At 46.7% G+C, this 72,089-nt stretch overlaps 2 protein-coding genes and 1 long non-coding RNA gene across 3 annotated transcripts in view; 2 read left to right on the forward strand and 1 right to left on the reverse strand.

Moving 5' to 3' along the window:
• LOC144118904 (uncharacterized) overlaps positions 1-3,556 on the forward strand; it is a 4,064-nt gene extending 508 nt beyond the window's left edge. Inside the window, exon 2 of the mRNA XM_077651685.1 lies at positions 3,429-3,556. Within this exon, the coding sequence (XP_077507811.1) occupies positions 3,429-3,556 (128 nt within the window). The remainder of the gene's footprint in view (positions 1-3,428) is intronic.
• Positions 3,557-22,678: 19,122 nt separating this feature from the next.
• On the forward strand, positions 22,679-50,816 carry LOC144118914 (uncharacterized). Its single transcript, XR_013312186.1, has 4 exons — positions 22,679-22,733; positions 22,796-22,949; positions 49,260-49,367; positions 50,724-50,816. It is a non-coding gene; the product is annotated as an uncharacterized LOC144118914 (long non-coding RNA).
• A 19,321-nt stretch (positions 50,817-70,137) lies between these two features.
• Positions 70,138-71,716, reverse strand: LOC144098097 (protein argonaute-2-like). The gene is made up of 2 exons (XM_077630649.1): positions 71,535-71,716; positions 70,138-70,454 (listed from the first exon to the last, which is right to left on the reverse strand). The coding sequence occupies exons 1-2, from the start codon at positions 71,703-71,705 to the stop codon at positions 70,197-70,199; spliced, it is 429 nt and encodes a 142-aa protein (XP_077486775.1). The 5' UTR covers positions 71,706-71,716; the 3' UTR covers positions 70,138-70,196.
• Between the last annotated feature and the right edge of the window lie 373 nt (positions 71,717-72,089).

Here is a 72,089-nt window from a genome sequence, read left to right on the forward strand (position 1 = left end):
ATCCGTCAAGTTTTCGTAGTTGATTGCACTGTGCCCCTCCCATTATGAGAAAGCATGGCTAGAGATAACGCAGGCGCCTTGTTATTGCTTCAGCTTTGGCCTAACCCGCCCGCCTTACACCTTAAGCTCACAGGAAATATATTGTGACCACACAGATACATAGAGACGAAAAAAAATGTTCCTGGGAAGTTCTAGTGCTGGTGCGCGACAGGTCTTTCTTGAAAACTTGGCTGCAATCCATGATTTATACTGAATGGTAGGTTAAAATTTCAGCCAAATGTAAGTTCGCGAAGCCGAATGCCTTGGGACGTTTGAGCTCCCCTGATGTTTCAAACGTCTGCCAGCTAGCTGCGCGGTGACTGTGCTGTAGCAACACCTTCGATCCAAAATAGGTTTCATGCGTTTCGTTGTTGGAAACGTACCATAATCTCCCCCCTCCCCTTTTCTTCTGGCTCCGCTACGTCCTAATGGGTGCGGAACGCGAGTGAAAGTTTACACAGAGCACACAGGCAGAAGACTACTTACTGCATTTTTACGCAATAGCGTGAAGGCCCCTGTTATGTACAAAATCCGGCGGCGTCGTCGTTGTGAGCGACAAATTGACCCGGGTAATGTGGTCCACGTGGTCGCCACCCTAGGCAACCAGCGAGGCCACCCTATCACCAGTCAGGGCCGTAAGATTCTGCTCGGAAGGCACCATAGTCGAAAAATGACTGGTCACTTGGCTTTGTGACGTCACCCGCCACAACCTGTCCACCGGATTGTGAGCTGACTGTCCACCGTGGCAGCTGGCAGTTATAAATTGATCAGTGGTCGAGAGAGGTTGCCCGAGAAGAGAAACCTGAGTCGCACAAACCTCACCGTTGGCAGTAATGCCATCGCAGGGCAGTGCTGCATCATTTAACCCTTGCACCATTGGATCAGCATTGGTATGAGGGCTCCCAGCGATCTATGAATGTAAATTAGAGAACGGCCAATTCCACATATGCGGGCATTAACCAGTTAACGCTATCGCGTCATACTGTTACGGCGGCGGTTAAGTGTCTCCTCCAATTTTTCTTCGTGGCCCGTTCTAGCACTTTAACCACCCGTCTACGCGCACCCAGCTATCCTTCTAGAAAACTGTAGCACGTGCTATTTAAAAACAGGAGAGCAACGCACGGACGTTTTTCTCTGTTGGCCCTTAAGGGGTGGCTGAGGCAGTGATGTCTTCCCCATGAAGCAACCAGTTAGCTGGCGCCGCGGCCGCAGCCATGGCGCGGATTGCACGCAGATAGTGTTGCATTCTGCAGCCTATTACAGGAAACCAAAGCTTACCAACTCGTAGCCTCAAAGAACCGGTGGTCTGCAGTGCGATACATCTATTTTCCGTGCTATCTTATTCTATATTAGCGATGTTAGTCAGAGGCGGATTGGTATTAATATTCTGTGTGGTTAGTCTTACTATGCACGTGCTACTAAGTTAGCGTCTGGCGTTATTCTTATCTCACGCCAAGGCTGCTACTCCGCGGCGAAGTGTTCGCGCAGGCTGCCACAGCAGTCGTCCGTATCGATGCCGACTGAGCTGACCTTACGCTGAGCTTCACTCGGGGAACAGTTCGCCTGGTCGCTTGTGTGTGCGGAGGATGTCAACTTCGTTAAAGCTCGAAGAAGGGACCTTGCATCCGGAGTGTATTTTGGACTCTATAAACGACCCACTATTTTTTTATTGGTTTCTGCGGCACTGGATTGCTCAAAATGTAAACTCGCTGCTGCTCTTTTTTTTCGCGACATAGTGTATTCACTTGCCGCATATATAAATACTGATAACTCGAAGCACCTCACCCAGAGGTGCGTTGGCTGTAAAAACGTCTACATCTATTTGGACATGGTCACTTCTGCATACGCGGAGTGGAAGAAGCAGGTAATGAAGGGACCTTTTTAGGAAGGTGAAGAGAGGTGCGGGACATGAACGTGACGCCAGGAATGGAGACGAAGCCACACGCGCACTTGCCTCGAGTCCTTCTTTCCTTCCCCGAGTGTGGCGTTGACGTCATGTCACTTGCTCTTGCTTTCTGAATATTGATTCCTCCCATTTCGGGTAGCCCAGCCTGACTAGTTATAATGTTTTCGGAGATCCACGAGCAGTGCAGCCACGCATTAAGTTTTATTACGATCTCACGGTTCGAAACTTACACTCCTGTTGATTGTTACAAATGACTGCGGCGAAATGTCACAACAAAATAAGCAGAGCTAGTAAGATCTACAAGTTCGTTCTGAAACGTTGATCGCGATACCTACGCGAATGAGGAGAGATAACGCATTGCTTCTTAACGTAGCGACATTTATCATGGCTTCGGCAAGGGTGAATTCCATGTTTTCGCTTGCCACCGCAGGTTGAGTGTGGCTGCTACTCTTTCTTGCTAATTGGACAGACTTGAGCCCGTGGAGTCAGCTCTGTTCGTTTGGTACAAGCTGTCGTATAATTAAGGAGAAATTTACTGAATTGCCCAGGACCTTATGCATGTTCTGTCCGCAGAGGAGACAACTTTCACCTGAGGCGATGTTGCTGTTTTTAACTTTTCGTTCTTTCACGTATAAATATCTGAGTATGTAACCTTGTGAAGAAGGAAACGTTGGTGCACGACTCTGCCTGCAGTCATTGTGCAGAAGCTTTTCCTCTACTTTCGCTCCGTGGGTGTGAGCCTTAAAGAAACATCGGGAACAACTTCAAGTTGGCCCGTATCCATATGTTGTGGTATATTCCACCGACAAAGATACCATTCTCACTTAAAGCCGAGCTTTTTTAAGCTACAAAAGGTCAAAGAAATGAAACACAGGGGTCGCCTTCATCTGCCCATTACGCAACGTGAACTGCGTGCGTCGACGTCGAATTTTTCGCGTGGATCCCATAGCCTATGCTACAGCGCCGTTCACTTCAAAACGGAGGCAACCAGTCATTTTCAGAGTAGACGTCACTGGTTTGTATTGAGGGGCGGGAAAATGTGTCACACATAAATGCGCCTCTTGCTGCCGGAAGAACGCGAGCATAACCAGCAAGAGTGAGAGAATCTTTTACCGAGAACAATAACTCGGTGAAGTTGTCCTTAGTGTGCGCCTAAGTCGCTCGCGGTTGCCTGCCGATGCAGCCTCTTAAACTCTCGTCTGCATTTTGCGCAGGTATTTCGCCGTTTCAGGGCCTCTCATTATACTCCTTTTGGCGCGTGCACCTTTCCCGTAATGTCATTGTTCCGCATCTATGCACCTCTTACATTTCTTTGAAACATACCTTTCATGCACTGTAGCTAAAACTTTCTTGTTGCTATCATGCTCCTGATCTCGTACACTTATTCCTCCTATCTCTAGAACTACATGGTTAAAACACAGCAAGGTGTTTAGTGTGCGTGTGTGGTTATCTGATCCCCATGCGTTTCGCTGCTCCTTCGCAGTGGAACTGACGTCAGCTCGGACAACGCTTGCCCTGAGCGTGGTCTTCGTGATCTACATGCTCAGCGGGTGGTGGATGGTGTTCGCCCTCAAGCAGGCCAAGGATAACGTGAGTGTCGTTCACCCATGACTCAAGTTGATCATACGAGGCCGCAGTGCTGGCGCTATAGACACAGCCCAAGCAAGAAAACAGGCTGGGCTTGGTTCCCTCACAGAAGACAGCTCGGCTAACTGAAGTGGCAGACACGATAGGATCGGTGTATACCTGCCGATGGGGACTGTCTTGAATGCGATATGAAACATTACGCAGAACCTGACGTTTTATAGAGATGGCAGCAGCAGTCCTGGGAACTTGAGATACATCACCTAATGGCAGTACTTTGTTTATCAATGTTGACACGTGGAGCTAAGGATTCCGAGAGAGATAGAGGATTAAAGGAGGACAAGGAAAGGCATAGGGTTGATCAAAATAGGTTCGAGTAAGATGACTTGGTCAGTAGCCAGGGGGTAAACAAGAACAAAAGGAGCAACGATAAGGGAACAGAGAGCAATAACATTGCAATAATATCAAAACTTATCCGACAATACGGCTGGCCACTCACTATAAGCGGGGAATATTCTTGAAGCCTTCAGCGCTGGCGATGTTTGCAGCCATCTTTCAATGATTTGCGAGGATTCCTCAAGGCATCAAAAGTGTCTGAAACAAGATGAAAATGCGCATTAAAAGCTCCTGAAATGAATCTGCAAACAGGCATGTGGAACACCCAAAATATGTTTTCTTTTCTTAACATTATTTTTGCTGCACTCGGAGTGCACGTGAGTTGAAAACAATTTTATTAAATGAAAATATCCAGAGGAAATTGAGAACAAAAAGAATCACCGAATCGCTGTAAGAACTTTATGACAGCCGCATAAATATAGGACCCGGAGCCACCACTTCAGATAAATGATTGCATAGTATACGGTTCGAGGTGGCATGCGAGACGTCAAGTGCACATGCATAATCGCTGAGTGAACGTGTGCTCGTAACGTTACGGGCATTTTCTGGAACCGGCCTAAAGGCCTGAGTGTGCTCCAAAGAAGTGTATTGCATATAATTGTTACCTAGCCCGTCGTTACACTGAAAACTGTAGTGTTGCCGTTCTGGGCACGCGGGCACTCATGAAGCCCCTCCAGCGCGCAATCGCGAGAGCCACCATTGCGTCAGATGTGGAATCATTGCGTTGCATATTTCGGAAAGAGTTGGGAGGTATGGAACATCTGGGCCAATGATTTAGCCTGTTTGAAGTAACTACTCCGACCAAGAGCGTAGAAACCGATTGTCTGTAAAAAAAATCAAAATAAGCAGCTATTTTTATTTGATACGCCTTTTTTAAATACATTTCCCCGGATGGCTACGTGCGGCTGCCCACCGCAGAGGCGTAGTGCTTGGTTAGAGGAATAAAATTTCGACTGTGCTGGTCGTGTTCCTATGGAGATTAACAGCAAAAAATTACAGACGTCACTAAAGACTTCTTATGTACTTGTCAAGGCGAAAGCTTTGATCTATTTTTAATCCACCCAAAATACACTCTAATTCCCTACAATGCACACTAATCCAACTTAATCCAGCACAAAGAACCCTTAATCCACCATAATCACACCTTAATCTATCGCAATCCACCGTGATTCGGCGTAATCCACTCTTAATTCACAGCAATTCCGACAATCTACCCAAAATACACTATCCACCGTAAATCCGCTTTATACGACCTATTGTAATAAATGAGTAATTACTCATTGGCGTCCACCCAAGTGCTCACCTCACATACAGTTACAAAGGTGTACCGAAGTTTTTCCTGCGGTTACTTGATTCAATGTAATCCACTCTTAGTCTAACATAATCCTTCTTAATAAACTCTTAATCCCACCAGAATCCACTCGTAGTCTACCCCACCCACTGCAATCCGACTTAAACCATCCTATTATGGCCCAATAATATAATCCACTTTTAATCCACCAGAAACCACCGTAATCTAAATTATTTCACCGTACTGAAACTTAACCCGTTGTATTCCACTGCTACCACCGTGGCCCAACATATTCCACCATGGTAACACTTAAATTGATGTAATCTACTTTGAATCCACCACAATACATCCTAACCCAACTTAATCCAACGTCACCAACTCTTAATCCACCGCAGTCTATCACGATCCATTGTAATACAACTGAATTATAAGTAATCCACTGGGACCGCCCAGCGCAGATAACACTCTCTATTTTTGTACCACTAAGCACAAATAGAGACGGCGCCGGCTTTTCTCGTAATGGGACTAGTCATGCTTTCGCCTTAAAAGCCGCCTGAACTCTGTGCGACAGTGGTGCACGTCGGCGCGGCGCGCGTCTAAGGCACTTTCAAGCATTCTGTTTGCTGTAGCAGTTTTGGAAGCCTGCTGATTCCATCGCCGAAGAAGCAACGTACGATTGCCACCTCCCGTGCCTGTCTCGTCATCCTGCAGTGCATGCTCAACGTGGGATGGAATTGACCCACAAGGGGGCGTCGTCGAAGAGTGGAATCCGCCTTATAAAGAACGCCGCTGCAAACCCAGGCTTTAGTTCGGGCGCGGAGCGCGTCTAAGGCACTTTAAAGCATTCTGTTTGCTGTTGCAGGTGAGACTTGTTTGCTTGTTCTGCGATCCAAAAACTGCCTATACGCTGCTGCCAAACACAACGCTGAGTGTTGAACTGCTTGATCTGCTTTGTATTTGTAGCCGCCGCGGTGGCTGAGTGGTTACGGCGCTCGGCTGCCGGCCCGAAAGACGCGGGTTCGATCCCGGCCGCGGCGGTCGAATTTCGATGGAGGCGAAATTCTAGAGGCCCGTGTACTGTGCGATGTCAGTGCACGTTAGAGAACCCCAGGTGGTCGAAATTTCCGGAGCCCTTCACTACGGCGTCTCTCATAGCCTGAGTCGCTTTGGGACGTTAAACCCTCATAAACCTCAAACCGCTTTGTATTTGTATTGATAAGTGTTGTGAACTTAGCGTTAAGCTGTGTTTAGGACTGCTGTGTTAATCATGAGCAAAGATATTAAAGAAATCAGCAAGGCGCTTGAAGATCTGAAACGCGAACTGAGAGCTGACCTTAGAACGCTAAAAGATAGCGTAAAAAACTGCAATGACACCTGTGATGGCGTAAATGAAATCAAGAATGATATAAGAGAGCTGAGAAAGGAAGTTAAGATGTCTAAAAAAAACGACGAGTACACGGCAGAAAACCGCCGGTTAAGCGAGAGGATAGAACTGGAGCAATACAAGAGCGCTAATAACCTTGAAATAAAAGGTGTTCTCGATGCAGGCGACCCATGCGACGCTGTGAAAAGAATTGGAGCTTTTTTAGATGAACCGATAACTGACTCGTACATTGAAGTATGTCAGCTCGTCTCGACATTCAACAAAGGAGAAAAAAACATTTTTTCGTTTTGTGCATCGCACTAAACGGGACAGTGTTCTGCAGAAATTCAGGAAGAAGCGGCTGACCACTAAGGACATTGCCTTCGGCGGGGAAAGCAACCCTGTGTTCATTAATGAGCATTTCACGGGGTCAAACGAAAAGCTCCTGGGCGCTGCGGCTGCCCGAAAGAAAGCAATGTGATGGAAGTTCGTTTGGACCTCCCACGGAAAAATCTATGCATGCAGGGACGATACTGCAGATGTTATCAGAATAGCCAATGTGTGTGATGTGGAAAAAATAGCCAGATAATAGACACTAGCAGGAATGTTTCTAACGCTCATTGAACCCTTGCAATCGACATAGCTGGATGTTGCTATAATGACCATGCAACTTTGAATAAAACATATAAGTGCAGTGTACGACAGCTTACAACTATGCATTTAAAGATGCGCGGCATAAAAAACAAGGTCGATGATCTAGTAATATTCATTCAGTCCCTGACTTTTAAATTTAAAGCCCTAGTTCTAACAGAAACCTGGTTAACAAAGGACGACATACCACCTTACCTGCCAGGTTATAGGTGTGAAAGCATATGCAGGGAAGCAAAAAAAGAGGCAGAATTGCAGTATATCTTGAGCAAAATATGTATTACGGAGTTATAAATAATTTGACAAGGATTGATCAAAACGCAGAAAGTTTGCTTATCAAATTATCTGGTACTGTGATTGGTGCAATACACAGGCCGCCATCTGGCTGTGTATCTGAATTTGGCAACTTCTTTGAATATGCACTGAGTTTTCTAGGATCCGTTACAAAATCGTTTCTAATTCTTAGAGATGTCAAGATTGATACAATATCGGATAGCTCGAATGCAAATGAATTTCGTGACCTTATTTATCTCTGTGCTTGTACGAACGTTGTGACAGTTCCAACAAGGGTGACCGCTGATACCGCAACGTGTTTTGACATCTGCGTTGCAAATATGAATTGTGACGATATCGCCGCTGGTGTTATAACATGTGATCTCAGTGATCACCTTCCCGTGTTCTGTATGGGTTCCCCTGTTCCCATCAGACACAGATATAATAGGAAAAGACCTGGCATCGTAAAATAAACGATGAAACTCTGAAGCTTTTTTGTATCCTAAAAGAGAACGAAAGCTGGGATGACGTTTACATGGAACAGAATGCTACAACCGCGTATAGAATATTTCGGAAAAGACTTCTGTGATGCTATGATGCAGCTTTTCCTTTGTGTGAGCATAAAATAAAGAAAAAAGGTGTGCGTAAACCTTGGATGACCGTGGAGTTATTCAAGCGCATAAAATAAAAAAAATAAGAAGTTTCATGCTTTTCTTAAATCTCGCGATCTGCATCTATTTGCCGAGTTTAAAACCTTCAGGAACAAATTGAACTCAGACCTCAAGAAAGCGAAAATTGAGTATTTTCAGGCTGACATTCTTCGGGTTCGTAATGACAATAAAAGGCTCTGGGAGATGGTTAATAATTTAATGAACAGAAAACGACCGAATCCCTGCGTATCAGCTATTACAGTGAATGGGGATCGTCTCCCTGATGCGCAGCTTGCAGAATAAATGAATCTTAGTTTCGCTAGCTTTGGAAAGTATACTGGTCCACTTGCTACTACATACGAGACGACACATACCAATGATCCAATGAGCTCCATCGCGCTTTCTCCTAGCAGTCCATCAGAAATTTACAGAATAATCAAGAGTTTGAAAAACGATGTAGCATCTGGAGATGGCGGGATAAAAGCTTTGCCAATTAAACATATCGCAAGCCACATAAGTCACGTGTTGTCATATATGATTAATCTGATGCTTCTTACTCGAGATTTTCCTGCAGATCTTCAGATTGCAAAAGTAGTTCCCGTGTATAAAGGCGGTAGTGCAGCAAATATTAATAATTATAGGCCTATTTCCGTCTTGACTATTTTCTCTAAAATATTTGAGCGCGTTGTCAATGAGAGACTCAGTTTTTTTCTAACATGGAATAATAGCTGACGCCCAGTATAGCTTTCAAGCAAAAAGATCTACAGAACAGGCTCTTCTGCGTATAAAAGATAAAATTATTGAAAACATAGAAAAAAAGCTCCTAACACTGGGCCTATTTATAGATCTTAGGAAAGCGTTTGTTACTCCACAACACGATACTGTCACAGTGTTGGTCACAAGACAGGGACCCGGCAAGAGAGGGCTCGGCAGAACGTCGTTCGGTGGGAGAAACGGCAAACTTCCACTTCCTTCAATCCACGCGCCAGCAGCGCCAACGTCTTTTTTGCTTCAGCGCCACCTGGCATTCCTCCCCTCTTAAAAAACGCGCACAGATGAGCGCGCGAACACAAGCACACACAAGCACACTGTACCGCACAAAAAAAGGCTCGAAGTATCTGGGGGGTCACCGTGCAAAATACGGCTTCATGCGTAGAACATGAGCGATCTCTGGACGGGGAATTCGACGGCTTCTCTGCTAGGAAAGTGCCGCGTTCGGTTGTACTTAGTAATTAACGTCGCTGACGCGCCGCAACACTTTATAAGGACCGAAATAACGGCAAAGTAGTTTTTCGGACAAGCCTCGCCGTCGAACAGGTATCCATACCCAAACCTGGTCGCCGGGATTGTAGAAGACTTGTCTGTGCCTGAGGTTGTAGCGGTGTGAGTCTTTATCTTGTTGCTGTGTGATGTGAACACGTGCTAGCTGACGAGCCTGCTCGGCTTCGTGGGCAAACTCCTCAGCGTCAGCAGAAAGCTGGTCATCCGTCGGGCAAGGGAGCATTGCATCGAGCATCGTCTGAACCTCTCTGCCGTAGAGGAGGCGGAACGGTGTGAAACGGGTCGTCTCTTGAACTGCTGTGTTATAGGCGAATGTCACGTACGGTATGATCATGTCCCAAGTCCTGTGTTGCACATCGACGTACATCGCCAGCATGTTCGCCATGGTCTTATTAAGCCGCTTGGTCAGCCCATTTGCATGCGGGTGGTAAGCAGTATTTTACGGTGGGTCGTACTGCTTAGCTGAAAAATTTCGGCCATCAGCTGGAAATTTAAGGAGGTCCCTCGGTCGGTAATGACGTAGGTCGGGGCGCCGTGTTGAAGGACGATCTGATTCATGAAGAAATCCGCAACCTCGGACGCTGTGCCACGAGGTAAGGCTCCGGCCTTGGCGTATCGAGTGAGGTAGTCTGTGGCAATGATGTACCGGTTGCCACCCGAGGACAAAGGGAAAGGGCCCAGAAGGTCCATGCCGACCTGATCGAAATGGGAACGTGGTGGTGCAATAGGTTGGAGGAACCCCGGAGGTTTGGCGGCCGGGGCCTTACGGCGCTGACATTGCCGAGAACTCTGCACATAGCGTTTAACGACATAGAAAAGGAACCAGCGAAAATAGACTCAAGACAAGAACAAAGGAGGCACACACCACAACGCTGGACTTACAACTGATTTATTGCGATGAAGAATCGCTCATTTTAAAGGAATTTCCTGCCTGCGCACCCACCCTACAGACAATACACTTCGCGCACCACATGATGACATGCCTACTATAACGATAAAAACTTGTACTCCTTTTCAGTGATAATCACAGACGGCTCGCTGACGCATTTCTGCTTATTCTTTCTTTTATATTTTTATTATTTCTTACTTTCTAAAGTTCAAAGGTTGATGCAAACTGTCACGTGGGGTGACGGCGCTCCATCAGTCAGGAAGACAACGAAACCTTTAGCATGCGAACCTGTAGCATGTATGCCATATTGACCTTGCGAACCTGTAGCATGTATGCCATATTGACGCTCATGTAAGTGTTTCCCCCCCCCCCCAACCATTTTACCAGAGGAGGCAGCGCCCCCCGTCTCGGATTGCTGACACTTAATTGGATCAGATTGCTGACAATTGAAACATTTCAGTTCTACGACTCTTTTAATGCAAACCACAGTGGGGCTGCGCTACTTGGCTTCGTAGCCAGTTGTAAAGCATTTCATATGAGCAACCTAAACCAGTCATGTCCCAACAGAAGTCGACTGTCTGACCCATGTACATGATCATAATTAGCAGAATTTACACAAACTGTGCACAAACTTTTTTATTGCAATTGATCACTCCTCATGCGTGAAGCTTAGGTTCCCATTTCAATTCGTTTTATATTGCCGTGAACCTTTGCACCGTTTGTTCGTTCGAACTCAATATCGCTGGCACGCGGTTTTATTATTTGGTTTTGTAATGCGAGATGCGACCAGAATTATTTCCATTGATCGTGGCCACGTGCAAATGCTTCCACATTTTTCCAGATTGTTGTTGCTTGTGGTTCCTTATCTCGAACGTTCCTTGTCAGCATAAAATTGAGCGCGGCCAAGTACTGCAAGCATTCAGTCGGATGACCACCGAGCACGCTTGTGGCTATCGCCACCGCCGAGTCATTCAGTTCTTTGTTGTCGCGAGTCAGCCCCTTAAACAGTTTCTTTTGAAGTTTTTTCGTTGTCTTCCTTACTGATGGAGCGCCGTCACCCCACGTGACAGTTTGCATCAACCTTTGAACTTTAGAAAGTAAGAAATAATAAAAATATAAAATTCATTGTGCAAATAAGAGCATTAAATAAATAACAAAATAAGCTCGAAGTCTTTCACCCTAGAAAAAAGTTCCGGGTCCCGTGCATGTATAAGCAATCTCCGACGATTACAGACAGTGAAGCAACTTATATATCTGGCCATAAAATCATTTATTTACAAGTTAGAGGGAAAACTTTTGCAGAATTCGATCTACAACAAAAAAGGTTGTTTCTTTTCTTTTCTTCTTATGCACTATATCCTCCTGATTTATACCCTTAAGCAAAAAGGGAATCTTTGTGAGGCAATAAAAACGTAAAACTGATGCTGTCAGCGCTACAGAATGTTCAGAACAACCAATTTTTGGCACATCACCAATGGACTGTAGAATCTCTGCTGCAGCTTCGGCATGCAAGAGCGTTCGGCTGAACGCATGTGTAAGTTTGTTTTCAAGGACGTTGGCAAGATTGTAAAATGATACTGACGGATATAAAAGGCCCCCAAGGTCTCTCTCATTAGTTGCCTCAGCTGGAAATTCTTTGGGAATGTTGCCTTTATCACAGAGACATGCTCGTCTGCAAGCTTCACAATGAGTTGTCAAAACACGCTTCCTAGCCACATAGCCTGCAATGTAATGTAATATATCAGCTGCGCATCACAGTGTCGCACAGCATAGCTATGATGGTCTACAGCCACTTCAACGCTTTCCACAGCCACTTTTCTGTTGAAGGCATCTCGCCCTCGCATGAGAAAACGCTGCTACAGACACTGCAATACAGGCGACGAAACGAACTGAACTGCTACGGCATGTGCAAGGCCGACGCGGCTGGCGAGCTCACCACGCCGCTAGTAGCAGCGCCACATTCCCCCTAGCGGCATCGGTGCGCTGAGGGGTCACGCGCGGCCGAGAGAAAGCGGCGCAGTCTCCACACCTTCTCATTCTAGCAACTCTACTATCGGTCTTGACTGGTCTTGACTTTTGAAGTCTTGATTGTCTTGACTTTCACCCTCCGGATACGACCGCGAAATGCGCTGTGCAAAACACTGAAGCAAATCAATGTCCATTGGGTACCTGCAGCCGGCTTTGTAACACAAAAAAAACTGTCAATTTTATGCTTATTCATTAAAATATGCTCCGCGTGCGCGCTAAAAAAAATTGCCTATTCAAAGCATGGCTTTAAGAAGCCAAAAGCATCCAAAGCTTCTAGCCATCGTAGTTAGCCTGTTAGTTGCAACTATTTTTACCTCCTAGCTACTCTGAAAATATTTTGTTATTATGGAGCCGTTGCTCGCCTATGTGTCATATAAAGACGGCGCAAAGGCCCTCGTGCCAGTCAGCCTCATCAAAGTTTATTGTCCCAAATCCACAAAAGACTTGGCCAAAAACAAGTTAGTATACTGGCGAAACAAAAGCTCCGGATGGCGGAGAAGAAAATTTTTATCCTGGCGACATAGAAGAACTGGCTGGTAAGCGACAATATTTATGTCCACGCTAAGAAATCAGGGAAGCAGTCGGGTTGCTGCGCTTGTAGGAGGTGTGCGAATTTTTAAACTATCGCAGCGCGCATGACGCTCGTGCATGCGGTACAGCTGCCTTTGTGAGTTCCTCTCGCGAGTGCAGGCGTGACAAGTGGAGAGACCAGGAAACGCTAGGCTGTTTGCCCTCGCAATTTCGTCGAGCAGGGCTTTTTCAGGAGAAAACCCGCACGAGACTTCCGTTAGCATCCATGATGACAGCGGTTTTGTCACTTCATCACAAGTCGCTATCGCGGCACAGCTTTACTTGCAGGTCTTGCGCGGCTTCAACTTTCCGGTAGTCATTCCCACCCGACCGCGCACGTTGCTGAGTCAGCCTATTGTACTCGTCTACCCTAGAGACAAAAAGAAACACGTGATCAAGAAATGTGCAATGTTGAGCCATGATGACGACTTGCGATATGCATAGATGTAACATGCGTGAGTGGACAGGCAATATCAGGGAGGGCGCGCTGCACGTATTGTGACAACAGGCGCGTGCTGTCAGATACCACTAACAAACAAATATTCTATGTTCCTGTCCTCCCTTCACTTATAGCAGGGGTCTCAAACCCATTGCTATGCAGGCCGCATTGGGGAAATTTCGTCTCCCGCGGGCCAGGAGAAAAGGATCAACGTCATTGTCGCATCATGCCCCTGGCTTCCTGCTTACTTAATTTCAGCTTTGGCTGAGTGTAACTCTCATTCAACAGCCAGCTATCTGTGCCTTGCATGCCAAGAATACTGACGTTTTTCAATTGAAACCGGGTTTCGAAAGCTGAAATCGGCATACTGAAATGTCGAACCCCTACTTGTAAGTGACGTGCTACAAGTAGCCTAACTGTTTGCAAAGAGAATGGCTTCGGTTCCTGGAGATTATGCAGTGAATGTCGAACCCCTACTTGTAAGTGACGTGCTACAAGTAGCCTAACTGTTTGCAAAGAGAATGGCTTCGGTTGCTGGAGATTATGCAGTGACTCTGTCGAAATATGATGGGAAGCGTAATGAGGAGAAAACAGAAACAGACCCTTTCGCACTGCGGGCAAGCAACTGCATCCAGGACATTGGCTTGTGGCCATGCGTGGATGCTTCGGGCATCCACTAATTCTTGATGTTAAGGAAAAGCTTCATTACTCATAAGCAACTGAAGTCGTGGAAGGCGCTGAGGCCTACAACTTGTAATGAGCGATTGGGTGCACGAGCCGTCAGTGAAGGAAGCGTCGACTGACACCATAGTCATGGTAACAAAGGTGACGCGACTTTTCCACCTTAACATGTGCTGATAGTGCATTTTATTCACAGGTAGACTGTGTGTAAAGACAGAACCAGGCTTTGCTAACTGCGTGGGTGGTGGCCAAGAGCAAAGGCAACGCAATCGCTGCACACTGCACCTGCATGGCAGGGAATGGCAAAGCCTGTTCCCATGTTGCTGCCATCCTTTTCTTCATTGAGTATGGCGTGCATCGAATATGACTTCCACTTTTCATACGTGGGCCGGAAGCCAGGTGCTCGTGCTGCCAGTGCAAGAACACTCTAGATGCGCACACATGCCATGCTCAATGAAGATAAAAATGGCAGCAACATGATAAGAGGCTTCGCCATTCCCATCTATGCAGGTGCAAAGTGCAGCAATTCGTCGCCTTTGCTCTTGGCCACCACCCACACAGTTAGCACAGCCTGGTTCTGGCTTTGCACACATGTTATGGTACAAAATAAGCCGCCTAACCTTTGTTATCACGACTACGGGGTTAGCCGACACTTCCTTCACTAACAGCTCGCGCACTCAGTCGCTCATTACAAGTTGTAGGCCTTAGCACCTTACACAACTTCAGTTGCTTATTAGTAATGAAGCTTTTTCCTAACATGAAGAACTATTGGATGTCTGAAGCATACATGCATGGCACAAGCTATGTCATGGACGCAGACGCTTGCCTGCAGTGTGAAAAGGTCCATCCCAACCGTTTTTGTTTTCTCTTCGTAACGTCGTCTTATCGCGTTCAGATAGTGTCACTGTGTAATATGTAGAAACTGAAGCCATTCTCTTTGCTGACAGTTAGGCTACTTTTAGTACATCCCTTACAAGCAGTTATCACGCTCATGCTTGCTTCAGCACAGCATGTTGCTGTAGCGGCTGCTGCGAGTGTAGTGGACATCGGCTAATGAATACAAGATGGCTGCTCACCACATAGACTCACGCTGCCGTCTTTCGTGCATACTCCTTATAGGAGGTATTCACTGAAGCAGTGCTACCAGGCGGTCCAGCGTCGCTGCGGCTAGCGTGCATTGTTTGGGGCCGTTTTGCGCTGGTTCTCACAGTGTCAAGTACGCCGCGAGGCACCTCTTAGTGATCCGTAACATTTTGCACGTTTTGAAATGCATCAGCGTCCACTTTCTATGTGTAATCCTCTATGTGCATGAACTTTGCAGCAGAATTCTTGGTTGCTGTGGTATAGCTGCACTCCCTCCCAGTCTTGAAAAACACTGTTGCGCAGCAGCAGATGAAAACACAAAGAACAGAGACAAACACCACGGGCGCTATTTCATCTTCTGCTGCGCTAGTGTTTTTCAAGACTGTGAACCAACAAGCCCACCAAGCCACACTACTGCCTTTCAGTGTTGCTTTTAGGCAGCCGCCCTAGCTTGTGCTGCAACTAGACAACCAAATTAGCTAGCTGCATTACACGTAAGAATGAACACATCTTGAAGCTTTTTTGTATCGGGTGGCACTGTCTGCTACTCACATGGGACACGTCATCGATAAGGAGCGCATGATTACAAGCTCCAGTTACAAAACTTAGCAGCACAGAAAATCATATTTCCAACAGCTGTAGTCTAAAATCCGTTGAAGCTTAACATATGCTGTTCCAGCAGAAATTGACAGCGTAATACCTGCCTTATTTACGTGACAGAACAGTGAAGCAAAAACTGTAATGTGCTCACAGCATGAACAGCAGACCTAGCGAGAATATTTTGCAGTTTTTAGTTTTGATTGTAGCAACATAAAACTGCTTCAAATGCACTTGGCCTGGAATCTAGGTTCACAGCAATGCCATGTGTAGCGATTCCGCTAGCTTGAGCATTAGCATGTTACTTTCAGTTGATACAGATGACAAGCTAACTACTAGCTAGCTAAGCCGACACGTTGCAAATTACTTACCCTCCAAAAAGTGGCACTCCAGTCCTCCGCACTCTCACGCATGTCTCCTTTTGTCAAATATTTGCATGGTTTCAGAAATTTGTACAGTTTAATTTTTTGACTTGTCGAAAACTCAAGCCATACACAAGACAAGCCTCGACATTAGTGAATTCAACTTGCAGCAGCAGTCCTGCACGTCGCATGCCACACCTGCACCTCCTCGGTCGTAGAAGTTTGTTTTCACCAAGTGAAACCTTTTTAGGGTGTCCGCTATTTTCTGTTTCATGCTGTTCACGGTTCAGTCTTCATGAGCTTTCGCTTCCCTTTTCCTTTTTCTCTTTCTCTCTTTTTCTTTTACTGGCTGATTTGTAGGTTATCTTTGTCGATTTTTTTGCATTCTTTGAAGATTTGCGCATGCATGTTGCTGCTTGTTGATGGGACGTTTTTTCGGTGTTCATGTTCATTCAGTTTTAAATGTAGCACCCTTCCTATCCTCTCCTTTCTTTGTCCTGAAAAAATGCTGCTTTTTTCATTGAGCACCACTGTGTACCCACTGTGGCAAACGTGTTTCCACGTCAGACAGAAATTGTCTACTATGAGACGTGAGAGACATTTAAATCGCAAGGAGTTCAATGCTGCGGCTGGGTGCAATGGCGGTGAACTTGACTGTGAACATGGTGAATGCTGTGCCAGATGCTAGCACCCCTTGTGGATGACGTCACGTGAATGCCTCCTATATGCCTGTGCCTGCAGAAGGTTTAAGAGTACCATGATCAGGCTTCGTATCTCATCAGTCTATGCATGCAGTCAGGAACATAAGGTTGTTATCTGAGATCAGCACAACTTCCAGAAGCATGAAAACTGTCTGTTGTGCAATCTTATTGTGACCTGTATGCAGAATGCACTACATTATTAATAATCACAACTTTGTCATGTTAATTACCACTTCAAGCATGTACAATACCCAGAGTTGGACAGCTCTTAATGGGCACAAATTATTTCTTCAAGGTAGAGATTAACCTGGCATCACTCATGCATAGAATGGCATGCTGCTCCACCATGTATTACATGAATCCACGGCTGGGAATATTATTTGTAATTGTTGTGATAATTGTACACTGCTTTGTCCATATGTTGTATTGTTTCATGAGTATTATGTTTAATTGAGATGTCTATAATGCAGCAACGGCAAAAGAGCTGGCGAAAAAGCTGAACAAGCAGAGAATCAGGTGGCCCAAACATATTTTTGAAGATCAAGCTACTCATGAAACTGCTCAGGAAGGTGCTCAGGTATCCGTCTCTCAATTTGCAATACTATGGTGGCCAAGTTATTGGAGCATCTGCCTCACATGCGGGAAGTGTGGCATTCGATTCTTAATGACGCCGAGTACCCGCCATTGATACAGTGGGTAAAAGCGTTCCTCTGGCCGGGGGCTTCCCGCTTTGAGTAAACACCCCACTTTCATTAAACGAAACAACTTTGTAGCATGGCACTATTTGGCCAAAGCTGACCTTGCATCAGGAAAAGTGTCATGAGCAGCAGCTCTTTCCTCTGTTCTTTGCTTTTAGAATGTTTTGTAGTGCATTTTATGTATTTGCTTGCATATTTTAGCTGTGTGCTTCATGGTGGATTGAAAGACTGAGGTACAAGCGAGCCGGGAGATTCACATAGGAAAGGAAGCAGTCTGTATGTGATCAGTGTTCGTAATTTATTCTAATGGGCTCCAGTCAAACCCCGATGGGGGCTTATCAGGCCTTCCTGACAATAGTGCCCTTTGTAGCCTAAGAATAAATCGGGCACCAGCCTGGCCCACGGACTAATGCTAGCTTTGGCAGTTTTATGATTCCTTGACCATTAAAGACCTTGTATGTGCCAGTGATCTGTGAGTTCAACTCTTGCTGCAGATTACATTTGGAAGTCCTGCAAAGATTTGAGAATTCAGGGAAAATAATAGTGTTACTCAGTGTGCACAAGCTGTCTGTAAGGGACACTGAATGGGAATACTAAGTTAAGCTAGACTGGTTAGTTAGTGTATCGGGAACATTACCAAAGTTTGTTCTGCGCGCAAGTCTGCTGTGTTGCCAAGAAAACCACAAATAAAATATTCCTGCATTCAAATAGTCTGCGAAATGACATAACGGATGTCAATACTATGCCCTGAAATGGGAATTCAGCATTATGGTGTTTGGCTAGTCGGAGGCGCCACTTCAGATGGCCAGAAACACGGCCAAATGCAATGTTGTGGAGGTTCAAAAAACTAAGCTGGTTAACGATTCTGAGGCATTGGAGAGCTAGTAATCCAGTGACGGCAGTGAGGAAAGAAAACCCCCCATTGACTCAGCTCTGCCATAAGCTCTGCCAGCTATGTATGGCTGGAACATAGAGCGCATGATTACAAATGACTCTTGCGGCTACCAGCTGGCTCTTGCCTACCTGCCAGCACTATCCCGGCATTTCATATGGCCTTTTGCAGATGAGACTGTGGCATTTCAGCTTTGCCAAAACACGCTGACCTTTCTCTGAATGCCCAGTTCAGGTATTTAACTACAAATGAGGCAATGAGTACAGCATCCTTTTTCTTTTCATTTAATGTTACCTCTCCACATTTCATGGGAGTGAGCATAATGATTTGACCAAGCATGTTCAGGAAACTGCCTAATTGAAGTACTCGAGGGACTCTGGCGCTGGTTCATCACAGACTCGCGAGTTTGGTTGTTTATGCATACGTACCACTTTTTCAATGGTGAATATTTTATCCTTCATAGCATGCCCGTACAGTCGAAAATGATACAGTTTATAATTTCAGCATGCCACAAGCGCGCGGAAAGAAGCCAGTTGAAAGGCTTAACCGAGAACTGAACCGCTTGACTCACTGCCGAGGAAAGGAAACAGCGTAAATCTGTTGCAAGGATACCATTCTAAACATGCTCGTAGAATGGCTGCACGCAGGGTGGATGCACAGAATGCAAGGCGAAAGTCTCTGTACTGACATTCGTGTCCCATCTTTCTGTCCATCATATGGTTTGTGCTGTTTTTATTATGTAATTCACATTCTTAACTGCTCTTGCCACACTGCTTTCTTCATATTTCAATGGGGGATGTACACTGATGGCAAAATAGTCTTAAGGCCGTGTGTCAAACCCCTAAGCCAATTGCTGCCGGAGAAGTGGACACGCCCCGAGCTCCAGTTTCTGGAATCTGCATGGGGTGTCACCACGGGTACTTCACTTGGAGGCAATTTTCTGACTTACTAAAGCCTTGCTGTCGTCATCCTGAGATGTTAATCTATCAGTCTACTGCAACTTAGTGTTCCCGTTTGGTTTCCCTTTAACAATGACATTAAAAGGCAGTTATGGGTTTAAATATAGTGGCATCACCTGTTGATTTGCTTTGTAATAGTAAAATCATCCGCAAATAAAAATTCTTCACTGGTTGATAATGAGTTTTCGGCGTTAAAATGTTATGATATGTTTAGTTGAGACGCAACCATGTGGAGTCAAAATGGTTGCAGTATGCACAACTTTTTTTCACCTCATTCGCATAAATGCCTTGCGTAGGATGATGCACAGAGTTGGTTGCGCAACACTTCTTTTTTTGTAGTCAGAGTATTGCAGACTACTTGCAAGTTGGTTATGCTGTTTGGAAAACACCTTTAGTGGGCCCATGGCATGTGTGTTAAAAGCAAGGAATAGCACCATAATTATGGTCATTCTTGCATTTTATCTGATTCTTAGAAGTTAGTTTTTTATGGGGCTGGAAATTTGCCCATGAATGTGCTATAGAATGATAGTAATAAGATATATATGTTCCTTTTCATTTCAGCAGGTTACGAGCCAGAAAGAAAAAAAGGCTCAAAAAAAGAAAGCTTACTACAAAAAGTGCACTTTGCAGCTGAAGAGAGCTGCTCTTCAGATGAAGAGCTCATTGAGAAGGGGCACTGGATGCCAAACAAAAAGAAATAGAAAAACTGCAATGTGAAATCAGGTCCCTACGAAAAAAGCTGGCAGAGGAACGGAAGCGAAACCATGACCTTCAAGAAGTGGTTGTGACAGGAATTGGTGAGGCACATAACTGTTTGAATCCCAAGAACAAAATTGGTGCATGAGGGATGCAGTGCCAACAGTGTTTGCTGGTGTTTCTTTGTCAGCGTGGCTGCTGTTTTTTAGTTCCACGTTTATAGCAACTATTCTTAGCAAGCATGCAGGGGCCTGTTAGAGAACATTAGGCAGGGGCAATGCAGGCTTTGACTAAGATGCCCTTTCATAAATGAGGTGCAGAGGTGAGCCTTGTGAAATTTAGTTGTTTGCCTCAGGGTCTTGATAATATTTTCATTGCTTACTTTCTGGTGGGTAAAATTCAGAATGCTGTGGTGTATTTGCTGGTGAGAAGTTTCGTTTTATCTTTTTGAGTAGTATATGAGTACAGGTGTAGTGGAATGAATGGTAGTGTGTAGTGCATAAAGAATGAGTGGCGGCTTTCAGCCAGTAATGAAGCTATCAAGGTAACATGACACATCTATTTTTGGCTCATTTCCAAACGGGCATCATGTTTGGTGCCTGCATTGTCTTTGCCTGAGGTCTGATTCGTTGCATTGCTTGACGATCACCGTTTTTAAGACTGCTTGTTGTTGAATTCGAGCTTTACGAATAGCACTGTGTCGTAATTCGTCATTCACCCCACTGATCAAAGAGACATGCTAAGGTGCTTAGAAGGGAGAAGGTGAAAAGCGCGGTACATTCACCATTCAGAGTAGTAGCCCGCTTGCACGTGAAAGTTGCTAGGGCAAAATCAAGAGCTGCAATCTAGGGCGCTGGCACCACGCTAGCGGGGAGGCAGCCATTACTTGGAAGGATCAACAGCATGTATGCACGCTTGGTTAAGTTGATGATGTGGTTATCTCATGTAGGCTTGCTATGTGCCACAAGAAATGCTGTCAGCCTCAAAGATCATGGCATATATTTCTGCAAAGCCACAGCTTTTATAGTCGAGCTGCATTGTTTTTGTGCAGTTTCTGACATGCAAGCTGCAGTTGCTGGAAATGCCACGAGAGAGTTTTAGTCTTCAAAATGAACAGATGTATTAAGCATTTGCTAATGTTAACGTTTTTACCAGGTATATGGGGATTCATGAGTATAAGAGCATGAGGTGATTTTGCTCGATAAAATGCAAGACACTCAGCACCTTGAAGAGCCGATAGGCGCCTCTCGCCATTGAAGGATTTGACAATTTCGCTTTGTATAAGGTTGCGATTTCTGAATTTACATTTAAAAAAGTTTTTCTCTTCATCGCACCTGTCTAGAAAGATGGGGTTGCTATGTTTACGCACAAGTACCCTAAAGGAGACGAGTCTCAGCAAGGGAACTCTCCCATTTATGGAAGATACTTAGAAGCAAAATATGCGGTTTTAACATGTTTATATTTATTGTAAATAAAGCGAATGCTCCTGAAATGAATTAAAATTTCCCGCGCTGTGTGGCAATTCTTGCAATATTTAAGATAAATTCAATTGGTAACTGCATGCAGTCTTGATGTGGGTATTTCTTTTCTGTAGGCAGGTGACTTAAGTACAGAAGTAAAAAAAAGCACAGTACACAGATGAAAAGAAATGTTGGCGCAGTGCTAAGCGCTCTGGGATTAGTGTCGCATCCTTTACGACTGCAACTTGAGTTCAGACATCTTGAGAGTTAATTCAGTAGAATGCAGATTATCATGCACACTACCAACGCAGTCAGCGGACATATTTTTCTGCTCTACAGGGATTTCCCTCCAATATGAGGTTAACCTTGAACTGAGCTCAAAGAAAATTAAAGCCCTGTGATCTGTGAAGTGTGCAGTTGCAAGTGTTAATTTGAAAACAGGTTTGAAGACCTTAAGCTGCTCTTTACTTGTCACGTCATTCATGCGTTCATGGGCCAGTTTTGCCTGACCGGTTTTCACACCTCCCCTGCTATACACCCCAGTTATGCAGTCTTGCTGAGTGCATTGTTATGCGATACAATGTATATTGAAGTATGAAGTTGGATAAAAATAAGCAGAAAACTTTCTGGCTTGAACAAATGTTATTTTCATGGCTTTCTTGGATTCTTTTTTGCTTAGAAAAAGGCTTGTTTTTTATGTTGCACACAAGCGGAATGTGCAGTATCTGCTTATGGGTGCAAAAAAAAATACAAAGGCCATCTGTAATGGCAGAAATTGAGAAGTATTCATTATTTGGGCCGCCGTGGTGGCTGAGTGGTTATGCCGCTCGACTGCTGGCCCGAAAGACACGGGTTCGGTCCCGGCCGCGGCGGTCGAATTTTGAGGGAGGCGAAATTCTAGAGGCTCGTGTACTGTGCGATGTCAGTGCATGTTAAAGAACCCTAGGTGGTCGAAATATCCGGAGCCTTTCACTACGGTGTCTCTCATAGCCTGAGTCGCTTTGGGACGTTGAACCCTCATGAACCGAACCGTATTCATTATGTGAACACTCAGTTTAACATATCGTGCAAATCGCATTCTTTGTCTTCAGATTTTGCGCTTTTATTTTTATCATTATTGGGTTTTCACTGGTGACGGGGTGTCCAGGCCATCTGTTTGGCATGAATACAACTGTTTTTATCGTGCAGGAGAGGTGCAAGAACACCTAAAGAAACTAAAAATGTGCCAGTGCAGCGAACAGCAGCAGGTACGTGAAATGTAGTGAGGTTCAATACTGTCATACACAAGGGCGTTTTTAATGTCGTGTAGGTGTGCAACTTGGACGTAATGGCAGCAGCAGAATCGCCTGAACAGCGAGACGCGCCAGATGAAGGGCTGCAGAGCTGGCTGCAGCTGGAGCAACTGCAGTGGAGCAACTGCCTCCTGTAGTCTGAGCGCAGCACAGCAGGGGCTACCAGTGCAAGTGAGTGGCACACATAATATATGTATAGTTAACTACCATTATTGCTGTGTAGTGCCGAAAGAGACCTAATGGTATTAGGTGCACCGAATGTTGTTTAGTTTGTATGAAGTTCAGTCTTCCAGTGTGACAGAGGTAGAAGATCAGCCCATTTGCCCTGAATAATATTTTCGTGGTTTGGCTGTTATAATGTAGGCCTGACTGTATTTGGAAACAAGCTCTTATTTAAATCACGATTCTTCACGAAAGAAAACTAGCAGCCCTAACTATAGTTCGTGGAAACATACATTGGCAGTGTGTTTTTAGAATATTGAAGTCAAGAGTTAGACGGAAACCTATCTGGTCAGGATGATGCATGACAAAAAATAAATGATGCCGACCAAAAGAACGAAGACAGCGACATTTCGGCTTCCATACGGGAGCCTTGTTCACAATGAGGACAAAACGTAGAATCGACGTCTTAAAGGGGTCATGACATGGTCTACCAAAAAATCTTGGTTTTACATAGCAGGTACGAGCCACAACGTTGTTATGCATACCTAAAAATGATGTAGAGCTGTACTTGCGCATTTGGGCTGGCAATTTCAATTAGAGTTATCGGCTCTAATCCCCTCCCCCTGATAGCAACAGCCATATTGAAGCAGCCTAGCTGAGCTGTCATAAACTGACAGTGCCGTTGTCTGCTGCAAGATGCGCGAATACCATTTTAATTACTCTACACAGAATGATGGGACGGATAGCTGGCACGTCCTCAAAAATACATTTGTTACAGCGGTGGTTATTACTATTAATTCAAAAGTTATTCTAATGGGAACCCTAACGAATAATCTCATATGGATGCATATGTGTCTCGTATGAATTTATATGTGTCTAGTATGTGGTCATAAGAGTTGATATGTGTCCAATAAGTGTTTCGTATGGGCTGATATGTGTCCCTAGTATCCCTCGTATGGGTTTATATGTGTCCTTCGTATCCATTGTATGGGCTGATATGTGTCCTTCGTATCCCTCGTATGGGCATATGTGTCCCTCGTATGTCTCTATGTGCTGATACGTGTCTATCGTATCAGTTTTTTGAGCCGAAATATGGATTTCGTAGCACCCTAATGGGCCGATGTGTCTTTCGTATCACTCATTTGAGCCAAATGAAGCTCTCGTATCACTCATATGGGTGAACTGCGTGTCTCAGTGAGCTGATAGTCACAGACCCGAAGACGACAAAGTTGGCAGTGGCGTGCACGGAGCGCTCGCGCTAGGCCCACCGCCATTAAATCACTCCATCGCCATATGTTATGTAGTACTCTTCACCTGCTTGTCGTCGCGTAACATTTGGCGTGAGGTGCGGAGTTCATCCCCATTTGGTCCTGGAGCTTCGGTGTCCTGCGTGTGCCGTGGTCGTCAGTCGTGTGTTCCTGCCCGCACCGCCCGGTTGTGCCCCAGCCCGCCAGACCAGAACCTACCATGTCGTTCACCCCAGCATCGCCCCCTGCCCCGGCTAGAAGACACGACAACTTGACGACGCCGCCGCTACTCGAACCTATGACCCCACCGACCCTAGAAGTCGCCAACATATTCGAACACAGCCCCTGCCCATGCCGTTCGGTGTGTTCATGGGCCTCGGCCGTCGGCTCAAGGTGACCTAGCTAGCTACGGCCCGGAAGCTTCCTGGACCAGCGCTCATCTGATCATCATCTGTTCATCTCTTTCATCGTGACGGCAAACCCTACATATTCTTCTCTTCTGTGTTCATCCGTCCTGTCACGCTCATCGTCAGGCCCTGCGTTTCGTCTTCACTGCCGGTCTTTCAGTTCGCGCGATCGGGACGATCGCTCGGCAGCCCCGGGTAGTGTCACGGACTCGAAGACGACAAAGTGGGCAGTGGCGCGGCACGGAGCTCTCGCGCTAGGCCCACTGCCATTAAATCATTCCATCGCCATCTGTTATGTAGTACTCTTCACCATGCTTGCCGTCACGTAACAATATGTGTGTCTTTTATAAGGCTCGTATGAAATTAAAGGATAACATTTCATCTTGCCTTTCACGCGGTGCACTTGAGCTCATAATTAAAGAACACAGGTGATCAAATTAGATCCCTCAAACGTGGTGGGATGTTAAATCCCAAGTATAGTACCATTTTACGCTGTATCAGCTTGGCACATGAATGGACATGCATATGGCATTCCAATACTGTCCTGTTTCAAAGCTACATCTCAGCTGAAGCGCACACATTCAAAAAAAAGTTTAGAACACCCTCAGGAAAAGTAAAATTAAGCCAAGGACACCATTTAAAACACAATAGATAATGAGGCCACAAAACATTGGCTCATGGGATAAATGACTCAAGTAGCTTCCAATAATAAGTAAGTGACTATACAGATGCAAAAATTTCCCATACATATATCCCAAGCTTGAGAGGTGTGTTGAATAATTTGCCTCCTTGTCTATAACATGCTAATTACTGAAAGTGAAAGATATTATAAACGAAGCTTCAGATGTCTTTTTTCAGAGGTGTAATTCATTTTTTGATATCGTCCCCCACTTACACTAATGCCCTTGCATCATCGATGCATTATTGTTGTTTACATGCCCTCAGAGAAGAATGAGGCTGATGGCCCCAACTGGACACTAAAGATCTTAAAATGTTTCTTCAGCTACGGCATAGCCAGTAGCTACAAGGCACTAGGTCAGAACTATTGGTGTGTGATGCAGAACATCCCGAAACTGCAGCTTATTCAACATGGCGGTATTGCCACCTAACTTGTTGTCATGCCAAGCATTGTCACATTAAATGATGAATTTTTTTAGGACAAACTTTAAGAAAAAGTACACGGTCCTTCAGCATCCTCAAGTTCAAGAATGCCCGCAATAACCGTCTGCTTAATGTGACAATCATCACAAATAAATTCATCCACATGTGCCACGAGCTCAGATGCGAGATGCAGACAGTGGGCATCCACTGCACTCCTCGTCTTTCACACTCAACACAGCTGGATCTTGCATGTACGTACAGTTTGTACCCACCTTCTGACTGGAAACATAACATACCCATTACCATAAATTGGACTCATTCGATGGTGGATAATGATAGGGAGAACACCTTCTGCCATCCAAAATTTGGTTTCGAAAAACTGTTATAACCGTACACTGATGTATACTAACATTTTCATTGTGACAACTTCAATATCAGTGGTGCCATGTGCAAAATGAAAATATGAAAAGTGGGAACATCAAACTTTCTTTTCATTGTAACGTCTTTCCCTTTCACGAGGTTATAAATGTGTTACAGACCAGGAGGTAAAAAATATACTGATCACCCCTCGTATAAACAGAATCCACCAATACCATCTGTTTAATGAAACAAACCTACATAATACACAAAAACACTACATATATACTATATCATGGAACAAGAGTAAGAGTTTTGTACGCAGACCACACGAACAACACAGCAGCAAGTGACATACAATAATAGCTACATTTCTCCATATTTACTATACTCAAATACAACTTAAGAATAAAGTGGCAGATGCCTCTCAAAGGACCAGGCATTGTAATGAGCAAAGAGGAGGAGGGCACAACCAGCAGTGCATGAGAGTTTTGATGATGACGATGAGATGTGAGCCCGTTAACAGGCCATTGTGATCCATTAAACGTCTGCGTATACAAGCCGAGCACATCGAGCACTGCCACAATGAGATTAGCAAAAATGAGAATGACAATGTCTTTAATGAGCTATTGTAGATGCCATGGTAGAGGGCTCCAGATTAACTTCAACTGCATATGCGCTGACAAAGCACAGCAAAGAGGCGTGTTTTCCACTTCACCTATATCAACATGTGGCTGCTCTCGCCTGGATTTGACTCAGCTTCCTTGGGCATAGACCACAATGGAGTGAATAAATGTCCATCCAAACAACTGTGACGTGACAACTAAAGAACTGAATATGGACAGGTAATGACAAAAAGAAAAGTGGGCCATATATGCCCTCTTCAATGTGTGAACATGTCGCCCATCTGAAAACAAACATAAAAATAAAAAGACATGAAGTGTCACCTGCTGAAGAAATAAACAGCCAAAACACTAGTACACCTTCATTCACAGAAATGGAGCTACCTGTCACAAGGCAACGGGTGTGGTAGGCATGCAGCAACCCAATTATATAGTGTGCGCCATCCTGATTGGCTCAGGTTGTCGTACCTTCCATGCAAACAACTTGCGAAGTGAATTATAGAGAAGCATTTGCCACTTCATTCTTGAGTTGTATTCAACTATAGTTTACACAACACACAAAAGAAAATACTGCTTCTCAAAGGAACACTAAGGACATGTCCACATAATTTCTGTTCTTAGTAAAAATATGTTGCATTGGCCCTTTCTAACCATTCTGTTATTCTGTTAATCATTCTATTACTAGGGCCGCCTACCCGTGTGTGTTTTTTTTTCTTGCAGAAATGAAGGCTTTATTTGAGATATGTCAATAAAAGAATTCCAAAAAGTTCCTATAGTTCGACGAAAGCTATATATTCGGAAAAAAAAACAATCCGGTATACACTGCGAACTGCCTTCAAAGATCTTGCCTGACCGAATGCTGTGTCGGATCGAACATCTCTCAGTACACCTCGAACGTTTCAAACTTGTTTACCAATAGACAACAGCTTGCGACCAATATCAGTTATACAATATGTGAGATATACCCACTCCAGCGGGCCGATCACGTATCTATAGGGCCGCTTACACATGTGTGTTTTTTTCTTGCAGAAATGAAGGGTTTATTTGAGATATGTCAATAAAAGAATTCCAAAAAGTTCCTATAGTTCGACGAAAGCTATATATTCGGAAAAAAACAATCCGGTATACACTGCGAACTGCCTTCAAAGATCTTGCCTGACCGAATGCTTCGTTGGATCGAACATCTCTCAGGACACCTCGGACGTTTCAAACTTGTTTACCAATAGACATCGGCTTTGCGACCAATATCAGATATAAAATATGCAAGATATATCCACTCCAGTGGGCCGATCACGTATCTATAGGGCTGCCTACCCGAATTCAGGTGGGCTATACTCAAGAACCACGGAACAGGGGGGCGGCAATGGGGAAGGTCGCCTCTCCCCCACATTTTTCAGGGGGGATTTGCCCCCCCCCAATCTCCATTTGCTTCTACTTGGATCAGATTTCTGAAAATTGAAACACATATTAGTTCTAACCTCTTTTAATTCAAAGCACAGTGGGGCTGCATGAGCTGCTTGGCTTAGTAGCCAGTTGTAAAACATTTGGTATATGAGTAACCTAAACCGGTCATGTCTCTACAGAATTCGATCGACTATATATCGACCTGACCGTGTACATGATCACGATTAGCAGAATTTAAACAAACTATGCACAGGCTTTTTTAATGGAATTGATCACTCCTCGTGCGTACAGCTTGCCACCTATAAGCTCCTCATTTCAATGAATTTTATATTGCCATAAATCTTTGCACCGTTTGTTCGTTCGCACTCAGAACCTCCGGCACGCGGCTTTATCATTTTGTTTTGGAATGCGAGGTGCGACCAGACTTATGCCGTTGATCATGGCCACGTGCAAATGATTCCACATTTTTCCAGATTCTTGCTGCTTTTGGTTCTCTATCTCGAAGGTTCCTTGCCAGCTTTAAATTCAGCACGACCAAGAACTGCATGGCATTCAGGTCGATGACCGCCGAGCACGCATGATTAAGCCTATTGCAGCCGCCGAGTAATTCAGTTCTTAGTGGGCGTGAGTCAGCCCCTTAAACAGTTAATTTTGGAAGCCTTTTCGTTGTCTTCCTGACAGCTGGAGTGTCGTCACCGCATCGTGATACTTTGCATCAAGCTTTGAACATTGAATATATATATATAAATTTTATTATGTAAATGAGCAATAAATAAATAAATAACAAAATAAGCTGGAAGTCCTGCCCTCCCACTAAAAAAAAATGAGTTCCGGAGTCCCGGGCTATACTAATTGTCTCTAGCATAGCCCAAACCTTCACCCGCTGCCATTACGACCCGGACGCGACAGCGGTGTGCCAGAGAACACTGCGAAACTATAATTATAGAGGTCCTCGATCACCTCGATCGAAGCACCTCGATCGAGGGCGCGGTTGTGCTACCCAGTTCCGCGTTCTAGCGCACACTAGCAGTTTATTTTTGAGAGCCTCTTCCTCCTCGTACCTTGCACACTTCTGATTTCTTAACAAAAATTCTTTCAGTGCATCAATTTACCTATTCAGCAATCTATATTTCCCCCTCTGCTGGTCCTAAGTCGCTGATTTCAGGTCAGTGGCAATATAGTACTTATGATATCTACCTCGCACCGTGCCAGAAAATACTTTTTTGCAGCAATTACAGACTTTTCAAGCACTTGCTGTATTTAGGGGAGTTCTAAAAGAAGTGTTTATTTTATCGTAGATAACACAGAAGTTGCTGTTTACAGCGCAGAGAACAGGGAAGGGCCCAGCGTTATTTATGATCAAGAGCCGCGCAACAGGAGTTTTATATTTCGAAACCGAAACTGAAAATGTTCTAGCGTCGTCTGACGGCTAGGCCCAGACTTTATAGGTGCTTCCTGTTTGTCGTAAGCCACACAAAACTTTCTGCTTAAAGCACTAAGTAAAAAGCGCAAAGCACAATCAGGCACCGCGCGCCACTATAGCTTCCAGCTTTGAAACCGAAACCGAAGGCGATTTGTCACATAGCGACTACTTTGTTTAATGCAGTGGCGATAAAAAATCGCAGAACACTTCAAACATTTAGGTTACAGCGGTACCATAAAGCTCATACATGATAGAGCCCACAGAGTTACACTAAGCTACCCTATTCACACTCTATGGGCAGTCACAGGTGCAAGACCGATTTGAGGGGCTAGTTGGTTCTGCTTATGTTGGACCAACGCTCTGTGGCACAGCTTGACACGGAACTCATAACTATTTACCCTTCAAAGTAGCATTTGTAACTTTTCAACTATAAGTATTTCATGGTGTGTAGAGCCCCGCGTCGTCTGCTACTACATGCGGTCAATCAGCAGTCAACTGGATGGCCGGATGCGCTGCACGAGGAGGCTGCGACATGGAGCGATATAGAGATCACGGTCGGAGACGCAAGTTCTGCCGCAGGAAACAAACAGACGAAATTGAACGAATAAAACGTATTTATTATTCTGGTTTGTAAAGAAGAGGTCATCATCATCATCGTATGCAGCGCCCTGTGCGGTGCGCGTCGCCAAGCCAATCCAAGTCTGCGGTCATTTGCGTCCAAGGTTTGCGTTATCACTCGTGTCGGTATGTGTGGTTGTTACAATTATTAGATTGTGTGTTTTGCAGCCACATGTGACACTTCCACTATAGGTTCGTCAGCTGCGGCGAGCTATGCGTACGTGAAATACTTCGACCGACGGCGCAAAAGCTATCGTACACGTCTCTTTGTCATCCTTGTTTCCTTTGCGCTACACCTATCCATGATGCCTCACCGACTGGCGTTAGCGACCTGGCGAAAAAAAGGACGTCTACTGGCGCGGCGGAAAAGATGAGAAGGCATTCTATTCCTCCCAAGTAATGGAGCTTGGAGGTGAGTTTTGCAGTTACTTCGCTATGTGGTCAGATTTCAGAAGTGCCAAACGTGTGATGCGTGTACAGTCAAGCCTAACGCTTTTAGCAAAGCTTGGTGGCGTTTTACATAAAGTCGATGCACATGCTTTTTTACTGTTGCGAGCACTTGCAGAACGCTTACGATACCACTTCCTCTGTGATTGCGATCCGAGCACAGAGCAGCCTAGCGCACGCTTTCCAAAGAAGGGAAAAACTGCGTGGTCGCGTTGTAGCAGGTCTCGACGTAAGCGTCACTCTGAGCGAAATAATATATCGCGATTTTTTTCATGAATTCAAGCAATTGCATGAGGCAGGGAGAAATCGGCTGTGTTCAGATCTGCTAATTTCTCGCATCATATGATTTTTTGAAAGCAATGAACGCGACACACTAACTGATCCGTTTCCGTAGATGCCCTGTGTTTGCTGTCGCTTTCATTATTTTATCTCTCATTTCTTGTGTTCCAGTAACAACAGCGGAGCTTATCCAGAGGATGTCGAAGAGAAAAAATCACTGCAATGGACCTTGAAAAGTCTGAGCCAGCAACAACAGTTGCACAGATACATGTATGTACTGAGCGAATTTTTACTGCGGATGCCTCTGCTACTGCCACTCGCACGCTTACCAGTCGCAATATGTACATTACATAGCAGCATACTTCAGAGCCGGACAGGCATCTCTGTTTGTGTGTCTAAAATATTTATGGTTGCGAGAAGCAGCCAGGCTCCCTTCAGCAACAGAGAGCTTTGTAGCGGATCTTTGAATTGTAGTATAGAGATATTGCTTAAATGCTACCATTGTAAAAGATTGCGTACGACACTAGAGAACCGCATGTGGAATGGAAGCATCGTTCTGTTTTTTGTTCTCTCATATATTGTGTGCTTCATGTCAGGTCAGAGTTTCATTTTTCGTATTGCCTCCTCGCATTGTTGTATAAAATATTTATTTTTGGGGGGAGCAGCCAGGCTGCCTTCAGCAACAGAGAGCTTTGTATCGAGCCCACTGATACGGCGTTGCGGGACAGCGCACTTCTCTCATTGCAGCACGTTGTCTTAGCTTCGGCTTGCAACTCGGTGGCCTGTTTTCTCAGTGCCACGATACTGGTTAAATATATGTACTGCTGGAAATTTATAAGCCCTTCTATTCTTCGGTTATGCGGCTTACCAAAGCGCATCTGACCACATGAGACACGGATAGGGCCTCTGATAATTATTATTCACGAAGGGTGATAATTAATATTGACGTGTCTATCGAAAACACCGGTGCCGCGCTGTGGGCTACAACTGCGGTGGGCTCTCTTCGGTCGGGGCGGCTCTTGTCAAGACACGATTAATTCCTGGAAGGCACCGTTCCCCTCTTCCCGTCATCTGTTCATCGTCGGTCGCTTCTTGCAGGGAACCAGTCAAAGGGGGAAGGTCATTTGAATTGAGCCGAGCGTGGGAAGAACAGGCTCCTTCCCAGCTAGTCATCCTTTCATTTTGTGCAGTCGTCGGCCACCTGATGATGCTGTCGAAATTGCCGCTGCTGTTGCTGCGCCACCGTGGTCATCCCTGTCGATGGGATCTGCACCTTAATCCTTTTCGGCTGGTGTGCATTCCGATCATAACAGGCCCAACCCGGACGCCACCGAAAGCTCCCCATTTGACTTTCAAACAAAAGGGGTGCTGTCTACTCTTGTAAACGGAAGGGCAGCCACACAGAACAAGCAGGGATGGAAGACTAAAGCTAGTGGACCAAGCGGAAGGGAGAAAAACCTCTTGAGAGGGAATGGAAGGAGAGGAGCATGGAAAAGTAGCTTGTTTGCCATATATGTAACTCCAATATAATGCCTTTTATTAAAGAATTGTTTGCGGTTGTCCGTTCCGGGGACCGTGCCTCAGAACAACCTTGGTAGAGGACATTTTCAGCCAGAGGGTGGTCGAGGCCCTTTAAGTAGTGGCTGCCGGCTGGCGTGCATGTGTGCTCTGCCAAATTTGTTGTTCAAAATTTTTAATCTCTACGGAGGTCATTTTTATTTGGCAGCTGAAGATGAAGCATAACCTTGCGTGTGCCGATTCGGTCGTTGCCATAAAGCTTGGTGCTCGGGTCTTCTGCCACAAGTGCTTAAAATACCTGAGAAATACCGTATGCATACTTCACCTTGCATTTGACTCATCAAAAAGAAAAATTTCCCAGTGTGGATCATCATGCCTGCACACACAGTGCGGGGCCGACATGCAAGGCCAGATTGTAATGCCTTTCATTCGAGTGCTAGCTCTGCAGTAAAAGCGATATCATACAGACACGACGTGCAGCTAAATTTGTACAGTACACGCACTTCAGAAAAATGTTCAACCAGCTGATATGCACGCTTGTCAAAATTATGCGTGCATTACTTGCTGGCAGCAATATTAACAGCTGGAGGGCGGCAGACTACAGTTGAGCGGAACATATCCTGATTGCTTTCTGCTTACAGCCCACAGGAATTAGTTCACAAACAGAAATTGCAACTACCCCAGGAGAGTCAGTATAGGCAGGGTCGATCATTGGCACCCAAGTAATTAGTGTGTAGTTAACAAATATGCAATAATCTGAGACTACAGCATGTTGTTTGAGCAGTGCATGCGCAGTTTTTCACTCCTCCTCATCATCATCAGCCTCACTACACCCACAGGGCAAAATCCTCTCCCATGTCTTTCCAATTAACGCTGTTCAATTAACCCTCCTATGTGGTGTCAAATGCAAGTCTTTAGAGTGCGACTGCCCGTCACATATGCTTTTGAGGATATCTCGAAGCTTACATGCAGACTTCACGACAGCACACAACGCACTGAAGGACATATACTTGCGTTGTTGCCGCCGATGTATACATCTGAGTGCAAGAGTCCGTGGCTGCCCTGAATAACTAACGTCCTTTCTTTCGCTCCCAAGGATCAGATTTCTACCGTACGCATGCGAGCAATGAGACGCAACAGCACGCAAAGCAGCAGAGGGCACTGGCCTTCCGTGATCCATGGACGGCCTTGGCGCCATGATTGCCAGCAGGCTGGTTCTGGCGGCGACCAGTTTTTGTGAGCATGATGCACCTTCCGGTCAGGAGTGAATTTTCTGGCAGCGAACAGGCTCTCCGAGCACGGCAATTTGAAAAAGCCCAATGATAATTTAAAGATGTATAGACACCTAATTTTGGTGGCATGTTTTCTTCTCTACAATGATTCAGAAGGCACTACTATGAATGAATCATCATGTTGTGTTTGCCTGGGACCTATAAATAATTTATATTCGAATTTTTCTGTCATACTGTCTCGGTTTCAACAGCAGAGTGAAGATTTTGACATCAGAGAGGTTATATGTAACGTGAAGCATGGAAAAATGCGATATAATTGCTGCTTGATCGTTTTAATTCACTACAGTGTTGAAGCCAGCCTTCCTCAATAGTAGGAATGACAAATGTAGCAGCACCGATTATATTGCAGTTTTTCATGCCTCGCATGACCTATAAGCTCACTTTGACGTCATAGTCCCCATTCAGCTCTTAAAACTGAAACAGCGCGAGAAAGAAATTCGACTATAACCTATTTAGTAGTCATGGGAGAATCTTCATCATCATCAGCCTGATTACACCCACTGCAGGGTGAAGGCCTCTCCCATGTCTCTCCAATTAACCATGTCTTGCCAGCTGTGCCCACCTTATGCCTGCAAACTTCTTAATTTCATACGCCCACCTAACCTTCTGCCGCCCCCTGCTATGCTTTCCTTCTCTTGGAATCCCTTAAGGACCAACAGCTATCTTACCTTCGCATTACATTCCCCGCTCAAGGCAATTTCTTACTCTTGATTTTGGCTGGGATGTCATTAACCCGCGTGTGTTCCCTCAACCACTCTTCCTGCTTCCGGTCTCTTAAAGGAATATAGACACCTAATTTTGGTGGCATGTTTTCTTTTCTTCAATGATGCAGAAGACGCTACTATGCATGAATCACCATGTGATGTTTGCCTACGACCGCTAAATAATTTATAATTGTTTTTTTTCCTGTCATGCTCTTTCAGTTTCGGAACAGCCAAACGATGGCTCTGACGTCAAAGAGGGCTTTTTCTTCACGTGAGCCATGGAAAAATGTCCATAGAATCGCTGCTTCATTGTTCTAATTTACTGCAGTGTTAAAATCAGCCTTTCTCAATTGCTGGAATGATCACAAATGTGCACGCAGCGAATATATTGCTGTTTTTTCATGTCTCGTGACGTGTAAGCACACATTGACGTCACTGTCCTTGTTCAAGTGTTGAAACCGAAACTGGACGAAAAATAAATGCTATTATAAATTATAAAGCGGTCGTAAGAGATTACTAGCTGCTACTCCATGTATAATAATGCCTTATGCATCTTTACAAACAAGAAAACACGCACACAAACGGTAGGTGTTATACTGCTTTAACGTTACGCCTATCATTTTTCTTTCCATGGCTCACTGCGTTGTCCTCAGCTTAAGCTGAACCCTTTCAGTTAGCCTCCACGTTTCTGCCCCATAGGTGGGTACTGGTAAGATACAGCTGTTGTACACATTTCTCTTGAGAGATATTGGTAAACTGCCATTCATGACCTGAGAGACCCGGCCATATGCGCTCCATCGCAATCTTATCCTTCTAGTTATTCCCTCATGATCCGGATCAGTTGTCACTATTGATACCTGCCTTAAATAGACGTATTCCTTTACCTTTTCCCTTACCTCGCTACCAATTGTGAACTGCTGTTCACTTGCTAGACTTGAGAATAGTAGAATACCACAAGGTAATCCATGTATAATAATGCCTGATGCCTCATTAGAAAGCAAAAACACAAACCCAAAAGATGGATGTTTATACTCCTTTAAAGCTAGTTGGTGCATTACAGAATGCGAGTCACCAGTGTTACCAGTCAAACCCTTTAACATCATATTTTCATCTGATGATTGAAATCAAGTTTTTTTGTGTTCTAGTTAATGGTATTTCATTATTTCTTTGCTCCTTTTTTGGAAAAATTATTTCTCGGGACTCTGACCAGGCTCAAGAAGTGTAATGTTATAGTAAACTGAATATGTTTGAAAATCCTCTGAAGTTGCCCTTTAATTTACCTTGTACATTAGTCTTGTAGCAAACGTGAACACTTTTCATACTTTGAAGTCTTCCACTAGCATGGATCCTGCTGCACCACAAAACCCGGATATCTTGCTGAGGTTAGCAGCCAGGTATGAAGGTGTCGCATATTTAGAATGTAAGACAAATGGGCTTTGATGCCCCATCGGCCAGTGCTGATAAAGGAGCAAAACACAGACGGAAGACGAGGCTGACAAATTTCAGTTTGGTGCTCAGGTACGCTTGGCTACCGGGGTGCGCCGTGCTAACAAAGATTGTGGCCGTCCACACTTCTTGTTTGATTTGCGTCTTTACACTTGTGGAGGGGCTGGGTGCGCCGTGCTAACAAGAAGTGTCGACGGCCACAATCTTTGCTAGTACAGCGCACCTCGGTAGCCAAGCGTTCCTATGCGCCAAACTGAACTTTGTCAGCCTCGCCTTCCGCCTGTGTTGTGCTCCTTCTTCAGCACGGGGCGCTGGGGCATCAAAGCCCAATTTTCGATCTTACAAGAATGATTTTGTAAGCTTGAAATGCTTTTAGCTCTCATCCTTGATAAATGCAGGCAAACAATCTAGAAGCTGGGAACATGGGGATGAGCAAATGGGAAATGGGAAATTTTCTGCCCGAATGATATGAAGCAGAAAAAAAATTGCCTGCAGAGCAGCCCTAGGCACAATTTTAACCTGTGGCAGCTCAGAGCAGCTTTGCTTAACGATGGTTTTGTGGTCGAAATGCAGTTTTTGTTTGTGTTCTAGTTGTTGACGTTTCATTATTTTGCAGAATTATTTCTTGCAACTGAGACAAGGTTCAAGAAGTGTATTGTGATAGTAAACTCAAAGTGCTTTAAAATCCCCTGGAGATGCCAATTAAAGGAACACTGAGGAGAAATTGAAGTTGGCTTGTATCGATAGAATATAAGCTCCTGATCACAAAAACGCAACTCTTACTGAAAAACAAAGCTCTTGTAAAGTAGAAAATAGCAAGAACCAAAATACAGGTATCGCCGCCACAGGGCAATCTCGCAAGTACAAGCGTGATGACGTCATTGGACAAGAGACGCCACGGAGGAATTTTCCTTCCTACATGAAGCTGCGAATCTCTGAGGCTGACAAAGGAAGGTTGCGCGGTTCAATATTGAAGTAATTTTTGTTTTAAAACCGATATTGCACTTTTATCACACAAGGAAGACAGACAAAAGACAACCTGAATGTTGGAAGCAAAGAAAGCCAATGCTTGGCGGCGCCACAGGTTGCCAGGAGAGTTTCGACTTGTTGTGGCGCTTCGTGTCTATGAGCTTTGTCTGCCTCATGGTTTAGTTTTTAACGCATCTCGATTTACAAGTGCCGAACAGCAGAGGAACTCCGTGCCGCTTGAAGTGCTAGTTAACCTTTGAAGGAGCCTGTTAAGGCAGGTCAGATGATTGCCGCGGTCGATGAAAAACCATGATGGCATGATGGTCGGTGATCGTACAAGGCAGTTAGCAGTATAAAGAGCACTTGTGTCGTCGTACGCTCGCCCGGCGAAACATTCCCGGCTGTGCCAGTCAACTTCAAACTTCTTAATGGAAATCATTTATTAGGGACGGGAGACAAGGTACAAGGCAGTTAAAAAAAATTGATGGCCTTGCTGTGTTAGGCCAGGATATACGTAGCGAAAGCGCGGAGACTTCTGGATCTGAAGAGTGCACTCACTAGATGCGCCTTTATTTATGGTTAAATCTTGAGCCGTCGTGGCGGAGTGGTAGAGTCCGCCTCAAACTACAATGGCCCTGGTTCGATTTCGAGCCTCGGCACAGGTTTTTTTTTTATTCAGTGAGTGGATGGGGGTTTCAGTGGCGCGCATAGATGCCGCCACCGAATACGTTGGTTAGCGGATAAGCACAGGCTCTGTTAAAGGGGCAGTTAGGAGAATTCTATCCAATTAATTTTGTTAGCAAAATCTGATAGTTCGGCATTTCAAGGCTTTGTTGCCGCCTGTCCGGGAGTGAAAGATGCATTTATTTCAAATAAATTTGGATTCAAAGTTGAAAAAGTTTTTCTCGCCACTCTGATTCAAACTCGCGAACTTTATGACATCACGGCGCACTCTTATGACGTTACAGGACGCAGTGACGTGAAACGTGACGTAAGCGCAGACGTGATTTCTCGCGGCTATCAGTGTGGTCTAGCAGCCGAAATGAAAGCTACTGCCGCCGTACGTTGAAGGCATCTATCGGGGGTCACTACTGTCGCTTCGTTTATGTTTGCACCGGCGTCTTGTCGGCGTTACGATGGATCCCGTTCCCGAGCCCGATGACAAAGTTCTCGCAAAAACTCCGGCCTGCATTTCAGCGACCTCTGCCCCACCGAGCGTGCGATGCCTTTGAGGGAGCACAGTTAGGTTAGGTGCCGGCGGGTTGTTTCCCCCTTCCGCCATGAGCAGCCGTTGCAAATCAAATATCATAACCCCAGTGCGGGGAGTCACAAGGGTCCAGGACAAGGTCGGTGAGTCGCGCTCATTGGAGGCTGGCCGGGGCTTAGGGGTGAACGGATTGCGATTCCTTGAACGGTGCGGTTGCACGGTGCAGCAGGCGGCATCAAGGTCTCCCACGGTTGCAAGGGCCAGATTATTTATTTTATTTTTTGCCAAAAAAACGGATGGGTACTCAAGGGCGCTTGCGTTTATTGTTGGCGGCTTGAAAGTAAAGCCCACGCTTCAATGGCTTCCGCGCGTTTCCGGCAATGCGTAGTCTACTGGATCGGGCTCTCTCGCCCACTTGCATGTACCTTCAGATGTGTACTGTGAATGGATTAAATTAGCCGAAAGCTCGAAAAAAACAGCTGCGTCCAACTGCCGAAGCTATTGAATGACGTCACAACACGTACCTCGCCGCAGAGCTGAATCGGTCTGGCCGGGCCGGCGGTGGCTGGCGCACCCTTCGCAAAATAGAGACATGCTTAATGTCTCCGCCAGTGCGGTCAGAGTGCTCCGAAACTGCCGAACGCGTCGGCGGTCAAGCACAGTTGGAGCATAGAGGGTGTCGGTTTGGCCGACGTGACGTCGCCATGCAGCGCGCGCGCGCATTACTCCGGAGTGTAAACGCACCTTAACAGAGCCTGTGCTTAACAGCTAACCAACGTATTCAGTGGCGGCGCCTATGGTAGCCACTGAAACCCCCCGCCCACTCACTGAAAAAAAAATCTGTGCCGAGGCTCAGAATCGAACAAGGGCCTTTGTAGTTTGAGGCGGAGACTCTGCCACTCCGCCACGACGGCTAAAGATTTAACCATGAATAAAGGCGCATCTAGTGAATGCACTCTTCCGATGCAGAAGTCTCCGCGCTTTCGCTACGTATATCCTGGCCTAACACAGCTAGGCCATCAATAATTTTAACTGCCTTGTACCTTGTCTCCCGTCCCTAATAAATGATTTCCGTTAAGTAGTTTGAAGTTGACTGGCACAGCCAAGAATGTTTCGCCGGGCGAGCGTGTGAAGACACAAGTGCTCTTTATACTGCGAACTGCATTGTACGATCACCGACCAATGTGCCGTGATGGTTTTTCATCGACCGTGGTGATCATTTGACCAGCCTTAACAGGCTCCTTCAAAGGTTAACGAGCACTTGAAGCGGCACTTGGAGTTCCTCTGCTGTTCGGCACTTGTAAATCGAGGTGCGTCAAAAACAAAACCTCGGGGCACGCAAAGCTCGTAGACTCGAAGCGCCATAACAAATCGAAACTCTCCTGGCTGCCTGTGGCGCCCCCAAGCATTGGTTTTCTTTGCTTCCAACATTCAGGTTGTCTTTTGTCTGTGTTCCTGGTGTGATAAAGGCGCGCTATCGGTTTTAAAACAAAACTTACTTCAATATTGAACCGCGCAACCTTCTTTTGTCAGCCTCAGAGATTCGCAGCTTCCATGTAAAAAGGGACATTCCTCCAAGGTGGCGTCTCTTGTCCTATGAATCACGCTTGTACTTGCGAGATTGCCCTGTGGCGGCGATACCTGTGTTTTGGTCCTTGCTATTTCCTACCTTACAAGAGCTTTGTTTTCAGTAAGAGTTGCGTTTTTGTGATCAGGAGCTTGTATTCTATCGATACAAGGCAACCGCAATTTTTCCTCAGTGTCCCTTTAATGCGCGTTTACATCCTGGCGTAACGCATGCGCGCGCACTGCACACCAAAGTCACGTCGGCCAAAGCGAGACCCTCTATACTCCAACTGCGCTTGACCGGTGACGCGTTCGGCAGCTTAGGCGCACTCTGACCACACTGGCGGAGACTTGGAGCATGTCTCTATTTCGCGCCGAGTGCGCCAGCTGTGCCAGCCAGACCAGACTGATACGGTTCCGTGGCGAGGTGCGCGTTGTGACATCATTCAATAGCTTCGGTCGCTGGGCGGTGCTGTTCTTTTCGAGCTCTCGGCTAATTTGATCCATTCATAGTACACATCTGAAGGTACATGCAAGTGGGCGAGAGAACCCGATTCAGTGGACCCTGTACCTCCGGAAACGCGCAGAAGCCGTTGAAGCGTCGGCTTTACTTTCAAGCCGCCTACTTTAAATGCGAGCACCCTTGAGTACCCATCCATTTTTTGGCAAAAAAATAAATAAATAACCTTGCCCTTGCAACCGTGGGAGACCTGGACGCCGTCTTCTGTACCGTGTAACCGCGCCGTTCAAGGAATCACAATCTGTTGACCCCAAAGCGCCGGCCAGCCTCCGATGGGCGCGACGCACTGACCTTGTCCTGGCCCCTCACAAGTCCCCGCACTGGGGTTATGATATTTAATTTGCAACGGCTGCTCATGGCGGAAGGGGGAACGACCCGCCGGCGCCTAACTAACCGTGCTCCCTCAAAGGCATCGCACGCTCTGTGGGGCAGAGGTCGCTGAAATGCAGGCCGGAGTTTTTGCGAGAACTTTGTCATCGGGCTCGGGAACGGGATCCATCGTAACGCCGACAAGACGCTGGTGCAAACGCAAACGAAGCAATGGTAGCGACCCCCGATAGATGCCTTCTACGTGTGGCGGCGGTAGCTTTCATTTTGGCTGCTGTAGACCGCACCGCTAGCCGCGAGAAATCACGGAGTCTGCGTTTACGTCATGTTTCACGTCACTGCGTCCTGTAACGTCATAAGAGTGCGCCGTGATGTCATAAGAGTTCCCGAGTTTGAATTGGAGTGGCGGGAAAAACTTTTTCAACTTCGAATGCAAATTTCTTTGAAATAAATGCATCTTTCGCTCTCGGACATGCGGCAACATAGCCATGAAATGCTGAACTATCAGATTTTGCTTACACAAGAAATTTGATTGAGTTCTCCTCACTGTCCCTTTAATGTACCATGTACAGTCTAGGTCAAAAGTGTTAAGGCTACAGCATTCAGCTGCAGTGAAATCAATGTTCCTAGAATAATTCATGTAGCGGATCATTCAAAACTGTAGTCAAGCAGGAAGCTTCTGTATCGCAAGAAGAAACCTGCTAGCATTTCAAGGTCACTTGGTCTTTAATATTGCTGTAATGGCTCTGTTATGCGGCTGAAGCGAAAAGCCTTTGGCCTTAAGACTTCACCGGCACTGTACATTACTCTTGTTGCAAATGCGAACACTTTTCACACTTTCCACGCTTCCACTCGCATGGGTCCTGCTGCACCATGGAATCCAGGTGTTCTTGCTGAGGTCAATGGCCAGGTACGATGGCTTCTCATATTTAGAACTAGTTTGTAGTTTGAAATGCTTTTAACTCTCGTTCTTGGTAACTGCAGGCAAACAATCTAGAAACTGTGGAAACGTATAGGGCTGAGGATCAGTGCACACCTCTCGGACACGTGAAATTTTCCATCCAAATGGCATGGAGCGGAAAAAAATTGCCTGCACAGGAGCCCCAGGCACACTTTGAACCTGTGACAGCTCAGGGCAGCTTTGCTTAATGAACTCTTAGATCACTAAATCATGAGCACAACCTTTCACCTTTCATGTTCTAATTAGCACAGCCTCTAGTGCTAAGATTTAATTGCTGTGTTTTATATATCATAATCTTTCATCTGTTAGTTCTGTGCTTCCGAATATTTGGCAGCATTACTGTTGCCAGGGTGCAGTGGAGCCTGAAGTAAAGATAAAAAGGCTCATCTATGTTGTCAAAGGCAGCTTATATGATTGCACATAAACGTGACCTGGTGGCCCATCGTGCTGCTCACTCCGAAGAAGAGAGCGATGTGTCATGTTTTATCATTAGTAGCGTTTGCAAGGAAAACTGCCATGTTCGTAATGTTACATATAGGAGTCCTGAGGAATAGGATTTTAGCAGTTTTAATGTGGCAAATAATAACTCTCTCCCCAATCTGTTATAGGGCTTTATACAAAGCATATGTGCAGCTGTTTTATTGCAGGTCCACCTCGGGAGCGGAAATTGTCAGTGCAGAGCGGTGGCGCTGGCTTCTTTCCCAAGGTCGAGACTTCCTGTTTTGCAAGGACGCCACAAAACTTTTGTGGGGTTCCCCACAAAAGTGACGCTCCTTGCTGGTGATGCTCCTTCCCCGAAGAGCCTTAGGGGAAAGAGCGTTCAGGGAAGGAGCATCACCGGCTCAGTATGCCGGCAATTCCTTAAGGCTGGTGGCATGCAGAAGCCTCGGATGAGCTCAGAAAAACTAGCAGCTGTGGGCAGTAAGCCTCTTTTATTTAGGTACATTTCCTGACTGACAAAGGCATTTGTTTATTTAAGTGTGCATGACTTAAATACCTTTATTTTACAGCACCTGCATGTCTTCAATTTTGTCATGATTAATACTCTTTCAGATGCATTTGATGCATACATCAAAGCTGCACAAGCTGCCGAGGATGAGAAAATGCGCAGAGCAGTTGAATTGCTACCTGGCGGACATGCTGAGGGACATCAAGTAATCATCGCCTGCACCTGCCCCTGTAGTCAATGACTGTAGTCAGATAAAAATGATAAAATAAAGGCAGCAAGAATAATTATATCATTGACTACAGCCTGGTATTTAGTGCTGGGATGCAGCATTTGCTGCACTGAAGGGTTGCAAGATCATTCAGGTAGCCTACATATTCAGAGCTATTAACTGTACACCAGAGTACGTGTTGCAAGGCCATTGTATCCCCATGTCGAGGCCCTCGTATCTGTATGAAGGTTACGTGGCCCTCGTATATACGAGGGACGGGAGTGACACATATCCAATAGCGTATATATGAGGCACGTATCACCCGCATATATGTGTTTTGCCATACGTGGAGAGAACGCGTATGCCATACGAGCACGTATTCATACGACCATATATGTGGACACATATCCAATAATTGCGTATATATGAGACACATTTAACACATATATACGAGATTTTTCAATAGGGAATGCTCGAGTTTTGTTGGGGACATTTTTGTAGATTGTTGGCTGGCATTCGATGTTCGTTTGGCTGGGAAGTACTTAAAGCTGTAACTGAGTGCTTCACCTTTTGAAAGTTATTTCAATGGTCCGCGCTTCACCGTGCCATGTTAGCCATTTTGTGTTTACATTTATCAGAATTAAGTGTGGTTGACTTTGTCCTTGGCCTGGCTTTTGATGGCTAAATTTAAGTGCTACAGAATTGCCAGAAATCTTATTTGAAGCCCTAATATTTCCCAGAAATGTTCTTAACAGCTTTTGAAACAGTACGCAACAATTTCAAGCACATTTTATGGGCGCTGATGTCGTTTATTTTGACTTTTTCTTTCTCCAATTGTCATTGCCATCATTTGCAAATGACATTTTTTTTTACCGTGTAGGACCGAAAGAGACTGAATGACATTAATTTAGTGACATTTAAGACAAGAACCCTACATCTGCGCACCACCACCACGCAGATCCCATGAGTTGAGTTGAGGTGTTGAATGATACAGGTGGGATTAGCCTTGCTTATTCTGCCGGCAATCACTCCACCGTAGCCTCACTTTTATGTTAATAATGTCCTAAAACCTGTCGAATCTACACCGCTATGCGCACAGTCACTTCGATGCGATGCGCACAGTCATCGCATCGGTCACTGTGCGCATCGCATCGGTCACCCTCTTCAAGTTCTGCACCTGCGTGCCCTTGCCAACGTCTTTACCAACTCATTATTTTGTCAAGTAGCAACTGACTGGAATGGCCTTCCCTATCATATCGTTGCCATAGCTAACCCATTATCGTTTATGACTGCTGTCAACGCTGCACCATGTATTTCCCACCCTTTATGTAACACTTTATTTGGGATCTTTAAGGAAAATAAAGTGAAGTGAAATTTGTTAGTGTGACAGGGGTATTAGCCTACTACCTTATCATGCTTTACTCAGTATGCCTGCTTATTGCAAAGGTGCTATCACATAATTTGCTTGCATAGCACATAACCTAACACTGTGACTAACTTTAATTAAAATTCAAATAAATGATAATAGTGCACTTTACTTGCTGATTCTTGATGAATACTGTAACGTGAAGATGTGCACACCAAAAGGGAAAAATATATTTACAGGGAAACAGCTTACAGCCACGCAGCCGAACAACCGGGCACGCGAAGCCCAGCAGCAGAAAAACGCACTTCGTCCTCTTCGCGTTCCAAGCGCGAGCGCACCAAGCACGAGCGTTCCAAGCACAAGCACAACCGTAGCATAACTCCCGGCGGCAAAAGCACCGTCCCGGTGCTAAGTGGATGATGTAGCAGGCGTGTGGTACGGTTTGAGACGGACTACATGAACGACGTCAGTCAAAGGGCTAGTGGACGACGTCGGAGCATGAAGAGGTGTAATCTCGTAGGTCACGTCGGTCACCTGACGGAGAACTCGATAAGGGCCACTGTACTGACGTAGAAGTTTCTCAGAGAGGCCGACATGGCGAGAAGGAGACCAAAGGAGGACGAGGGAGCCCGGCGGATAGTGTACTGGGCGATGCCGGCGGTCGTAAACTGACTTCTGGTAGGTCTGAGATGCGGTGAGCCGGTCTCGGGCGATTTCACGGGCCATAGTTGCTCGGGAGATGGCGTCACGTGCATACTCTGTGGTCGAGGCAGTAGAACTCGGTAGTAATGTATCCAATGGCAGCGCAGGATGCCGACCAAACAGAAGGTAGAAAGGAGAATAGCCGGTGGTATCATGCCGCGACGAATTATAAGCAAATGTTACATAAGGCAAGGCAACGTCCCAATCGCGGTGGTCGGGCGAGACATACATGGATAGCATATCGGTCAGAGTCCTGTTGAGGCGCTCGGTAAGCCCGTTCGTCTGGGGATGGTAAGCTGTAGTGAGCTTATGCTGCGTGCCACAGGACCGGAGGATATCGTCAACTATTCGGGACAAAAAGTAGCGGCCGCGGTCCGTCAGCAATTGGTGTGGAGCGCCGTGGTGAAGGATTACGTTCTGCAATAGGAAGTCGGCGACATCGGTTGCGCAACTTGTTGGTAACGCACGCGTGATAGCGTACCGGGTCGCATAGTCGGTCGCGACAGCAATCCAACGGTTGCCGGAGCAGGACGTCGGGAAAGGTCCGAGAAGGTCGAGTCCAACACGGTAGAATGGTTCGAGAGGTACGTCAATAGGCTGTAGAAGGCCAGCAGGCAACGTTGATGGTCTCTTCCTGCGTTGACAGAGGTCGCAGGAGGCAACGTAACGCCGAACAGAGCGGTACAGACCAGGCCAAAAGAAGCGGCGTCGGACCCGATCGTATGTGCGGGAGACGCCGAGGTGGCCTGCGGTCGGTAGGTCGTGTAGATCCGCTAGGACAGATGAACGGAGACGCTGGGGAACGACTAGCAGGAGCGGAGGTCCGTCAGGACGAAGGTTGCGGCGGTATAGGACGCCATCCTGAATGACGAACAGTTGCAATGAAGGATCTCGGCTGGCACAGTTGAGGCGATCAATGAGAATACGCAAGGAAGAGTCTTGTCGCTGCTCGTCCGCGATGTTAACCAGATCGGAGATAGCGAAGAGGCACGGGCCGAGGTCGTTGTCTCCAGGATCAGGCGGCTCTACAGGGTGCCGAGACAGGCAGTCGGCGTCTTGATGGAGACGCCCTGACTTGTAATGAACAGTGTAAGAATACTCTTGGAGGCGCAACGTCCAACGTCCGAGCCGGCCTGTGGGGTCTTTCAGTGAAGACAGCCAACAAAGGGCGTGGTGATCGGTCACTACGGAGAATGGACGGCCAAACAGGTACGGTCGGAACTTAGCTACGGCCCAAACAAGAGCTAGACACTCGCGCTCTGTAACTGAGTAATTTCGCTCAGCTGTAGAAAGGAGGCGGCTGGCATATGCAATAACGCGTTCTTGCCCTTGGTGACGTTGGGCTAGCACGGCGCCAATCCCATAACCGCAGGCGTCTGTGCGAACTTCAGTCGGAGCCGACGGATCAAAATGGGCCAGAATAGGTGGGGAGGTGAGTAAGTCGACTAGCGAAGAAAAGGCCTCCTCTTGGGCAGGGCCCCAGGTAAAAGGGGTGTCTTTCTTTAGAAGGTCGGTCAGGGGGCGAGCGGTGCCGGCAAAATTTTTGATGAAACGGCGGAAGTACGAGCAGAGGCCGACGAAGCTGCGCACATCCGTAGACGACTGGGGAATAGGGAAGTCCTTGACGGCTTTAACTTTAACAGGATCCGGGCGGACACCAGAAGCGTCGACTAGATGTCCGAGAATGGTGAGTTGGCGGCGACCGAATTGACATTTCGACGAATTGAGCTGTAGCCCGGCTCGACGGAAGACAGAAAGAATGCTCGCCAGTCTTTCGAGGTGCGTGGTAAACGTGGGCGAAAAAAACCACAACATCGTCGAGGTAACATAGACATGTGGACCATTTAAAGCCGCGAAGCAAGGAGTCCATCATTCTTTCGAAGGTAGCTGGCGCATTACAGAGACCGAATGGCATAACTTAAACTGATATAAGCCGTCCGGTGTGACGAATGCCGTCTTTTCGCGGTCATTGTCATCAACAGAGATTTGCCAATACCCGGACCGAAGGTCAATTGAAGAGAAAAATTTGGCTCCGTGAAGGCAGTCCAAAGCATCGTCTATTCTTGGGAGTGGATAGACGTCTTTTTTTGTTATGTTGTTTAGGTGCCGGTAATCAACGCAAAAGCGCCAGCTGCCGTCCTTCTTTTTAACCAGTACAACTGGTGAGGCCCAAGGGCTCGACGAGGGCTCTATGATGTCTTTACTGAGCATCTTGTCCACCTCCTGCTGTATGATGGTGCGTTCTGTACTGGACACTCTGTAGGGTCGTCTGTGAATAGGAGCTGCGTCACCGGTGTTGATGCGATGCGTGACCACAGATGTTCGAGCCAAAGGGCGGTCATCGAAGTCAAAGATGTCGCGAAAAGACGACAGAAGATACCGAAGGTAGTGAGCTTGCCCTGGTAAGAGGTCAGCAGCAATCATTTTTGCATATTCATCAGGTGGTGGGATGTCAGAGTCGCGGCAGTTCGACGAGGGTGGGACGCTTCTCACCGCCGATACGACGCATTCGGCAGCAGGGCACAGCGTGGCGAGCGACATACCTTGTGGGAGCGGCTGAACGTAAGAGGCAAAGTTGAGAACCGGAAGGGACGCTTGATTTGCCGACATGGTGACAACTGTATGCGCAAGGGCAACACTGCGTGTAAAGGGCACATCAGGAACCGGAGTAATGATGTAGTCACCATCGGGAACTGGCGGGACCGAGGAGAAACGGACATAAGTGGCGGCATCGGGGTCCAGGCGGACAAAGTCGGCGGTGCACAGTCGGTGAACAATTGGATCCGGTGGCTCTGAAGGAACAGGTAGAGCGAGTTGAACGATGCTTGTGGCGCAATCGATAAGGGCGGAATGGTCGGTGAGAAAGTCAAGGCCGAGAATGATGTCATGAGGGCAGTGTTCGAGGACAGTGAAGAGCACAGAAGTATGGCGGCCGGCTATTGAAACACGAGCAGTACACATTCCGACGACAATAGACATACCGCCATCTGCAACACGGACCACAGTTGAGGGGGCAGGAGTGAGCACTTTCCTTAGGCGACGGCGAAGACGAGTATTCATGACTGAGACGTGCGCTCCAGTGTCGATCAGAGCGGTAACAGGGACCCCGTCCACGTCGACGTTAAGGATGTTCCGATGAGCATGAAGAGTTAAAGGAGGGTTTTCTGGTCGGGTCGTCAGAGCAGCATCACCCCCAGACGCTGCAGCCATCAGTTTTCCGACCGGGAGCGGGCATATGGGGCCGGCGACGAAGGGCGGCGAGGTCGGGGCGATGGAGATCGACGGCGCTGAGGTGACGACGAACGGTTGGTAAGCGGGGTCTGAGCGTTGTGGCCAGCAGAGGTCGTTTCCGAGGGCGAGGGAGAGCGGCGGGAATATGCAGAACCCGGCGGGTAGCGGCTGTAGGTAGAGGACGGACGGCTTCGGCAGTGTCGAGATATGTGGCCAACTCGGGAGCAGTTAAAGCAGATGGGCCTGTCATCAGGTGTTCTCCATTCATCTGGATTGCGGCTGCGTCGAGGGTAGTATGCACGTTCAGAACCGAGCTCCGGGGACATGCGGCGAGCATATGGGGCACTAACTGAGCAAACAGGTTGAATCCCAAGATTGGCAAATTCTTTGCGAACGACAGCCTGTATAAGGGATACTGCTGGAGTACTGTCTGTTGCGGGTGGATGAAACGCAACGGGGGACATTGCCTCTACTTCTTGGCGCACAAGTCGTGTCAGGCTCTCAGATGTCGGCAGACGGCTCGGTGGAGTCGAGTGTACACAGGACGACGTCGCAGTCGTATTCGGCAACCGCGTGAACTGCGGAGAAATTCGGCGGCTCTTCGCTTGTTCGAACCGGCGGCATTCCTTGATGATTGCGTCAACCGTTCCGCAGTCCTTGTATACAAGAAGGTTAAAGGCGTCATCTGCGATGCCTTTGAGCACGTGACCTACTTTGTCGCACTCTGACATAGTGGCGTCGACTTTCATGCAGAGAGCTAATATGTCCTGAATGTATGATACATAGGACTCTGTGGACGTTTGTGCACGGCATGCGAGCTCCTTCTTCGCAGCGAGCTGACGCCCGAATGGCTTACCAAACAGGTCACAAAGCTTGCGCTTGCAGAGATCCCAGCTGGTGAGTTCATCCTCGTGGGTCTCGAACCATACCCTGGCAGTGCCCGTCAGGTAGAAGATGACGTTGGCCAACTTTAGGGTCGGGTCCCACCTGTTGTGTGTGCTCACGCGCTCGTACATGGCGAGCCAGTCCTCCACGTCGACGCCGTCCGTTCCGTTGAAGGTCCCAGGATCTCTCGGATGGGCAATGATGAACGCCGGGTTGGCGGACGCCGACGGAGCGGCCCCTTCGCTGGTCATGGCTGAAGAGCCGGCGAGCTGACGACCGCTGCGAAGTTCCGTGCTTGCTGTGGCTGTACCCCGCACCTCCACCAATAATGTAACGTGAAGATGTGCACACCAAAAGGGAAAAATATATTTACAGGGAAACAGCTTACAGCCACGCAGCCGAACAACCGGGCACGCGAAGCCCAGCAGCAGAAAAACGCACTTCGTCCTCTTCGCGTTCCAAGCGCGAGCGCACCAAGCACGAGCGTTCCAAGCACAAGCACAACCGCAGCAATACCTATGCACAATAATTTGGAGCTGAAATGACAATTTTGTTTTTACAGGTGCAGATTTCTGTGCCCACTGTATTGGAAGTCGCCCAGGAGCAGCAAGAGGTCCCAAGAGGCGATGTACAGAATGATGTACAGAACGGAGAAAAAGAAAACGAGGAGGTACAGAATGGAGATTTTCATTTCTACTCGAAGCTTTATTAAAATGGAATAATATTCAGGCCATCACGCGAATTAACAAAGCCTGACAGTCAGGAAGAGCTTGGAAAGAACGTTCAGGTCTGATAATCGTCACCCATGAATTTTATTTTTTTGTTTTTAGTGGTGAGGATGTATGAAAAGCTACAACAGTTGGTGTTAATTTTGCCTATGTTATCGTAAAATGAATTTTCAAGCCCCAGCTCTACTGAACGAAGATTTTTTTTTAAGTGAAAACAAGCCTGAAAAATGGTTCGTTGTGGCAAGAACTTTGTTGCATTAACTTCTATGGCTAGCTAACAGGGAATTAGAAATATTTTGTTCGGATTTCGTTTCAGGGGGGTTAACTGGAGATGGCTCACTAGAGAGATGTGCTTGTATAGAACTTTTGGATCAGTGTATCACCCGTAAAAGAGGCTCAAAAGCAGTCACTTTTGGTACCTGTTATGATGAGAAACTAAACAAGAGTGAGAAAGGGAAGTTGTTTGGGCTGCGCTGGTGGCCTGCATTTCTTCAGGCTTCGGAACTGTTGTGGTCTACAATTCATAACTTCCTCTTATTCCTTATCGTAGCCCAGCTGCCGCATGCACTATGGTTCACATTAGCACTGTATGAAGCATAAAACCGTTTTCGTTGATTATCAGTAACCAATATTTTACTTGATGATGCGCTTTTTCTTAGTGTGTCTGACCTTACTTGTTCAAAATTTTTTTAGGTGCACTTAGCCTGTGCGGTGACCCTCCCTAGAGGGAAATGGAATTACCTTCTGACACAGCCCAAGAACTCTCTCTTTGTGCGGGAAACGGCAAAGGCTTTATGGGGTATGAAGGAGCTCTTTAATAGGAGCATAACCGATAGGCCCTGCCACCGTTTTCTACACAAAGAGGGAGCTTCTGAGCTACCAGGGAGGCGGGCTCTTACGCCCGAAAAAGTCAAAGCTCTCCGAAGTAAGGTTATTTATTGTAAAGCATTTTCTCTGCATGGTGCTGTTTTCTCATTCACATATTTGAAGACTATAATACATTAACACTTGGTCCTTGGAGTTGCATATAATACTTTTCATGAAGTTTATTTGGTGATTCTATAATTCTAGTTGCAAACCTGTAACTAACCATAGAGAAATAACTTTCTCTGCTATGGTGACGACGCTTGTAACCCTTTAAAAGCATATGGTGCAAGAAACAGTTTGTAGCATGTTATTTCTGAATCAATATAGTGCAAAGTAATTATAAGCGTCCATTTTTTTCATCTTATAAAAAGCGCATAGATTGCATCAGTTTTCAAAACTTTGTGTAGTAAATTATTTTTTACTGTTTTCAGCTGCCTTCGAGACGCACATTGAGCACCATCCCAGCAGCAAGGAGAAGGAGGAGCGCTTGCGCAGCATCAATCGTTCTCTCGGTGACATGCTGAAAGTCCTAAAAAATTGAGCTCCGGCTAGATATATGCATGTATTAAAGATATTTAAAGTACTTTGTATAGCTGTACATTTCAGCAGCACTTACACTGGTAGTGAGTGCTGTTCATGCATGTCAACACATACATGTAGAGTCATATATGGATAAAAGTTTGCATGATGTGGGTTTGCGGAAAAAGAAATATTTCTTCAGGCGAATTAAGCAAGTCACAATCAAAATCATTGGAGCGTGAGGGCACATGCGTGCTCCATCTGCAAAAATACCTGCTGACTGCATATTGAGGCAAAATTTTTTTTTCTCGAATCTGCATCCCACAAAATTTTGTCTATTACATATGTCAGTGTCATCGTGAATTTTTACTTCTGCAAGCAATATTCAAGACGTATATCTTTGAAGGACTGCATAGCTGCCTCATATTGCTAAAAGCTGCATGCTTGTTGCATTCCCACAGTGTGCAATTGTAATCCGGGTTGAATCTCCCTAGCCGCATGGTAGTGCGGAGTCCACACAAATATGTGGAGTCCACCGCTTACGGACTGCTGTGGAGTCCATTCAGTTCAACTGTATGGACTCCATAACAGGTGGGAGTCCATGCGTATCCGTCAAGTACGGATGAACGCGGATACCCGTACACTGTGGAGTCCGTAGTTCCATAAATCCGTACGTATGGATCCGCTTTCTCTGTTGTATGAAAATTTTCGGCAGGGTAGGTTCAAAATTGAAGTGTCTCGTGCCTTTCTGTTCTGAGAGAGATGTTGCATGTATGTATTCACTTCATGATCACTTTAAAAAACTTACAACAAGGATTAGCATGGCTTTTTTGTGTGACAGGTAGTGGCGGTTGACACTGCAGCATGCAGGAAGCATCAGGGCTGCCTCAGTTCCCAGTACGTTTTCACAGCCCAGCACGAGACATTCACAGCGCATTGTTGGTACAGCTAGCTAAATGGCAGTTCAATTAGGTTAAAAGAGTGAAGTGTCTCGTGCCTTTATGTTTTAATAAGAAACATTACGTATATGAATTTACCGCATGGTATTTTTGATGCATGCTTTACAATAACAACACTGTTACATTTCCTGCACACAGAGGGTGACACATAATACACTGATGCTTTAGAAAAAATAACATCTCAGTGCCTTGCTGTGAAATAGAGGTTCCTAGATCTAGAGTGCATGTTGCTGGGCGAGTCGGTTGTACATTGTAGAATAAGGTACTGCGCAAAATAATGCAAGCATGGACGAGAAAGGCACAAGGACGGGCCGGTCCTTGTGCCCTTCTCGTCAGTGTTTGTGTTATTTTGCGCAGTGCCTTATTCTACAAGGTTTCTAGATTGCCATTCTAAGGACCGTAGCTGCTAGTGTGTCATTTACCACAACAGGTGATCTCAAAAACAATTTATTTGCCTTTCTGTTCAAATTGAAAATATGCCTGCATAATTTTCATCCAAACATAGACAAATTCTGTTTGTGAGACCAGCTTTTGTGGTAAATCATTTACCACAGAGGGTGGTCTCACAAACAATTTATTTGTCTTTCTGTTTGGATGCAAAATATGCCTGCATAATGTCTAGAAAACTTTTCTGCATCGCGTTGGATTGTTTTTGTAGCTGTACAAGCTCCTTTCTTAGTTCAAGGCTGTCACAGGCAGCTTTGGCCGCACGCTCTTCGGCTTGCTGATGTAGTGCTATTAGGTCGCTCAGTGCCGAATTGTAAGGGCGCTTTCTGTTGCCTCTTTTAGCGCTGTTGCTAGCACTTGGGCAGTTGCAAGTGTTGGCCACTGATGAAGCTTCACTTGCATTGGACGCTTGGCCCTCCTGTGCAGCATCACTTGCAGTTGGAGAGTTCATGTCGCTTGCATAAGTGGCAACAATTTCAGCTTCCTCTGGTTGGAAGTCTACTACTGGCAGCTGTGCAGGACAAGAAAAAAAGTCATGTAATTTTACAAGACCAACTTAGCCTGGATTGCCATTTTGCAGGCCGCGATGTGTTACACACAACAAACCACAAAAGAAGAAAAAGAGAAGGCTTTGAAGGCACAGTAGTGTTTAAACTTTCAGTGTAGTGCTCTAACGACATTACAAGAGATCTGATAAGCATGCAGGCTTATCATGCACAAAAAGCTAGCTTGCAGCAGTAACTGCGCCGTGAACAGTTCTAGTGTCGTGGTGAAAACAGCCGATTACCTCCACACTTTCCTCAACAAGGCTTCTCTCATTGATTGGCAGTGATCCGAGGAAAGAATGAAGCTGCCAGTAGAAAGGCCATTCAATGCCTTTAGAGCCTGTTGGGGTGCCACAACGCCTCGGTTTCCTGCAAAGAAAATTTTGTTGAATGCATGAAATTCTGCACCATGAAATAATGAATATGTGCAGTGTTGCTCTCTTTATGGTAGGCAAAAACATAAAAAACAGGCTACAAGTTGCACTCGAGGGCAGTGGGGCACCCACCTGCCACTTAAGGAAGAAAATGCCACAATTTTTAAGCGGAATCTACCATGAAATACACAGTTTTCGCCTGGTCCACTGGTGTAGTAACTTGTACGCGAGGCGCTCGCGCGGCTTTTAACTTCAGCGAGCTAAATGAAGGCTGTCGATAAATCAATGAATCAGACGCGGAGCAAACGCCGACATATGATCGCGCAAGGACAAGAACGATGTCAGCTCATGACAACACATTCCAGAAACGCTGCGTATCTTCTGTCGTTTACAACACGCTGGCGCGGTGTCACGACTGCGGACAAGGCCTAACTGCACCAGTGCTAACAGCGCGGCGTGCCTCTCTTGCGCGCCAGTGCTGTAACATCACACAAACTTCCGCCGGAATTCATCGTTTCATTACTAGGAATGAAGACTTCCACTCACCGGCAGTGCTTGTTCAGGTTTTCAATTTTTTGCCGAACTTGCTTTGCGGTGTACGTGCCTTCCCCGGCGGCAGGCCCATGTTCAGCGCTTCGACCATCGCGCGATATACGCGCGCGTTACGTGTGTTTGAGCGCAGAGCAGTCAGGTTATCCTGCCAGAGGCGTATCAACGCCTCCGTCGTCACTACACTCCAGATAACGCGCTTCTGGGAGGCTGTTTCGCTGGGAACCGAGCTGCCGTCGTCGGACATGGAGGCGGCCATTTTGCCAGTTACTGGGCTTGACTGAGGTGGCCAACCTCAGTTTGAGGTAACCATGGTTAGCAGAATAACTGTGGTTAGGTTTATCGTGTGAATGTTCGTAACTACGGTTAGCCTTTACTCCCGTCAAACTTAACCGCGGTTAGGCTGCCCGTGTGACAAGGGTATAAGTGACGGCGGCTACGTTCACGTCGCGCCCTCGAGCGTGCTCGCGGCGACGCAGCTTCCGGTTTTCGTCTGGCGGCCGCCGGCGACCGAGGAGGGCACCATTCCTTCGGCGGTATGTTCAGTCCCTGCCTCCCCGAGAGATGGAATGCGTGGGCTACAGCCCGCTGCCATCTGTTTTTTTTTTACTGTTCCCCTTTTGTATTTTTTTCTCTTATCTTCCTTTCTTTGGGGCATCTATTCTGTTTTCCCTTACGTCGTTTTTTTTCGCTTTTAGTGTGCAGGCACCAGCACAATCTGGCAAGGTGGTATTTTTTGGCCCCTTCTTCCTTTCTGACGCTTCCCCTCTGCCTACAAAGCCCGGCTGCTTCGCTGGTCCCTTAGGTGGTGGTAGAAAGCGGCTGCAGGTTGAAACACGCTTGAGACACGCAGATATGTTTTCGCAACAATTGAGAAGGATCGCCCTGCTTCTTCAAGCTTGTTCCTTTTCCTTTTTGTACTGTAAGACTTAACATATATCACCAACAAGGCGAGCAGTTCTATTCTATTTTTGGGATTCAAATTGTCATTCACAATTATTTGCATCTTGTTTTCAGCGCCGACAGCTCCTCCAGCTAGGGGTCCACAAGCTGCAAGAGGTTGCGGCTAGTGTAGGGAAGGCTTTTATGGGCCTTCCCGACAAGCTCAAGATCAGCAAGAAAGCCTTTATTTTGACAAGGCTCTGCAGAGGGGCTACAGGTGATAGTTTTATTTCTAATCCTTACTGCATGCACTAGCTATCCTAGCTACTATTGTCCAAAATGCATTTTTCCAAATAACGATTTCTTTTGCTGCTTGTATGTGCAAATGCCATCACCGAAAAGGAGAACACAGCTGTGTAGTTGGCCCGGCATACATCGGCAGGCAGCCGTACGCAGCTCTTGACTGGGGTAGGCGGCCGCAAAAAGCTCATGGATGAGGTGCTAGCTGCCTGCGATTGCACCTGGGCCTGCCCTCATGGCAGCCGCTCCCTCGAACCCGGGCCCTGCTACAGCAGCGGAGTCTGACGAGGCGGTCGAGCCCTGATGAGACCCTACAGGGCTAATTAATCGCTTCCACGCAGCCTCCACTGCCCGCCTAGACCTGCGGCTCTTTGTTATGTTTTAATAAATGTTCAAACATTAAACTTCATTGCCGGTTTGCTCATTTTCAGTGCATGTAACAATAGAATGAGGCATTTACAAACTCATTGCATAGACAATGGTTGCCAAAATGAAACATTCGTCACAGATGAATTTGACAATGCGAAGCACAGAATGCTAGGTAAGCAGTGTCGGGAAACTAACAATGGGACTGCAAGTCAGTGTACCTGGATGCAATGCGGTGAACAACCAGTGGGTGTACTCGGGTGGGAAACATTCAGTAGCCAGTGAGTGGCTGGATGCCTTCGGCGAAAACAAGTGCATTAGCTTGGGTGGGCAATAGTGGGTAGCCAGCGAGTGTCACTGGGCGCCTGTGATAAACAAACAGCGGATAAGCTTGGGCGCGAAATAATGGATAGCCGCTGGGTTGGGCTGGCTGCCTATGATAAATACGCCAATGAGGAATCTTGGATGACTAATATCGAATAGCCAAGGAATGCCATTCAAGCCAATCAAGAAATTTTTATGCCATCACTGGCTGCTGATAGGAAAGCCAGTGGGGTGCACTGGCTCAAATATTGGGCCGGGTAGCGCCCCAGTCAGATGCCATTATAGCCCTTTATTGGAGCCAATTTCCCCCGGTATTCGACCAGTTCAGGGCCATTATCGGCGTGCTGCTTGGGAAAAGATAGCCTTACAAGCTTATGCAAAATTAAGCACAACACAACCCGTGAACGCTTGCCTTTGCTTCTGCTGAAGGCGTTGTGTTGAATTTTTTAAAAAATATCTAAAACGACGAGGGTTACCGTTCCTGCTTCAAAGAAGCTAGGTTGTTGGGGTATTGTGCACATGCCTGCAGACACCGCTCTAAAACATTCTCATGCACATCGCACGATTTTGTTTGCAACCTGTTAACGATGCCTCGGTAACCTACAATATCTGCTACTGCTTTGTTAAAAAAGGAGGCAAAAAAGTTAATTACCATGACAACAGTACTATGAATTAAGCAGCCTTCTTGAGCTGGCATGCATTAGTTTCGAAGGATTCCCCGATTGTAATTGCGTGCACATGCAACGCCTTCATGCTACACGAAGTTAACAATTTTGTGAGCCTCAAACATAAATTTGTGGTACTCTTCATGCCGAATATCTGGACATGTGGCCGAAGTCTCGCTGGTAATAGGTAACCAGCTTCACTGTGAGCGCTGGCCTGAGAGGTCAATTTTAGTGACTCTCGCATGGGCTGCGAGGAAGAGACCACCACCTAGCACAGCTTTTTTCCGAACATGAAAACCGTGCTTCTCAAAGCAAATTTTGACAGTAGCACCAAGATTTGTAATACAGGCACTGAAGGCATGCGTTGTCCGCTCGCATGGCTCTGAACAGCATAACCTGTACTAGCGGTACGCAGGAGCGAAAGTCGTCTTTCTCTTCTGTTCCTGATTCAGCCCCGGGCACTTGTGGTATTAATTGCCGCACGCCTAAACTTAGGAGCAGTATGTCTCGCTACACACGCGGACGCAACTTACAGGAACTGAAAGGACGCCAACTCGGTTTCCGCATGAACAGCTTGTTCATGCGGATATGTTCTGCACTTACGGTCAGAGATTTTCCAAGAATGAAGCCTTTCTTTCCAGATGGGCTATCAGTGCTGGTTGACGTGTTTGTTCCGTTCGCCCGTTTGGAAAGGGTGATTAACAAATGGGCCCGAAAAGGGGCAGTTCTTGAGCAGCTCGGTTCCGTGAAGCTCGCAAACGATCTCATCCCACATCTTTAACTCTGTCGCAGTTCCTACAAATCACAACTCAGCATGCATTTCCTTTGCCTTTGCAAATCTTGGTAGAAAACCCGCGTTCAGCAGCCGCCCGCGATAGTTACACTGCTGCACCGCTGCATACACGCCGATGAATTACGAGGCCCGTAATGGCGGTGTGTTCAGATGGCGCCACAAAAACTATGCGCTGTAAACGATCTATACTATAGGCGGCTGCTGGCTCAACTTCAAGTGTGTTAGACCCTTAAGTGGTGGTTGTCGAGGTTTGTGACAGCGGGGCATTCCCTTTCGTCAATGCCATTCCTTGTGTAGTCGTACTCTGTATCATCTTTGGAATAAAATAAATTTTCTGTTTTGCACAATACATATTTTAAGCATATATTTATGACACAGTGTCTGCTAACAGGCCTACATTAGGCACAATTTTCTGATAAGAAATTTAAATTCTATGAATTCGGTAAAGAAAAGTATTAGTTTGCAGCACGGTCCTATAAGTAAAATGGTTGAGATAAATCAAACAGTTTAAGAGAAATCTGCGCCACAAGCTGATGAGCAACTAGGCAGAAAAAATGGAATGGGGAATGCCAACTGTTCGAGTGCTTTCTCTATATGCAGATGCATTACGGTTTGTGAAACAAGTTTCCTAGAATAATTGGTGCATTTCAGCAATGAAACATAAGGACAGCGTAGAAAAGGAGGCATACAAGTGGATACAGTGGTTGGCAAAAATAGCCTTTTTGAAAAACTTTTATTTGCCAATTTTTCTGATTTAAAAACCGTGTCCTGACTTAACATCTCTTATCGCGTAGAAGGTGTGGTGTGTCGTAAACCTCTCTCGCAGTAAGTAGTGTGTTAGACTGGGCGGCGTTGTGATTAAATAGTCGCGTGGCATGCTAGCAGGATGAACACTTGCCGTGTAGGACTTGGTTGCACATAGTAGCTCCAGTGGTTTCATAGTTTGGTTCACAGACTCATTCTCAAAACCATAAGCAGGAAACTATAGAAGCTGACAAGACTACAGTAGAAGGCGATAAAGGTATCAGTATGTGCCAGTGTCTTGCCAAAAAGCACTCATATCGCAGGGGGACATCCGCGTCTGTTCTTATCTTTGTGTGTCTGCTTGGTTACCTGCCATAAATATAATTAAGGCATTGTAATTTGGTCTTCAGTGAGCACTACTTTTGTGTGGATGCATTCTTTCTGCCTTTATGCATTGTTTACTGGAAAGCTGTGCCAGAAAGCCGAAATACGTATTGTAGCTCTAGCTGTTTTGTTGTCTGCTTGCTCAACTATCCTTATTTTCCATCATATCACATTTTGTTTTCAGCATGGCTTCCTGGATGAAATGAAGGCACACAAGAGGCAGCTTATCGCAACTGATGGCTATCACCTGTCAGCTGCCAGGTATATCTTCCACTGGCGTCATCACTGATCAAGGGGTTCCTTCATGGAGTCTGCTATGAGTACTGCAGGCCATAGGACCTGTACTACAACCTGCAGGACTTACAGCAATGGGCAGTGCAGTGATTACAAGGATTTGATGAGTAACTTGGTGGCAGTTGGACCTGTTCCTGATGTGTTTCTGAGCTGCATCTGATCTGTGGTGTCTAAAACATAACGTGGGATTCTTTAATGTTCATTGACATTGCCCAGAACCGAGGCATTTTTGCATTTAGACTTTATTGAATTTCCTATTGGTGTGGCTTAAATTAGTAGAAAGCTTTCCTCGTTGGCATCACTTATATTTAATGTGTACCTTCGTGACAAACCCCCCATGGCAAGCATTATTCACATCTATTAAACTGCTGGCCTACTTTATTGCGCCAGGCATTTGTGAGCGGGAACTATTCGAGAGGAAAGAACAGTTGGTAAATATATGAACAATCTGTGAAACTTCTAAAATGTGTCGACGTGAATGAAAAACTGGCTTTTAAATGTGTGGTGTGGCCACATCTTTATCTAAAATAGCAGTGCCTCACAACCGTGTAATGCTGTGTGTTAGCACAAGGTGAATCTTTTCATGCAGCTATAGCATTCGCGGAACTTCGCAATACGCTCGAACAATTGTCGTTGGCACTATACCTGGTCCCGTATGTATTACAAATGCTTTTCAGCACAATGTGCAACGGTTTTGTTTGCTGTTGGTTTAACGTCCCAAAGCGACTCAGGCTATGAGGGATGCCGTAGTGAAGGTCTTCAGAAATTTCGACCACCTGGGCTTCATTAACGTGCAGAGACATCGCACAGCACACGGGCCTCTATAATTTCGCCTCCATAGAAACTCAACCGCCGCTACCGGGGTCGAACCCACGTCTTTCGAGCTGACAACCGTGCACCTTGACCACTAGGCCACCGCGGCGGGCTACATTGTGCAATGCTAGGAAAAGTTCACGTAGTAAAAAAATCGGTGCTAGATACATGGATATCTATGGCTGGTTGAAATAGAGTTCCAAGCTATTGCTATGTTAAATCCATCATTTCGTCATAAACCATTTTGTCCAAGCTAGGCTTGACTGCATTTTTTGCTATCTTAGCAATGAAGCAGACATCCACAGCCTCTCCACGGGTTGAATGAGTGTCCGAACGATTTTTTGCATTCAGTGACGCAGTGACTCAGCTTCATTGTTTTGCCTGCCCCTTGTTTTACTAAGTTGCACTTGTGGTTTCTCTCTTCTGCATCTTTTGATGTGACTGTAGTGGGATGTGCCTCCACAAGCGTGAACCACACAAAGGGCTGGTTAGCAGGCAAAAGGCCCCTAAGCTTCATTACACAAGGCATATCTCGTCGAGAAAGCAGTGAGGCCACCTAGCGCAGCACGCAATACATCCCCCCTTTTTAAGGAACGAAAATGCACAGTATGCGCCGCACTACGCAAGCACAAGTTCAGTCTTCTAGGCCTTCAGATCAGTGTTTTAAATCTTGACACTCGGAAGGGTGAATTAAAAGGTTGTGACGGGGGTGAAGCCACGAGCTCGGGCAAAAGAGCTGATTTTCCTGAGCATGCGCGAACGGTAGCTGCACTACGTTTATAAATGTGAATCCCTTCAATAAAAGATTTGTTGTCAGTTCAGCGCCCGTCCTTGTCGCCTCGTCTCTGTCCTCGTCTGTTCAGCGCTGCTTTCCAGAAAACCCTCTTGATCTTATTTTCCCATTCAGCAAGCCGTGCTGGGTCCGCCGGTGCAGTGAACAAAGACACCTTTGCTTCCTTAGACCGACAACAGTTTCGACAGAACGCAACAAAACACGTCCTCTCTTTGCACTGCCTCTTAGCCTTTAACATCTCAGGACGTTTTTGCTCACGTTTAGCGTCTTCCAGCTTCACAATCCAAGAGATGATGCCTGTCAAACATTGATTCCAGGCGTCCTAAGCAATCGCGCGAGGCTGTGGCATCAGCGCGACAGCAGACGACAGGTGCACCTACTCGACCGGCAGCGCCCCTTGCGGCCTCTCAGCGCAGTCATCGCGGCGGGGGCCTCGTCCTCCCGTTAGAAACGCGCGCGCTGCGCACTCTAGCCAGTATATTTATAGCCACTATAGTGCCGCATGGACTAGCACTAGGATTTAAATACCTATACAGAAAGAGCGTTGACTCACAGTAGTAGAAATGAACTAGAAAGCTGACCAGTAAATTTGCCAGACACGAGGAAGGAGAAAGAAAGAGCATTAAACTACAGGTTACAAACATCGAAGGTAAAAATTGGATATATTCAATGGAAAAGAACTATAGTGTAAAACTTTATCGATACTGGAAAAGGCAGATCCGGAAGGAAACGTTTTATAACTCAAGAGGCACTGCCCTACTCTTAGAAGCTAGGTCAGCGTGTCTTAGGACGCGCAGCTACAAAAAGAAATTTAACGATCAAGATGACACATGGCAGTGTGTGGTAAATCTGTAGAAACAATAGAACAACTATTTCTAAAATGTGATGGTATCCATCCCGATGTCGATGCAGGCTCAGTCACTCTTACTGACGCCCCCTAGGGTATATAGATAACAATAGTCACGTAAATAAATCTGCGTTAGAATTTTGCAAAAAGTGATTGGAGGATTGGGAGCTCAAAAGCAGAGAGGTCACACAAGTTTAAAAGTGTACGAAGGCGTATATTAAAGAAAGTGGCGAATTTTATTAACTTACAGCAGAGTTAAACAAAAATAAAGGAAAAAAAGCATGGTGGCAACCCCCCCCCCCCCCCGCCCGTTTCAAAGGGGACGCTTCTACCATCCATCCATCCATCTACCCACTTAACCACCCACCCACCCATCCATCCATTCATCCAGCCATCCGTGGGCTCGTGACGCCGTCAGTGGAGGACGCTTTTTTCGGAGCTCTAGGAGAGTGAACGATGGGCGCGCCCCCGCTTAGGGTGAAGTCACCCTTCTAACCACTCGACGTCGCCTAAACCTGTTTTCGCCCGCTCCCTCAGCCTCTGTGTTGCCCGCGTCGACCGGTCGATTTCGCGGCTCTGCTGCCGTGCGGGCGTCACTGCTGCGTGCCTGCGTTCGCGCGGCTTTCATCGCAGTGCAATGCCTGGACGGTGTGTTCCGCAGTCCTACAAACGTACGAGAAATGGTCGGGGGATGTGTCATTTTCCAAGAGACCCGGAAAGGAGGCTTCTGTGGCTGGTCCGAATCAAGCGCGAGAAGTGGCAATCGCCGAACTCCTCAAGTATCTGTAGTGCACGTGCCGCATATTGGTTCAGTGCTGTTTTTGTTGCGATTTACCGCTTTTGCGTTTAGCCAGCTAAGTGTAGTGCAACATTTGTATTGTTCAGATGTCATTTCCGCACTATTTGTCTTTATTAGTGTAAAAAAAAGAGGCACGCTTCAGCGCCTAACCGGCCATTGCATGCCGCTTGTCTCTTTGCATCTGAAATTGCATGACACAATTTTTTTCGCTCCTGAATGCGTACCAAATGTGCTTTCGCCGCTTCTGTTCATTAGAAAATAATTCCTTTGTCAGCGAACCGGGGTCAACACAGAGCACGAGAACAACTGAGGCCACATACGTAAGCTGTGGCAATTACTGTGCATCTGGGTCGTCGTTTTTATTCTTGAGCAGGAAATGTGGAGCTAATTCCAAAAACAATAAATTTATCTGCAGACTCATATCGAAGACAATAGCTTCGAACAAACTAGCGCGGACTGATGGAAGAAGCAAAACTTGTGTTGTATGCATCCTTGCGTAACCAAGCAGGAATATAAAGTTCCGCGCAAGTTTTGCTTCGAAGCCCGCATTCTGCATCTATGTACAGGGACTTACGCTTTTATGTGGCGGATTTTAAAAAATTTCTGTGCGCAAAATAATGGCCTAATCGAGGACACACACTGTTCACAAGGTAAAATATCATTGCCTAAGTTGTTTGAGATCCAAATAAACATCGGTACTTGCCTGTATTTGGGGGAATTAGCGAGAAACTGGTTTTGGCTACGAGTATAGTTTTTGCAGATGAGAGCCAAGCAGCCGGTTTCGCAAGCTGGGTAACAGTTTGTGTGTTCATCTAGGTATACCCAGACGAACAGGCTAGTGCTTATATTTTATTACCGTTGCTGATAATCTTTGTTTCTTCAAAATGTCCGAAACGAAGATGCTGTGTCGTTGACCGCGTCTGCTCAGTTTTCTTACCCATCCACAGCGCTCAATTGTATTGGTACATTCATAGCTAAAAGTTAAAAAAAGAGATCGCCAAACACGCTTGGACAGAAATCACCCAATACGTTTAATCAACTTAGTGGATTGTGGCATTTTTCAAGCGTTTTGTTCGCCCGGAGATTAAACATGCGTAGGATGGACAACACCAACTGGTCTGCCAATACCCGTGGTGGTATTCAGAATATGCCTTGACATAACCATCATCGAGATTTATGTCATCTTAAAAACAGCTCAAAACATTTTATTACATGCTCCTCTGCTTAGTAACGACCTCATTCATAGTAATCTATCGCAATCCTCGGTAAATAAGCGTTTTCAGGAATTTTTTTCTCTGCTTCTCTAGGAGGATGGTCGCTTGACGCGAGCAAGCTAGTTGACGACTAAAATTTATGTTGGGGTGGAGTGCTTCGCCAACACCCTCTGACGCGATTCGCCACTTCACAAACTCGGACGAGCTGCCGTTGCCGCTGCCTCCAAGCTACGGCCCTGGTGCGCCACCAGCTCTAGAGATGCCGCCACTGTTGCTTCACCCGCGTTCCACTTCTGCCATCTTCTCACCTCCAGTCGACCATCCACATTGTCCTTCTTCGTCCACATCTCCCGTATTTGTTCACCCCAGCGCGTATCCTGCGTTCAACTGCCGCCCACAGTGATGACGGTAGAACGTTCGCCTGGCAACACCGTTCATCCTAGCCGTTTTGCCACCGCCGCCATATTTATACATCTTTCTCACCTCCGATCAATGGACACACTGTTCCTTTCTCTTCTTGCATGTCTCTTATCGCCCTCTGCCGCGCAGCCAGGTTTCCGCAGACTTCCACGGGTCGTCCGCAGCGGCAACAGCACTGGTGTTGCCGTCCGAACACTCTCCTTGGCCACATGTCCCGGACTGTTCGCAGATCCCTGCAGGGATTCGCCGAAGAGATAGCGACTGAATTGGCGGCACCAAGAAGGCTGTCACGAGAAGAGAAAATACCTTTTTTTCCCAGCCACATTGACGTCCCGAGCGGTAGTCTTCTCCGCAAGCCTTCTGGTGCAGTCGGACATAAAATTACGTTCTCCAAACATTGTCAGTTGTGAACACTTGAAAACACGGCACACTACCAGGCACACACTACAGATGCGACAGAACAGTGAGACTTGAAGCCGCCGCTTGCGCTAGCAGCCAACGAACCTCTGTGAAACTGCGTGCCCTTGAACGCCAGCTTTGCGGTCGTGGCGCCGGCACACCACGAACACTTTTTTTTGTTCCTGCATGCCGCTTGACGGGAGACTATCCCAAAGAAAAAAAACTTGTCTTCTGCGATGTGAAGTTCCACAAGTTTAAACACAGTTTTTTTTTCATCCCTTGAGGCACCTAGTCGCCTATTCCTTTGTGTGCTTTTACCGTGGAGTCAAAAGGGGGTCCAAAAACTTGTTATATGCTTAACCTACCCTTAAGGGTAGAAATCGATGGCATTAGAGATCCCTCCCGTCCAAGTACTCTTCCTCTCGCATAAGTACTTTCGTTTGGACGAGCAATTGGTTCATTCTGCATTAAATCTGTTATACTTGCGCGAAAAATAGGAAGGGGCGTGACGACAGGACAGAGCGCTCTGTCCTGTCGCCGCGCCCCTTCCTATTTTTCGCGCAAGTATAGTCAATTTAATCCTCTTGCATAGATTCATAGATCACGGGGAGTCCTCATACCACTATACTGGCGCAGTGGTGCAGCGTTCGAGCGATGCACCACTGCCCCTGCAGGTGGCTGTTTCAAACATGGCCCCCTGTGGAGCTTGTGAGAGACAGGTGGCTCTTCCCGAGCTCCCGTGAGGTTTATTTTTGCACATTGTTCTTCCGGAGGCTGTGTTTCAGCCAATGGGCTGATGCGCAGTGCAACGGTGGGCAGGCGGCAATAGCACTGAATTTTATTGAATATCATTGCCATCTGCCATGATGGGCAGGTTGCCTGCAACCCGGAGCGCATGTTGCCACCTGCCCACCGTGACAAATGGGACATCTGCATTTTCGTACCACGGATCGACACCGAAATGTTCGTGAACGACACATCTAATGCTCTAGCATTAATTAGATCTATCCGGTGTAGTTAGAGCGCGTATGTACGAAACGTCCAGCGCAGTGTCCAACCTCTGATCTCCCTGTTGCTCACTCTTCGACTACTACTCGACCTAGGATCACAGCATATTTTATAACACGTAAGTATATCGTATTTTGTTTATGACAAGCCAAAGCAAGTGCCGGAAGGTTCAGTACCACAAGGGTACGCGAACGGCCGCTTGACATTTAAATCAGAACCCGGCAGGCTTGGGGTTCCGGTGGTGGCTGGGACAAACGGTACGTGTGCACATTTCCAGGATCAGGCAGCACTAGGCTGCCGACTGCGCGAACGAGAGATGAGCAGGAAGAGGCAGAATGGGGGGGGGAGGGTTAGGTGAGAAAGGAAAGGTGAAGAAGAAAGGAGAGGCAGAAGAATATTCGGTCGGTGCCAGTGGAAGCACGGCCCACTAGTTGACCTCTAGGCGCCCCGGAGGAGACGACGGTTGGCCTCGCAGGTCGGACATCTCGTCGTCCCCACACAGGACCCAATAACCTGCGAGCCCAGGAGCCCCCAGCTGCCCACCGGTGGAGAACCGTCCCGCTAGCCCCCCGTTCCTGCATAAATGCAGGTGTGCTATACTGCAGAGCGGCTACTTAAACATATCGTAGGATAGAGGCAGGCTGCATTGGAACTCAGATTACATACTGCGACATGGCCAGGAGCCTTGTTTCATTCCGCCATACCATGAAGTAAATCAGTGTCCATTTAATCACTCGTCCATCAATACTCTCTCGCTGCCTTTTGCTTAATTTATTAAGAGTTTAAAGCATTGGCGGAAGTGTTTCCTCTCCGCCTCAACAGTTAACAAGCTTGTGAGCGCTAATCAAGTGTCAGTGAACCAGTGGACCGAATCCTGAAAGGTATACCCCAACTCAACCGAGCATGAATAGGTGTCGTGGAAGATTTGCGGCAGAGCCCACCCACTGTTCCAGTCTGCGCTAATGTGAAAAAACGTTACATCACTCGAGTCGTCAGGTGATAATTAGACCTTTGCAACCCTTTCTCCTCCGACACTATAGTTTCTTATATTTACTCCTTTATTTTTCGCAGGAAAACTAGCGACAAGTGATGGCGGACGCGGCATGATCCTCTCGCCGCGGCTGTCGCTCGCGGTGATCGTCAGTCTCTCCACGAACACAGACGAACCCTCGGTACCACTTCCTTTAAGCTCCGGACCCATTGCGTCGCCAACCGAAAGGACGTCGATCGTCATTACTCTCCCTACCTGCAACGTGTCCTAGAATACCGGCGGTTCTTGGACACCTTTACCCTTCCCCTAGACCTCCGGCCAGCCTTCAATAACAGCCAACATTGACGTCACCAGTGACGTCGACTAAGCGTGCGCTCGGTCTCAATGTTCCCGGATGCCTCTACAGCCGTAGCTACTTCGCCACCACCATGGTTTCCTGTTGTCACCTTTGGTACACCCATGAAGCGCTCCCGAGTTTTCTCGGCTCCTCATCTGTCTATGCTACCGTACGACCAGACTTTTAAGGACGTCGAAAAAACGCGGAAAATCACTACACGTGGCCACCTGAGAATAATACTATCACAAAGCACAAGAATTCAAACGGACGACTTTTGTGCGCATGGCATCGTATTCGTCTCACGCTCGAGACTGCAGCGATGGAAGTCGACGATGCAGCCGGAGCACGAAGTGTCCGAGCAAACAATTGACGACTGTTTGAGACAAAGTGGTTTTCGCTGGAAGCCAGTGGTGCACACTTGGATGCCGGCCCTCTTAACACTTCGTGCCAGCAGGACGTTTGTGCTTGTAGAGTACAAGACTAATCGCGACGATTGCAGTCGTGCCTCCTGACAGGCAGCACCGTTACTTTGTCTATTGTTTCTGTTTGAAATTATAATTAGTATGCTGCGCCATAGCGTGCGTGTGAAGGAGACCCATTCAATGTCTGAATGTTGTGTTATTGAAGTAAGCATGTCTTCTAGCGGTCAGTTGAGGTGAAAAATGTGGTACATCGCATATCCTTTCATTTTTCGATGGCCAAGCTCCATGGAAAACGACCTTGTCAACCGTAGGCAGCCTACGCAGCTTGTAATGTGCCGTGAATTTTGTCAATTTTATGCTGCTCGAGGAGGAGCCTCGCGATAGTCAAACCATTGCAAAGCACCTGGCAGTACTGGCCACGTAGGCCTAATTTGGCTACGGCCAAATTAGGGAAGGGATGATGATGTTAACTTCCTGCGGCAGTTTTGGGCGTCCATGTAACCCCAAATGCTTCGTATTGGATGTTAGCAGTAACAACGTTACAGATTTCAATGCAGCCTTGTCGCCGCAACCGGAATACGCAGCTTACGCGAAACGCCTTTGCAAAAAGTATGAAGCCCTGAAGCTTTGCTTTACTTCAGGTTAAACAGAGTATGAAGCGAAGTTTTCAATCTTGTTTTGGTAAGCACGGCATGGTTTAATATGGGAATAAGTTCAAAAGTGTGTCTTAGAACTGAATGAGTGAAAAGCTTATTGCTATATTGATCAAAGAGGGCTGTGAAGGTAGAGCCTTAGCACAGGGCCCATGAGGCGGCGTGTGCCCATTCCATCAGCCAGTGCTGGTCATCTGGTGAACTTAATTAATGAAAAACCTATTGCTCTTTTGATCAAAGAGGGCTGTGAAGGTAGAGCCTTAGCACAGGGCCCCGGAGGCGGCGTGTGCCCATTTCATCAGCCAGTGCTGGTCATCTGGTTGCAGCTTAGCTCCTGGTGCGGAATTTTATCACAAAACAAAGGGCTCAGCAGTCTTGACTCCGCACGACTCAGCAATCACTGCAGTCCCGAACGCCACACTGGAACAGTGGGTGGAAAGATCAAAAGGCTGCAGACGAAACATTTGCAGTACCACACAAAAACGAATATATTTTGCACGACGTACCTGGAGCAAGCGGGAGTAGCACATAACGTGTGAACTTTTGCTACAACACACCTTTGTAAACTGCTGAAAAGCTATTTATTGTCTTGACAGAAGTTGTACATCGTCGCAGACCCCATTCCCAAAGGTGGAGTAGGGTTTTGAAGGTATAATTCGATATTATGTGATGTCAAATAATGGCTGCCATACGGCTAAAAAGGAAGTAATTAACCCATGCAACCCCGCTGTTTATGAAGAAATATCCGGGGATCAGAGCTAACCAGAATTGCTAGCAGGAAAGCAGGGAAGGGGTGCGGGGTGGAGAAAGGAAATCGCGCAGTAATTGTCTTGGCAATTTGCCTATTAGCATCCACGCAAGAGCAGCCATATGGCTACAGAGGATGCTGAATAATTACTCCCTTATTTACTTACTGTTAATCCCTGCCTCTATTGCTCACTGGAACTGGAGTCATTTCAATTACTGTCGGCCAGTTGTGAATAAAGCAACGCAGTGATTCCAAAAGCAAAAGTCATTTTATTTGAAAGTTCAAAGAAAAACAAAAAAAATGCATGTCACTGCACACAAAAAAGAAAACATGGTGCGACAAGTCTGCCTTGTTGCTGAAGACCTGGAAAAAAATGTGCAAGCATATAGTTATGCCACTGACTCAAACTGCCAGCTTGCATGCTGAGAACACAGCTTCCCGCGCCGGGAGCATCGCCTACTACAGCGGTAACAAAATATTAGGGCGAACACACGTATAACATAAGACATGCACGCGAAGGTTGCGCACAACTACATCGAAAGACATTTTCCTGATCTCTACATGATCAAATTACCGCGGGGCCAGTTTTTACAAGTTTAAATACTCGCGGATTTCATGCATTAATTGCTTAGAAAAATCGGAGGGGACACAAGATCCGTCTTACGGGTATGACGCGATAGCGTAACGCTTAACGTCACTTAGGTGGCCCTCCAGCCTCCAACAGGTTGCTCTCTGGAGACCATCTGCAAGAGCCATGTCCGCGATTTTACGCTCTTGACGCTGACAACGCAAATACAAGAATTTTTGGAAAACGGGGCCTTTAACGATCTCACGTTACGTTCACGAGCTTCCGCTAAATGCAAGAGGCAGGTCCTCACCTCTTCCGCGAAAGTGTTTCATGATTGCATGATGCGCCCACACAAGAATTGTAGCGGAGCATACTCTAGTGAGCGTAATGCTGGGCCTTAAACAAAACGGATGACGCTCTAACACGTGGCAAGACTCGCTGAAATTTACCGTGCATTGAAGGAGTGGAAAGTCATTCCTACATAACCTAGGCCAGGTATTTCGAAAATAAAATCAGAGTAACGCTGAACTGCAAGGACGTTAGATGTGTTTCCTAGGAAGCCAGGAATATAAGGTAGGAGCAATGTGCTTCTTTCAAGACAATTTCGCGAATTTCAAGTCGACATTTTGGCCTAATTTTTAATAATTATGAAGACACGAAAAATTAGGATTTCACAAACATTTGTTGACTGCATTCTTACGTGACTATAGAGGCAAATAATGTTTCACGTCGTGACCATTATGTGACGTAGTTTAAGCAATTGTTTAAGTGAATTTCTCAACATGGTTTAACTGAGGGCAGGAAATGCTGGAATTTTAGTACATTAAGATGCCGTTATACTAGGTGTTAACCAGAAAAAACTCAGCCGCGGCATAAGACATAAAATCAATTGTTTAGCTAATAAAAACTTTAGTACAGTCTGGTGGTTGCAGCCAACAGTGAGTTCCTAGCCAAGGGCAAGAGGGGATGCCCTACAAAGTGAAGAATACTTCCCGCTAAACCGCAACAGCACACGATGTGCCTGGAAAGGTGAGTGCAAATGCAACGTCAGCTAGCGAGGCGCTACAATCTCTACGGCACTCAATTCGAACCATCTGCGCAATTGCGCCCCGAGAAAACTAAGTGGAATCCAGCTACGTGGCCGTCGTTTTACCGCGGTAAAATAGCGTAGATTGTTCGAAAATGGCCGCCGCAGGGATTGCAACGATTCTCCATGTCACCTTGCTTCCAGAAATTTCCGAAATTTCGTCGACATATCGCATAATTATTTTATGGAGGAGCTTTGATGGAATTAACTGTGGGCAACCAGCCTGTCCACGCCTTAGGTTCCGCGTTTTGTTTGCCAACGAGACTGTCAACGTTACTGTCAACGGTACTTTCTAGCGCACATTTTGTCAATGAACGCTCATGTCTAGACGTTGGTTCTTATGCACATAGCTTGCATTGTTCCTATAACTGACCCGCCGCGATGGCACAGTGGCCTATGCGAAGACACCCGCGTGCCCTGCGATCGCAGTGCACGCTAAGGAACCAGCAGGTGTTCAAACCAAATCCTAAGCCCTCTAGAACAATATCTCATATCCCATGAGCCACTTTGGTGCGTTACACACCCACCATGCCATACTTTAGTATGGCACGGAGACATCATGACAGCTCAGTGAACTGAGCATCGCTCACCCGGCAGTGGCCCTCCTCACACGAAGTACATGGCGTTCTGGACGGTCTCGATCATCTTGACGGCCTCGACCTACTGACTGATGGAGACGGAGTCGGCGCTGCCTCCGGACGAGTCGCCGCTCGAGCTAGACACGTCCGCCTTGCTCTTCACTTGGTTCCTGGATCGGTACGCGGCCAGGTGCGCGTAGTAGACGGGCGCCGGGATGCTCACGCTGTGCGAGCAGCGGGCGTATGTGTGGTAGAGGTAGTAGCACAGCTTCTGCAGCTCGTCCGACGTAAAGCTGGAGCCGTCCCACACGATATAGTAGTGCGACGGCCCGCTCGTGCCCTGCTCCACAGACGCCACGGGGACGGTTAAACCCGCGCAACCGCAGCATGATGTCCTAGTTCCAGACGATAGACATCGCGTCACATCCCCGCCAAGACTTACGCAGTCTGAACTCAGGAATCAAGAGGAAGAAATGGGCTTGTGCCGGGTATGTAATGCGACGGGAAGACAACCGCTGGTCCTCAAGGGCAACTGAGTGGATTCCAAGATTAGGGAGGAGTAGCAACGGGCAGCAGAAAGTTAGGTGGGCGTTTGAGATTAAGGAATTTTCCAAAATACGATGGCAGCAGTTGTCCAAGGATAGGGCTAATTGGAGAGACATAGGAGGGGCCGTTGCCCTGCACTGGGCATAGTTGGGCTGATAATATTGATGACGATGAACTTGGGTGTCTTAAAAATCTGTTACTATCCTGCGGTCTCCTTTTTGGAACACATCCCGTTCCCGGCTTTGGCGGACGAATTTCGCTGGACGCGAAATTCTAAAGGCCCGTGTACTGTGCATGGTCAGTGCACGTTAAACAGCCCCAGGTGGTCGAAATTTCCGGAGCCCTTCACTACGGCGTCTCTCATAGCCTGAGTCGCTTTGGAACGTTAAACCTTCATAAACCAAACACATCCCACTTTGCGGGAACCCGTTACTGGCTGTTGCGCAATGGAATATCAAAGTTGGTGCATGCGTAGTTGTAATGGGGCCTAGAGCTAACAGTCATCCTCTGCTCTAAAGTGTATATGAAGCGCCCATACTCCATGTCGCTACCTCTACAGTGGTCTGCTTAATGTTGCACAGGCAAGTTGTGAGCACATTCAGTTCGTTTCTGCGTCATTGGGGAGTTTCTGCGAACCTGTGAGCCAATACAGCTAGAAGTACCGACTATTGACACTCGGTGCCCCAGACGGCATTCTATTACTGTGCACATGAAGGCAGAAATGGCTGCAGAAATGGCTGCATTAGGACGCATCAGTTACCGAAGTCGATTATGTTCGATGTTGAATCCGCGAGGCAATATGCTGCTGCCTCTTTCAATTGTAAACAGCCCACCAAAAGATGCGCGGATAAATCATTTTGCATTCGAAACTTACCTCGTGGTTGCGAACATCCATGAACTGCCCCTCGCTCACTCCGTCTCGAAAGAAAATGATGCGCTCCGGCTTGTGCTTGGTAGCATGATAAAAGGCCTTCAGCATGTCTTTCATCATGACCTTAAGGTCCTTGATTACCTCCAGGCGCGAAGTGCTGGCTGAATCGTCCATCTGGATGCGAATGGAGGCGTGGAACTTGGACGGAATGGAGCCCAAGCTGTCAATGCACGCAGCGATGGATGGCCTCCGCTGTCCCCGGGCGCTGGGTGAGTCACGTCCGCGCCGATGATGATCACCGGCTTTTGGAACATTTTCGGCATCTCCTTGGGCAGCAGGCTGTTGTTGATGCCATTCAGCTTGACGTTGATCTTCTGGCAGAGGTTGTTATGAGCGCGGCGTTGCACTTCTTGATCACGTTGTTGTCCATCACGCACTGGGTGCGCATCCCGATATCGGTCTCGGCTACCTGCTTGATCTCGGCGTAGTTCGTGTTCTTGGCGAGCACGCTGATGACCATCTCGAGGCTTGCAGTCCTGCGCTGCTCCTCGGGAAGGA

Source organism: Amblyomma americanum, chromosome 1, assembly GCF_052857255.1.
Source record: "Amblyomma americanum isolate KBUSLIRL-KWMA chromosome 1, ASM5285725v1, whole genome shotgun sequence".
Lineage (NCBI taxonomy): Eukaryota > Metazoa > Arthropoda > Arachnida > Ixodida > Ixodidae > Amblyomma > Amblyomma americanum.

Bases quoted from the DNA above. Each gene is read 5' to 3' on its own strand.
- LOC144098097 (XM_077630649.1), bottom strand. From the start codon at position 71,705: ATGGACGATTCAGCCAGCACTTCGCGCCTGGAGGTAATCAAGGACCTT. The intron at 70,455-71,534 runs GTAAGTTTCGAA...TCTGTGGAGCAG, and splicing joins TGGATGTTCGCAACCACGAG to GGCACGAGCGGGCCGTCGCA.